At 47.3% G+C, this 64,256-nt stretch overlaps 1 pseudogene; it reads left to right on the top strand.

The window, feature by feature from the left end:
• The first annotated feature begins 31,562 nt into the window (after positions 1-31,562).
• On the top strand, positions 31,563-34,608 carry LOC109942559 (choline-phosphate cytidylyltransferase 1-like; annotated as a pseudogene).
• The last annotated feature ends 29,648 nt before the right edge of the window (positions 34,609-64,256 follow it).

Raw genomic sequence — 64,256 nt, 5'->3', positions numbered from 1 at the left:
GTGATGATCACAGCAAAAAGCCAAAGCTCAAAAATCAATTGCGCTCATAGAAGAAGAAAGCGACAATCACAACACAAAAGCTAGATAGCATGGAAATATTCTCAGCGCAAGCCCCTGTATATATACACAAACCACCACTGAGCGGTGGGGCTCGTGATTTAGAATGATTCACAATTCTAGCGAAGGGAAGATGTTTTTTTGGACCTTTGACTAAAGGCCTTCGTTCATGTCGCAGTCTAAATTTGTTATAAAGAAACAAACTAATACTGCGAAGGGCTACTGTTGGGGTCTTCCTCTTCCGAATGTCCTAAAAAACACGACTAACCATTTGTTTCTAGCATAATATTGAATATTATAGGAGCTTCATCATAAGTAAAGGTTCATGATGGGAGTCTTCTTCTCCGTCGAAGGTCCTTAAGACGAAGATACAGCCTGAAAATGACAACAATGAATATTGAAGCCCTAGCCGAAGAGCAAAAACTTTGGCTTAAAGTGGCGACGGAGATCAAGTATGATGCTGAGCCGAAGAGGAAAAGACTAGCTAGTCCCTAATGATTTATGTTATAATTATGAGCACATGTTAAGCTCATAAATGTATTTTTACCCGGACTGCGTCCCATGCCTATAAATATGTAATACCCAATTTGTAAACAATCTGAAGAGAGTAGATCTCATTATGTGTTTTTGCCCCATACTCATTGTAACCTGGTAATAACCATATATAAAGGGAACAAATAATTAATAACACCTAAATAAACCATTACATCATATTGGATCTTTGTTTGTGCATTTAAAACAATGATATTATGAATAAAAATAAAATATAGTGAGAAGAAGATTTGAGGAAAAAGGAGAGAAATATTGTACAAAACCAAATAAATTTACAAATAAATAAATGTACTCCATGCTATGTTCAAAATAAACAATTAATGTGAAGGAATATTTGCCACAAAGAAATTTGAATTTAAACTTGGAAGTTGATTTGAATTTGGAAAAGGAAAGGAGGCAAAAAGGAAAATAAGAAAAAGGAAAATAACTAAATGTGTCCGGGCCAAAATACTCCTCGGTCCGCCTTTCCTGTGCCCCAACGCCGGCCCACCTTCCCTGTTCCCGGCCCATCATCGAATCGCGCAGCCTACCCAGTCCTCGCTTCCGCTCGCTGGCAAGTGGACCCCACGGGTCAGCCCCCTGCGCGCGTGTTGGTTAGGCTTCTGGTGGGTGGACCCGGGGCGGTCAGCCGCATGCGCCGCGCGAAGTGCCGTTGCGGGTGGGCCCGGGAAGCTGTAGATCTTTCCCGTTGGGCAGTTGCGGGCGCGCGGAACCTGGGGTAGTTACAACGACGCCCCGATTTTCTCTGCGCCCAACTCGGTTGCCTCGGCTACGTGGTTAAAAGCCGGGCGCCGTGCTCTTCCCTCTGTTCGCGATCACCTCCAAGCGTTGGCAGCAGGCATTGCCACCGGGATGTCGGGGATTAGAGAGGAGAGAGAACAAGCACCACGATTGCTGTATTCATCACATCCGCGCTCGGTTCGTGTGGCCGCTAAGGAATCTGGGGCGGCGGAACTTCCTGGTGCGGCGGCGGGGCGGCTTGGCGACGCGGCGTTTGGAAACCCCGGTGGCCCATCTGCGGTGAGTCAGTTCTTCCTTTTATGCGGTACCTTGGGGATCTGTTAGACGTCGCAGGAGCGTGGGAAGCAAGCGGACTCGGGGCCGGTGCGCCGACGATGGCCGACGGTGGCGACCACTGGATGGTCTTGGCCGGCCAGAGCGCTGGTTAGCCGGCAGGAGAGAGGGAGTCGGGTATGGCGCGGTGTCTGGGCCTGGGCGGCGAAAGGTTGAAGACAAGGGCACGTCCGTTGATTTGATTTGAACGGCTGGGATTAAACCGTAGATACCCTTTTAGTACTTTAGATCTTGACTGTGGGTCGCCCATCCGAGGGGTGGGAATGGGCACTGGCGTGGTTGGATCTCGGGCGTTGGCTTCGGATCCAACGGTTACGGTCGATTACCGGTTCACTTAAAGCGCCATCTAATCGAGACCCTCAGAGTGAGATCCAACGACTCAGATCCTGACGTACCCATTCAACCGACAACTTTGCAAAAGGAACCCTGAGCTTTACAGAAATGAACCCGCCGTCCACCCTGACTGTGCTTAGAGTCTTAGGGATATTTCCCCAAGACCCCTGTCTTTTCTAGTTATTGAGGCCCCATCCAGAGAATTATAAAATCAGGAAAATGAATTAGAAAATGAGTTTTAATATAAAAACAATTCATAGAATTTGTATTATTCATAGAAAATGCATATGAACTCCAAATTGGTCCATTCCAGTTCCTATTTTTTGTAAAATTATTTTCAATCCATTAGTGCCACTGTTTTGACATGAAAGACACATTAAAATTTATCTAGCACTTAATCTTGTATTAAATACATAAAACCTTGGAAAATTCATAACTTAAAATCTATAACCCCGAATTTAATGATTCCAGTTCCTATGATCTTATTGTAATGTCCAGATTATTATTGTGTATTTTATTTACATGTTTAGTGTGATATTAATTTTTGCTATACTATGTATGTATTGTGTTGATACGAGTAAACGAGCAAGCTACTGAGGATCGTGAGGTTCAGCTGATAGAGACTGCTGAGCAGGAGCTCGTTGAAGGCAAGTTGTGCCCTTGATCACTTCTTTTTACCTAGTCATGTTCTTATTAATCATAATAATCTGCATAGGTGAATTTTGATGGGACCTAATAGGTTACCCTAGATTTTGACTATCTTTATACCTTGTTTCACCACTGGTTTTACTACTAAATTTTTGGGTAGTGCATGCTATTGCTTTATGTGGCTCTGGGTATAGAGATATTCAACACTCATTGTTATACTTTTTATTATCTATTTATTATTTACTGTTCATGATAAGATCATTATGTTAATGGGAACATGGAGAACCACCCGGGAAAACAGTGCTACCACAAGGGTTTAATGGGACGCCCTTGGCTGATTAACTAGGAAAGCTAGTGGATGACTACCTTACCCGAAAGGGGGAAGGGCAGTAGGGGAGTGGTCAGTGTAGGGAGGTCCTTGGGTTGATTTTGCTGTGATGGATTCCTGCACTGGAGCTTCCTATAAACTGTAGCGGGTTTTCTGAAGCTAGTGGAACTTTGTAAAGGCCTCATAGTGGTACCCTGCCTCGCTTCCTTGGTAGAGGTGTATGGGGTCTGATCAACTCCGTGGCAAATGGGTAACACGACTTGTGGGTAAAGATGCGCAACCTCTATAGAGTGTAAAACTGGTATACTAGCCGTGCTCACGGTCATGAGCGGCTCGAACACTCACATGATTAATCTATGGAATTAAACCTCAATTTGTCATTTGCATCGCATTGGGATTATTTATTTATTACTTTTCTTTGTTATTATTAAGGTTTGGTATTTACTTACACTTAGTAACTACTAATAAAATTTTGACCAACTTATAAAAGCAATGCTCAGCTTCAACCTTTACTTTGTTGATTAGCCTGACACTCCACATGAACTCCCACCTTTGGTGAGTTCATGCACATTATTCCCCACAACTTGTTGAGCGATGAACATGTGTGAGCTCACTCTTGCTGTCTCACACCCCCCACAGGAGAAGAACATGTGGTCGAAGAGGAGCCGCCTAACACTGAGGCTTTTGACTTGATCTAGGTGGCGTCTCCTAGTCAGCTTTGTGGCGCCAGGGAATATTATTTAGTTTGCTTTATTTTATCATTTATTTTTGTAAGACTTCCGCTATGTAATAAGTTCATTTATGATATTTATGACATTTATCTCTATGCACTCTGTTATTATATGTGTTGTCTTCTCTAGCGCATATATGAGATGCACCCGACTTTGTTCCTTAAATCCGGGTGTGACAGAAGTGGTATCAAAGAAAATGTTGACTGTAGGATGAAACCTAGATAGAAATGGACAAAACCCTTACCTATTTACCTTACTCTAATTCATTCTATACTTATCTCACTCTTAATCTTTCTATACTTATCTTGATCTTGTCTCACCTTCTACTGTTCTACTCTAATTATTCTTACCTTCTCTACTCTAAGACAAGATGGATTTCACACCTTGAATCCTACATTTATGACCTTCTTAAGAGATAGGAGGCCTAAGACAAAAACCAAAATTATTTTCTTTATTTAAAAATGTTGGTTGATTGTTCTGATGATAAATGTCTGATTTGCTTCTTCGATTGATTGAAATATTATAGATGGACATCTTAGCATGTACCACCATAAGGTAATGAAATAGCTTTAGTAGGTAAAACACCAATCTGCTTAGCTAATAAACCCCCCGTGGTAACCTTGTTCGTAATTACTCGCCTTGTCTACAATTCTTCCTTTCTTACCCTGTGTTTCTAACCAGATGGGCTACCCCTATAGTGTTAGAAGAGAGCACTATAGACATGATCCTTGGTATGTCGTGGTTAAGAAAGGCAAAGGCAGTTTATACACTATGCTAAAGGAACCATAGAACTCACCAGTTCCAAAGGAGAAAGACTTGAAGTTGGAATTGCAGTAACTACCGCCACCAGACTAGCGGCATTCTTAGTAGATGGGAAGTTTGTTGGTGACAACATCCGCGTGGTTAGGGATTTTCCAGATGTCTTTCCAGAGGAGTTACCAGGGATGCCACCAGATAGGGAAGTTGAGTTTGTCATTGATCTTTTACCTGGTGCTGCCCCTATTTCTAAACGGCCATACAGGATGTCCATAGAAGAGTTAAAGGAACTTAAGAAACAGTTAACGAAATTACAAGAGGCCGGGTACATTCGTCCGAGTTCTTCACCTTGGGGAGCACCGGTTCTGTTTGTATAGAAGAAGGATGGTTCACAACGGATGTGTGTGGATTATAGATCCCTTAATGATGTTACTGTGAAGAACAAGTATCCGTTACCCTGCATTGAGGATTTATTTGATCAGATGAGAGGTGCCAGGGTATTCTCGAAGATTGATCTCCGATCGGGTTACCATCAAATATCCCCAAGACGGCTTTCTCAACCCGATATGGATTATATGAGTTCACTGTTATGTCGTTTGGATTAACTAATGCACTAGCCTATTTTATGAATCTAATGAATAAGGTGTTTATGGAGTATTTGGACAAATTCATCGTAGTATTCATCGATGACATTCTTATTTATTCCAAGAGTGAGAGTGATCATGAGGAACATCTGAGATTGGTGCTACAAAAGCTACGAGATAATCAACTCTATGCCAAGTTTAGCAAATGCCAGTTTTGGATTGACGAGGTGCCAATCCTTGGACATATCATATCTAATGGAGGAATATCAGTGGATCCTTCTAAAGTCAAGGAGATAATGGAGTGGAGCGTACCACTACAATTACTGAGATTCGGAGTTTCTTGGGGCTTGCAGGATACTATCGGAAATTTATTGAAGGATTTTCTAAGATTGCCAAGCCCATGACCTCGCTTCTGGAGAAAGGAAGAGAGTTTAAGTGGGACGAGAAGTGCCAAGACAGCTTTGATCAATTAAAGGAAAGATTGATGTCACCACCAGTGTTGGTTATGCCAGATCTATTGAAGGGATTTGACATTTATTGTGATGCATGCGGCCAAGGATTGGGATGTGTACTCATGCAAGAAGAACATGTGATCGCCTATGCGTCTCGTCAGTTGTGGAAACACGAATTGAACTACCCTACTCATGACTTAGAACTGGCAGCCGTTGTGCATGCGCTTAAGATTTGGAGACATTACATTATGGGAACTAAGTGCCAAGTATACACGGATCATAAGAGTTTGAAGTACATATTTACTCAGAAGGATCTTGAAAGAGAATTAGGCTTACACCTAGTTCCTAAATAATTTTGGTGGTTGAATTGCCCAACACAAATAATTGGACTAACTAGTTTGCTCTAGTGTATAAGTTATACAGGTGAAAAAGGTTCACACTTAGCCAATAAAAAGATCAAATGTTGGATTCAACAAAGGAGAAAAGGGACAACTGAAGGCACCTCTGGTCTGGGGCACCGAACTGACCGGTGTACACCGGACAGTGTCCGGTGCACCAGAGGACTCCAACTCGAACTCGCCACCTTCGGAAATTTCTAGAGGCACTCGCGCTATAATTCACCGGACTGTCCGGTGTACACCGGACAGTGTCCGGTGCTCCTTTGAAGAGCTGCCTCAGGAACTCGCCAGCCTCGCAAAATCAGAACGGCTGCTCCGCTATAATTCACCGGACATGTCCGGTGTACACCGGACTGTCCGGTGCAACTCCGGAGCAACGGCTATTTCAGCGCCAACGGCTACCTGCGTCGCATTAAATGCGCGTGCTACGCGCGCAGAAGTCAGGCGTGCCCATACTGGCGCACCGGACACTCAACAGTACATGTCCGGTGCGCCACCGGACATCCCGGCGGGCCCAGAAGTCAGAACTCCAACGGTCAGAATCCAACGGCATTGGTGACGTGGCTGGGGCACCGGACTGTCCGGTGCGCCATCGACAGACAGCCTCCACCAACGGTCAAGTTTGGTGGTTGGGGCTATAAATACCCCAACCACCCCACCATTCATTGCATCCAAGTTTTCCAGCTTCCAACCACTATACAAGAGCTAGCATTCATTGCAAAGCACACCAAAAGAGATCAAATCCTCTCCAAACTCCACACAAAGCCTTAGTGACTAGTGAGAGTGATTTGTAGTGTTCATTTGAGCTCTTGCGCTTGGATCGCTTCTTTTCTTTCGCATTCTTTCTTGTGATCAAACACTCACTTGTAATTGAGGCAAGAGACACCAATTGTGTGGTGGTCCTTGCGGGAAGTTTGATTTCCAAGTGATTTGAGAAGAGAAGTTCACTCGGTCCGAGGGACCGTTTGAGAGAGGGAAGGGTTGAAAGAGACCCGGCCTTTGTGGCCTCCTCAACGGGGAGTAGGTTTGCAAGAACCGAACCTCGGTAAAACAAATCCGTGTGTCACACTCTTTATTTGCTTGCAATTTGTTTTGCACCCTCTCTCGCGGACTCGTTTTTCTATTTCTAACGCTAACCCGGCTTGTAGTTGTGTTTATATTTGTAAATTTCAGTTTCGCCCTATTCACCCCCCCTCTAGGCGACTATCACTTGGTATCAGAGCCCGGTGCTTCATTAGAGCCTAACCGCTCGAAGTGATGTCGGGAGATCACGCCAAGAAGGAGATGGAGACCGGCGAAAAGCCCACTACAAGCCACGGGAGCACTTCATCGGAAGAGTCCCACACCAAGAGGAAGGAGAAGAAGAAGGACTCCTCCAAACGGAAGGAGAAAAGATCTTCTTCCTCACACCACAAAGAGAAGAAGGAAAAATCTTCTTCACATAAGTCGCATCGGAAAGGCGTCAAGCACAAGAGGATGAGGAAGGTGGTCTACTACGAGACCGACACTTCATCAACATCGACCTCCGACTCCGATGCGCCGTCCGTAACTTCTAAGCACCAAGAGCGCAAGAAGTTTAGTAAGATCCCCTTACACTATCCTCGTACATCTAGACATACTCCATTACTTTCCGTTCCATTAGGCAAACCGCCAACTTTTGATGGTGAAGATTATGCTAGGTGGAGTGATTTAATGAAATTTCATCTAACCTCACTCCACAAAAGTATATGGAATGTTGTTGAGTTTGGAGCACAGGTACCATCTATAGGGGATGAAGACTATGATACGGATGAAGTGGCCCAAATCGAGCACTTCAACTCCCAAGCTACAACCATACTCCTCGCCTCTCTAAGCAAGGAGGAATACAACAAGGTGCAAGGGTTGAAGAATGCAAAGGAAATTTGGGACCTTCTCAAGACCGCGCACGAGGGTGATGAACTCACCAAGATCACCAAGCGGGAAACGATCGAGGGGGAGCTCGGTCGCTTTCGTCTTCGCCAAGGAGAAGAGCCACAAGATATGTACAACCGGCTCAAAACCTTGGTGAACCAAGTGCGCAACCTCGGGAGTAAGAAGTGGGACGACCACGAGGTGGTTAAGGTTATTCTAAGATCTCTTATTTTCCTTAACCCCACTCAAGTTCAATTAATTCGTGGTAATCCTAGATACACACTAATGACTCCCGAGGAAGTAATCGGGAATTTTGTGAGCTTTGAATGTATGATTAAAGGATCAAAGAAGATCAACGAGCTTGACAAACCCTCCACGTCCGAAGCACAACCGGTGGCATTTAAGGCGACGGAGGAGAAGGAGGAGTCTACACCAAGTAGACAACCAATCGACGCCTCCAAGCTCGACAATGAGGAAATGGCGCTCGTCATCAAGAGCTTCCGCCAAATCCTCAAACAAAGGAGAGGGAAAGACTACAAGTCCCGCTCCAAGAAGGTTTGCTACAAATGTGGTAAGCCCGGTCATTTTATTGCAAAATGTCCTATATCTATTGACAGTGACCGGGGTGACGACAAGAAGGGGAGAAAGAAGGAGAAGAAGAAATACTACAAGAAGAGGGGCAGCGATGCCCATGTTTGTCGGGAGTGGGACTCCGATGAAAGCTCTAGCGACTCCTCCTCCGACGAGGACGCCGCCAACATCGCCGTCACCAAGGGACTCCTCTTCCCCAACGTCGGCCACAAGTGCCTCATGGCAAAGACGGCAAAAAGAAGAAGGTTAAATCTAAATCCTCCACTAAATATGAATCCTCTAGTGATGATAATGCTAGTGATGAGGAAGATAATTTGCGTACCCTTTTTGCCAACCTTAACATGGAACAAAAAGAAAAATTAAATGAATTGATTAGTGCTATTCATGAAAAGGATGACCTTTTGGATTCTCAAGAGGACTTCCTAATTAAGGAAAACAAGAAACATGTTAAGGTTAAAAATGCTTATGCTCTAGAAATTGAGAAATGTGAAAAATTATCTAGTGAGCTAAGCACTTGCCATGAGACAATAGACAACCTTAGAAATGAAAATGCTAATTTGTTAGCTAAGGTTGATTCTCATGTTTGTAATGTTTCAATTACCAATTCTAGAAATAATGATGATGATTTACTTGCTAGAATTGAAGAATTGAACATTTCTCTTGCTAGCCTTAGGATCGAAAATGAAAAATTGCTTGCTAAGGCTAAAGATTTTGATGTTTGCAATGCTACTATTTCCGACCTTAGAACTAAGAATGACATGTTACATGCTAAGGTTGTAGAGTTAAAATCTTGCAAACCCTCTACATCTATCGTTGAGCATGTATCTATTTGTACTAGATGTAGAGAAGTAGATATTAATGCTATTCATGATCACATGTCTTTAATTAAACAACAAAATGATCATATAGCAAAATTAGATGCTAAAATTGCCGAGCATAACTTAGAGAATGAAAAATTTAAATTTGCTAGAAGTATGCTCTATAATGGGAGACGCCCTGGCATCAAGGATGGTATTGGCTTCCAAAGGGGAGACAATGTCAAACTTAATGCCCCTCCTAAAAGATTGTCTAACTTTGTAAAGGGCAAGGCTCCCATGCCTCAGGATAACGAGGGTTACATTTTGTACCCTGCCGGTTATCCTGAGAGCAAAATTAGGAGGATTCACTCTAGGAAGTCTCACTCTGGCCCTAACCATGCTTTCATGTATAAGGGTGAGACATCTAGCTCTAGGCAACCAACCCATGTTAAGTTGTCTAAGAAGAAAACTCCTAGTGCATCAAATGAACATAGCATTTCATTTAAGACTTTTGATGCATCTTATGTTTTGACTAACAAATCCGGCAAGGTAGTTGCCAAATATGTTGGGGGCAAGCACAAGGGGTCAAAGACTTGTGTTTGGGTACCCAAAGTTCTTGTGTCTAATGCCAAAGGACCCAAAACCATTTGGGTACCTAAAGTCAAGAACTAAACTTGTTTTGTAGGTTTATGCATCCGGGGGCTCAAGTTGGATAATCGACAGCGGGTGCACAAACCACATGACAGGGGAGAAGAAGATGTTCTCCTCCTACGAGAAAAACCAAGATCCCCAACGAGCTATCACATTCGGGGATGGAAATCAAGGTTTGGTCAAAGGTCTTGGTAAAATTGCTATATCTCCTGACCATTCTATTTCCAATGTTTTTCTTGTAGACTCTTTAGATTACAATTTGCTTTCCGTATCTCAATTATGCAAAATGGGCTACAACTGTCTCTTTACTGATGTAGGTGTCACTGTCTTTAGAAGAAGTGATGATTCAATAGCATTTAAGGGTGTGCTAGAGGGTCAGCTATACTTGGTAGATTTTGATAGAGCTGAACTTGACACATGCTTAATTGCTAAGACTAACATGTGCTGGCTCTGGCATCGCCGACTAGCACATGTTGGGATGAAGAATCTTCACAAGCTTCTAAAGGGAGAACACATTTTAGGACTAACAAATGTTCATTTTGAGAAAGACAAGGTTTGTAGCGCATGCCAAGCAGGAAAGCAAGTTGGTGCCCACCATCCACACAAGAACATCATGACGACCGACAGGCCGCTTGAGCTACTCCACATGGATCTATTCGGCCCGATAGCTTACATAAGCATCGGCGGGAGTAAGTGTTGTCTTGTAATTGTGGATGATTATTCTCGCTTCACTTGGGTGTTCTTTTTGCAGGAAAAATCTCAAACCCAAGAGACCTTAAAGGGATTCTTGAGACGGGCTCAAAACGAGTTCGGCTTAAGGATCAAGAAAATTAGAAGCGACAATGGGACGGAGTTCAAGAACTCTCAAATCGAAGGCTTCCTTGAGGAGGAGGGCATCAAGCATGAGTTCTCTTCTCCCTACACGCCACAACAAAATGGTGTAGTGGAGAGGAAGAATCGAACTCTATTGGACATGGCAAGAACCATGCTTGATGAGTACAAGACTTCGGATCGGTTTTGGGCTGAGGCAGTCAACACCGCCTACTACGCCATCAACCGGTTATATCTACACCGAATCCTCAAGAAGACATCTTATGAACTCCTAACCGGTAAAAAGCCCAATATTTCATATTTTAGAGTCTTTGGTAGCAAATGTTTTATTCTTGTTAAAAGAGGTAGAAAATCTAAATTTGCTCCTAAGACTGTAGAAGGCTTTTTACTAGGATATGATTCAAACACAAGGGCATATAGAGTCTTTAACAAGTCCACTGGACAAGTTGAAGTTTCTTGTGACGTTGTGTTTGATGAGACTAACGGCTCTCAAGTAGAGCAAGTTGATCTTGATGAGATAGGTGATGAAGAGGCTCCGTGCATCGCGCTAAGGAACATGTCCATTGGGGATGTGTGTCCTAAGGAATTCAAAGAGCCTCCAAATGCACAAGATCAACCATCCTCCTCCACGCAAGCATCTCCACCAACTCAAAATGAGGATGAAGCTCAAGTTGATGAAGTAGAAGATCAAGCAAATGAGCCACCTCAAGATGACGGCAGTGATCAAGGGGGAGATGCAAATAATCAAGACAAGGAGGATGAAGAACAAAGGCCGCCACACCCAAGAGTTCACCAAGCAATCCAACGAGATCACCCCGTCGACACCATCCTCGGCGACATTCATAAGGGGGTAACTACTAGATCTCGTGTTGCACATTTTTGTGAACATTACTCTTTTGTTTCCTCTATTGAGCCACACAGGGTAGAGGAAGCACTTCAAGATTCGGATTGGGTAGTGGCGATGCAAGAGGAGCTCAACAACTTCACTAGGAATGAGGTATGGCATTTAGTTCCACGTCCTAACCAAAATGTTGTAGGAACCAAATGGGTCTTCCGCAACAAGCAAGATGAGCATGGTGTGGTGACAAGGAACAAAGCCCGACTTGTGGCCAAGGGATACTCCCAAGTCGAAGGTTTGGATTTCGGTGAAACCTATGCACCCGTAGCTAGACTTGAGTCAATTCGCATATTATTGGCCTATGCTACTTACCATGGCTTTAAGCTTTATCAAATGGACGTGTAAAGTGCCTTCCTCAATGGACCAATCAAGGAAGAGGTCTATGTTGAGCAACCTCCCGGCTTTGAAGGCAGTGAGTACCCTAACCATGTCTATAAGCTCTCTAAGGCGCTTTATGGGCTCAAGCAAGCCCCAAGAGCATGGTATGAATGCCTTAGAGATTTCCTTATTGCTAATGGCTTCAAAGTCGGAAAGGCCGATCCTACGCTCTTCACTAAAACTCTTGAAAATGACTTGTTTGTATGCCAAATTTATGTTGATGATATTATATTTGGGTCTACTAACGAGTTTACATGTGAAGAATTTAGTAGGATCATGACACAAAAATTCGAGATGTCCATGATGGGGGAGTTGAAGTATTTCTTAGGATTTCAAGTGAAGCAACTCCAAGAAGGCACCTTCCTAAGCCAAACAAAGTACACTCAAGATATTCTAAGCAAGTTTGGAATGAAGGATGCCAAGCCCATCAAGACACCCATGGGAACTAATGGGCATCTCGACCTCGACATGGGAGGTAAGTCCGTGGATCAAAAGGTATACCGGTCGATGATAGGTTCTTTGCTATATTTATGTGCATCTCGACCGGACATTATGCTTTCCGTATGTATGTGTGCATGATTCCAAGCCAACCCTAAGGAAGCTCACCTTACGGCCGTAAAGCGAATCTTGAGATATTTGGCTTATACTCCTAAGTTTGGGCTTTGGTATCCTAGGGGATCCACATTTGATTTGATTGGTTATTCGGATGTCGATTGGGCGGGGTGTAAAATCAATAGGAAGAGCACATCGGGGACTTGCCAGTTCTTGGGAAGATCCTTGGTGTCTTGGGCTTCAAAGAAGCAAAATTCGGTCGCTCTTTCCACCGCCGAAGCCGAGTACATTGCCGCAGGCCATTATTGCGCGCAATTGCTTTGGATGAGGCAAACCCTGCGGGACTACGGTTACAAATTAACCAAAGTCCCTTTGCTATGTGATAATGAGAGTGCAATCAAGATGGCGGATAATCCCGTCGAGCATAGCCGCACTAAACACATAGCTATTCGGTATCACTTTCTTAGGGATCACCAACAAAAGGGAGATATCGAGATTTCTTACATTAATACTAAAGATCAATTAGCCGATATCTTTACCAAGCCTCTTGATGAACAAACTTTTAACAAACTTAGGCATGAGCTCAATATTCTTGATTCGCGCAATTTCTTTTGCTAACTTGCTCACATAGCTCTTTTATGTACCTTTGATCATATCTCTTTCATGTGCTATGACTAATGTGTTTTCAAGTGAATTTCAAACCAAGTCATAGGAATATTGAAAGGAAATTGGAGTCTTCGGCGAAGACAAAGGCTTCCACTACGTAACTCATCCTTCGTCGTCACTCCAAACCACTCTCCATTTTTGGGGAGAGAGCAAACGGACTTCGTCTTTGGTATAATCTTAACTCATTTACTTATGACCAAAGGGGAAGAAAGTACTTCGAGGGCTCTAATGATTCCGTTTTTGGCGATTCATGCCAAAGGGGGAGAAAGTAAGAGCCCAAAGCAAAAGGACCGCACCACCACCAATTTCAAAAACTTCGTGTTTTCAAGAATATTATCAATTGGTATCCTATTGTGTTCAAAAGGGGGAGAAAGTAGTATTTCAAAAATGGTATATCAAAACCCTCTTGAACACTAAGAGGAGGATCTCTTTTAGGGGGAGTTTTGTTTAGTCAAAGGAAAAGCATTTGAAACAGGTGGAGAGAATTTCAAATCTTGAAAATGCTTTGCAAAATCTTATTCATTTACCTTTGACTATTTGCAAAAGAACTTTGAAAAGGATTTACAAAAAGAATTTGCAAAAACAAAACACGTGGTGCAAGCGTGGTCCAAAATGTTAAAAACGAAGAAACGATCCATGCATATCTTGTAAGTATTTATATTGGCTCAATTCCAAGCAACCTTTGCACTTATATTATGCAAACTAGTTCAATTATGCATTTCTATACTTGCTTTGGTTTGTGTTGGCATCAATCACCAAAAAGGGGGAGATTGAAAGGGAATTAGGCTTACACCTAGTTCCTAAATAATTTTGGTGGTTGAATTGCCCAACACAAATAATTGGACTAACTAGTTTGCTCTAGTGTATAAGTTATACAGGTGAAAAAGGTTCACACTTAGCCAATAAAAAGATCAAATGTTGGATTCAACAAAGGAGAAAAGGGACAACCGAAGGCACCTCTGGTCTGGGGCACCGGACTGACCGGTGTACACCGGACAGTGTCCGGTGCACCACCGGACAGTGTCCGGTGCACCAGAGGACTCCAACTCGAACTCGCCACCTTCGGGAATTTCCAGAGGCACTCGCGCTATAATTCACCGGACTGTCCGGTGTACACCGGACAGTGTCCGGTGCTCCTCTGAAGAGCTGCCTCAGGAACTCGCCAGCCTCGGGAAATCAGAACGGCTGCTCCGCTATAATTCACCGGACATGTCTGGTGTACACCGGACTGTCCGGTGCAACTCCGGAGCAACGGCTATTTCGGCGCCAACGGCTACCTGCGTCGCATTAAATGCGCGCGCTGCGCGCGCAGAAGTCAGGCGTGCCCATACTGGCGCACCGGACACTCAACAGTACATGTCCGGTGCGCCACCGGACATCCCGGCGGGCCCAGAAGTCAGAACTCCAACGGTCGGAATCCAACGGCATTGGTGACGTGGCTGGGGCACCGGACATGTCCGGTGTGCACCGGACTGTCCGGTGCGCCATCGACAGACAGCCTCCACCAACGGTCAAGTTTGGTGGTTGGGGCTATAAATACCCCAACCACCCCACCATTCATTGCATCCAAGTTTTCCAGCTTCCAACCACTATACAAGAGCTAGCATTCATTGCAAAGCACACCAAAAGAGATCAAATCCTCTCCAAACTCCACACAAAGCCTTAGTGACTAGTGAGAGTGATTTGTAGTGTTCATTTGAGCTCTTGCGCTTGGATCGCTTCTTTTCTTTCGCATTCTTTCTTGTGATCAAACACTCACTTGTAATTGAGGCAAGAGACACCAATTGTGTGGTGGTCCTTGTGGGAAGTTTGATTTCCAAGTGATTTGAGAAGAGAAGCTCACTCGGTCCGAGGGACCGTTTGAGAGAGGGAAGGGTTGAAAGAGACCCGGCCTTTGTGGCCTCCTCAACGGGGAGTAGGTTTGCAAGAACCGAACCTCGGTAAAACAAATCCGTGTGTCACACTCTTTATTTGCTTGCGATTTGTTTTGCACCCTCTCTCGCGGACTCGTTTTTCTATTTCTAACGCTAACCCGGCTTGTAGTTGTGTTTATATTTGTAAATTTCAGTTTCGCCCTATTCACCCCCCCTCTAGGCGACTATCAGATCTCAACCTTAGGCAATACCGTTGGTTGGAGCTTATTAAAGATTATGATTTGGAGATTCACTATCTGTGACAGAACCTTCCAAGTCATTAGGCCCACCTACAGTTGTCCTTGTCCAACAAACCTCAGACAGCCCTGCAGGTGCACCTGATCACTTAACAAGTTCGGTATCTGAATTTCTTACCTTGCCCAAGAGCGTTTTACCCGTCACGCAGACATTACAATACATCGGAGGTACGAAAATGCGGAAGCAGTTACAATAACTTACTTTATTTAAAAGTAATAAAGAGTAGTATTTATTACAGACTAGAGCGAAGTATAAGAGTGCTAAGTATTATTATTACATAACCTGGGAGGCAAAACCCCCTCCCAATAAACAGTAAAAAGTTTTTTTTAACAGAGGACCCTTCCTCCCGCAGCTTTAGTCTTGATTTTCTTCTTTTGGTACCACCTTGGAACAGAAGCAACAAAAGTTTGCTGCTTCTTCACCTAAAACAACATGGGACAAAGCCCTGAGTACGAAGTGTACTTTCACAAGTCTTACCCGTCAAAATAAAAGACTCTCAAGGATATGCTGGCCTTTGGGGATCAAGGTATAGCTTATCAATAATCAAAGACTCTGTTTGCAGAAATGCTTACTAATAGTGGATCCTTAAAAATCCAATTTTATTTGTCAGGTTAAGTAAAGTTACCTATATCTAGGGTTCTTTCTACCCTAGTTCAATCACTTGACCTATACTAGCCAATTTCTTTTCAACCCTTCTTATTCACTGGAATGCTATGCGTAAGTCAGTGACCAAGTCTTCATGTCCGCGAAGTTACGGCGATCTGAATCAATTATACTCAGCTGAGGATCTCCAATCACACGACATATGTAGCACTTAACCCTTGCATATGTCAACTCGCCACCGGGGTTCTTAAGACCAGATTAGGTTCACGCCAACCGAGAGCACAAATACACCACCATCCAGCCTCTTGCCACGGAGGGTACACGCTACTCTCACCATCTCTCCACTCCCATTGCGTGTTATCTTATTCTGGTATTAGTCTGCCCGAGGCAAAGCTTACCCATGACGGGGCATGTGACCGGTTAAAGGGTCCTCGGTCAGCAGGCCTACATCGAGAAGGTCCTTAATCGACTCAGACGGAGACACTACACCGAGACTCTCTTCTCGTGCAAGTCACCCGCCCGGTCTCAGCTTTATCATTTCAAGCCCAAAGTTTGGTACCTAGCAGAGGTACATCTTTTCTAATGTTGAACCCATCATGGCCATGATGGATCCACCATCAAGTTTTATTTTTGAAAACATCCCGCCCACTTTGCAACATCATCTTTTGTGAAAACAAAACATTTTTGTTTTCTAGAGCAAAGCTAAGCATATGAAAAACCTTTTTGTAAATTAGGGGATTAAGGAGAAGTAATTAAATCCAAGGAAGGAAATGCAGCAACTGGTTTAGCACACAACTCCTATTACCTAATGCATCAAGTAAGTGAGAAAGATTTCAAAATAACAAGGGGGTGGCAAATGCACCGGGGCTTGCCTTGTGTGATAGGTGAATCAGGCTCTGCTCCACAGATATCAAAGTAAAAGTAGTTTCCTGCGTGAGGTTCTTCAGGTGGTGGTGGTGGTGTAGTCCTCGCTTCTTCAACCTCTATTTCCTCCTCGTTCTCTAGATATAGCCATATATAATCATGAATGCTCATGTAATGCTCATGAAAATGCAAAGATAATAAAAGTTTATTATCTAATGTCTTGAATATAACTTTCCTTCACGGATCTCTGGGAAATTAGGGTTTTCGGAGTCTATAGTGAAGTTCATAGGGCAGGTGGGGCTAGGGTTTTGGGTTCTAAGTACCAAACATGGGCCAAAGCATACCAAATTTTACCCAAGGCTTCTAAATAATATTTAAAGTTTACCTAAAAAGTATGATGAATTTTGGAATTATTAATTATTCTCTAAAATTCCAGAAGTATGGATTTTCGCTATTTTAAATGGCCCAAAATTCCCTATTGGAACTAAAAATCATGAAATTATTTTTATTAAATACTTGAAAATTAGTAGCCTAGTAAAATTGGTTTGGTATTTTTAACATTTTTCTATAATTTTCTGTAAATTCTCTAGCTCTGGCAGAAAAGGAAAAAGAAAAAGACTCTACAGTGCTGGTCTGAATCTGGCCCGAGCCGGCCCATATGCGGGCGAAAGCGCGCCCGCACGCGCTCACGCTGTCGGTTTTGCGCAGAGAGCCCTGATGATTTGAAATTCTTTAAAGAGCCCCTCCCACTATTACTGTGTCTCGCTGACACTTGCAGAAACACCCTTGCGCTTTCCTCTCTTCACAACCCCCAGTCCACGACGGCGAACGGAGGGGAACCGAGCTCCAGCAAGCTTATACCGACCGGATCACTCGATGACCGGTGCTCTACTTCGGCTGAGACCAAATTCAAACCCTAACAAGAGTTTCCCCTCAACTAATTTCACTAACGGCGCTCTAACACGCTCTGTCCACGGTGGCAGCGGGCACGACGAACAATCAAACGCGTTCCTGACGATCTAAGGGGTCTTAGTCTAATTGGCGGGGTTGGGGAGCATGAGGGGCACACAAGAACACTGAAACGAAAGGGCAGAGGGTATGAGCGGACCTGAGACGAGCTAGCCACGACGAGGCCTCTTTCACGGTGGCGGAAAGCAGGTTTGGGGGAAGTGGGAAATTGGTGAGCTCTAGTGATCAATTGAGGGCACGACTTGGTGGCTTGGTGCTTGACTACCCTACGGAGCTCATGGCGTGCTCAACTTATAGAGTTCGTGAGCGGTGTTGCTTAATTTCGACGAATTGCGCTGGCGGTCGAGAGGGGAATGAGTCACGGCGGTGATCTACCGTGGCAACCGCAGAGCGACTGAACTACGGCGGTCATTGGATGGTCACTTCGGCTCATACTGACGCGATAAACCTCCTAAGGCGTGGCGTCCACCCGGTGAATGGTGAACACGCCAGTGATTGCCGCTCGGCCATGTCGTCGGTGTGCACTGATGAACCATCAAGCACATAGTACATTCCAGCCCATCCGCGATGAGATCTTTCACCCCGTGATCGTTATCCATGTTTAATTCAGTGTGAATCACGGCGATAGCACAAATCTGCACGCGTGGTCGCCGACGGCGAGGTCTCTGAGCTGGCGATCCAATCCGGTTACTGTACCATCGCGAAGCTTCATCAGTCAGTCTGACAGACCATGTTTGGGGCGAATTTCTTCCCAATTTTGTACGGTAAATAGGTCAATGCTCTGCAACAAAGTTATAGCCTAATAAACCTGCTCCAACTTTGCTACATTGTGCACCCACAAAAAGTCACAGGATCTTTTTTAAAATTGAACCCAAGTTCATCCAATCCCACTATCAGTCTGAATTCAGACTTAGGGCAGTCTGACAGCTTGACTTTGGGCTCATTTAACTCCAAATTTTTCATGTGACCAAGGCTTAATCCCTATAGCAAAGTTGTTCTCCTTACATAGCCCTACAAATTTGATGTGCTGACCTAGGGCAAAATCCTTATAGTTTTGAAATTACAGGGCTTTAAATTTGACCCCATTCACTGAAATTCAGACTTAGCCATTGGAGCACAAATGTGACCTTTTTGCAAATAAGCCCAAAACTTATGGTTTCATTTGCAAATCTCCAAATATGTGAACCATATGACTTAAGGTACCCTAATTTCATGATTTTTGCACTTAAGTCCAAAATGTGCACACTTTTACAGATAACCCCCTAGGGTTTCACTCTAGGGTTTTTCAGGGGTCTATTTAAGATTTTTGGTACTCCTAGGGTTTGGATGCTACTTAAGTCCATCCATGGTGATATTTTATGATCATTTCAACTAAGTTTTGAAGTTTTCTCTTAGTTAAGCTTTGTTTATTCTTCTAAGCCTAGTTTAGGGTTAAGTACCCTACTCTAGGGTTTTACTCATGAAATCAAGACAACTTATTTGAAATTTTTGCCTAGTGAATGCACTCTAGATGTGACAAACACATGATATGCCAATGCTTATGATGTTATGCTCAAGTTTTAGTGGCAGTAACTCCAGGGGTGTTACATCCTTCCCCCCATAAAAGAATCTCGTCCCGAGATTAAAAGTCTAGGGCAAGTAATGGAAAAGGAAACACGACATAGTTTTATTTCCTTATTTTTGGTACAAAACAGGGGTGGTATGGGGTTCATTCCTCTTATTATAGCAAATGTACATATCTTACAATTTACACGAAGCTAAAAAGCCTGGGAAATTCTTATCTAAAAAGTCTTGAGTTTCCCAAGTAGCTTCATCTTCCGTGTGTTGGTTCCACTGTATCTTGTAAAACTTGAGAGTTTTCCTTTGGGTAATTCTGTCCTTTTGATCCAAGACTCGAATAGGATGTTCAGAATATGTCAAGTCTAGTTCTAAGGCAACATCCGTTACTTCAATGGTTCGATCGAGAACCCGAAGACACTTCTTCAATTGAGACACGTGGAATACATTATGCACTGCAGACAAGGTTTCGGGTAACTAGAGTCGGTATGCCACTGGTCCATATCTTTCAAGGATAGGAAAAGGACCAATGTATCGAGGTGCAAGCTTCCCTTTTATCCCGAAATGAGATACACCCTTCATTGGTGAAACTTTCAGGTAGACATAATCTTCAACTTGAAAGTGCAAGGGTTGACGTCGCTTGTCTACATAACTCTTCTGTCGAGCTTGGGCTTCTTTCAAATTATGAATTATTCGTCAAACTTTTTCTTCTGTTTCCTTTACCATATCAGGCTTGAAGAAACATCTTTCACCTGGTTCAGACCAGTTTAACGGAGTACGACACCGTCACCCATACAATGCTTCAAAGGGTGCCATTTTAATACTTTCTTGATAGCTATTATTGTATGAAAACTCCGCTAATGGTAAACAGTCATCCCATTTCTGTGGAAATTCCAGAACACATGCTCGCAACATATCTTCAAGTATATGATTTACTCTCTCAGTCTGCCCACTGGTTTGGGGATGGTAGGCCGAACTGTGAAGCAACTTGGTACCCAGGGATTTATGAAGTGCTTCCAAAACTTGGCTACAAATTGCGGTCCACGATCTGACACGATGGTCTTTGGAACCCCATGCAGACTAAGAATACGAGCAATGTATAATTGGGTATAGACAACAACTGGATGATCTGTCTGACTGGCAGGAAATGGGCTATCTTGGTAATTCGATCAACTATAAACCAAATAGAATCATAGCCTTTTGTTGTCCTAGGCAATCCCACAATGAAGTCCATGCTTATATCCTCCCATTTCCATGTAGGGATAGGCAAAGATTGCAATGGACCAGCAGTCTTCATATGTATGGCTTTGACACCTCTGCAAGTGTCAAATCTTGCCACATAGCATGCAATTTCAATCTTCATCTTTTTCCACCAATAATGTTGTTTTAGATCATGATACATCTTAGTGCTTCCTGGATGAATAGAATAGCGACTAAGATGTGCTTCATCTAAAATTTGCTGGCGGATCTCATCATTCTTAGGCACAACTATACGGTTGTTAAACCATACAACACCTTGATCATCTCTTCTGAAGCAGTTGGCTTTACGAACCTCCATTTTCTCATGAATGTGTTTCATTCCCTTATCATTCCTTTGTGCGTCAACTATTCTTTGCAGGAGGACTGACTCAAGCTTCAAGTGATCTGAAGTTCCATGTTGAATCATCCCCAGGTTCAACTTCTCCATTTCTTGGCATAATGTAATGTCAGAAGTCTTCATTGTAAGACAATGACAGAAAGCCTTGTGACTTAACGCATCTGCCACTACATTAGCCTTGCCTGGGTGATAGTGAATCTCCAGTTCATAATCTTTAATCAGCTCAAGCCATCTCCTCTGCCTCATATTCAGCTCTAACTGGGTAAAGATGTATTTCAAACTTTTATGATCTGTATAAATATGACAGATATTCCCCAGCAGATAATGACGCCATATTTTCAGAGCATGAACCACAGCAGCTAATTCCAGGTCATGAGTTGGATAATGTTCCTCAAGCCGGCGTAACTGCCTTGAAGCGTAAGCTATCACTCGGCCCTCTTGCATTAGAACACAGCCTAGACCACTGCCTGATGCGTCATAATACACATCAAAGGGCTTTTCAATGTCCGGTTGAGCTAATACCGGAGCAGTGGTCAATAATACTTTTAGCTGCTCAAAGGCTTCATTACGTCTTGAAAACCAATTAAATTTAGTATCATTCTTCAATAAACTTGTGATTAGTTTCACAAGCTTGGAAAAATCTGGAATAAATCGATGGTAATAACCAGCCAGACCAAGGAAACTTCGGACTTGATGTACAGTGGTTGGGGGTTTCCACTCCAAAATATCCTTGACTTTCCTGGGATCCACCGCAATCCCCTTGGCAGATAATACATGTCCCATAAATTGGATCTCTTCCAGCCAGATTGCGCACTTACTGAACTTAGCATATAATTGGTGCTCCCTTAAGCGCGTTAATACGATCCGCAAATGCCGAGCATGTCCTCTTCATTCTTAGAATATATCAAGATATCATCAATGAATACCACCACGAATTTATCCAACTCGAGCATGAATACCGAGTTCATAAGATATGTGAAGTGGCAGGAGCATTTGTTAGTCCGAAAGACATAACCAGATATTCAAATAATCCATACCGCGCAGTGAATGCGGTCTTGGGTATATCTTCGGGTCGGATACGGATCTGATGGTAACCCGACCTGAGGTCAATTTTGGAAAATACTCGAGCTCCGGTAAGTTGATCAAATAGGATGTCAATCCGGGAAAGAGGGTACTTATTCTTGATTGTGACCTCATTAAGGGGTCTATAATCCATGCACATCCGAAGTGTTTGGTCCTTCTTCTTGACGAAGATGGCTGGACAACCCCAAGGTGATGAGCTTGGTCGGATGAATCCCTTTTCTAGTAGATCTTGTAATTGGGTTTTGAGTTCTGCCAATTCATTCAGAGGCATTCAGTACGACCTTCTGGAAACAGGAGTCGTACCGGGCTTCAACTCAATCACAAATTCTACATCTGTTTCTGGAGGCAATCCAGGCAGATCTTCTAGAAAAACGTCCAGGAATTCACATACTACCAGAATATCTTGGATCTCCGGTATGATGGCTTCATATACTCTGCTAATTGGTTTAGCTGGAATAGCTACAAGGATGGACAAGAGAACCTCTTCTTGGCCATAACTCAACCTGATGGTTCTCAGATCAGTGTTGAGGATTGCTTTATGCCGAGCTAACCAATTCATACCCAAAATTACATCTATATCTTGGCCTTTTAGAACAATCATGTTTGTGGGAAAGTCCCGTTCAGCCAATGTTACGGTGTCACACCCGTTTATAAAGGCCAGAGCCGGGTGCATAGCATATGTGTGCCAGGATCTATTTCCACACATATCTTGACGTCACAAGTGTAATATATCAAAAGAGCAATGCATAAAAGAGTAAATAACGATTATATTAACATATTACACTTCGAACAGACATAATGTGTTAACCTTTATTCATCAAAGTACAGCGAACATGGACATCCATCCACAGGAAGATGACCGGGGGTATCACTAGACTAGCATCCATGGAGCTCAGCATCATAACTTCATCTGCAACTTCTGATCAAAATTAAGCAAGGGTGAGCTCACTTATGGTCGGGGCTCAGCAAGTGGGGGAAAATAAATGCAAGTTTAACAAGGTGAGGCTAAGGTTGAGCAGTAAGCATTTTAGTTGGTCAACATTTTATTAACAACACCTATCTTACTAATAAATGTGAATCCCAAATATTCCTATTAAACAAAGGTATAAGAGTATATCAAAAACACTTAAGTGAACCCACTTAAGCAAACCAATGGCAGATCATTGGATCTCGATTTATTTCCGTCTTCAAGTTCAATTATCATGTGAGGAGTCCAAGCTGCTCTTAACCGTGAGCACGACTGATATATCAGTTTTACACTCTGCAGAGGTGGTACAACTTTACCCACAAGCCATGTATCCCCTCTAGCCTGGGTCGGCCAAAACCCATAAACACTTCCGAGGTGAGTGGCTAGGGATCCACTATGAGGCTTTCACAGAATACTCTTAATACGAAGCAACCCGCTAAGGTTTCTAAAGTCGATGGTGGAGGCCCCCTGGGTAAGGTACCTTAGCCAAGAATATGTCCCCATGTTAACGTGGGCTGCCAACACCACCGCTCCCCCTCTTGCCCATATTTCAGGTAAGGTTGCTAGGCACTAAGCGTATAAAGCTAATTACCAAAGCCAGAGCCATGATAGCACTCGTGGTTGCACTGTTTTCCCGGGTGGTCACTCCATGTTCCAATTATCATAATATGGTCTTGTTTAATCATCGGATTAACAACAATAATATAAACTTACCATTTGGAACATTGATATCATCAGTAGGAGTAACATCATAGAGTTAAAGTTGTAGCAATAGCATAACTACTTGATTAGATCAAAACCCAGGTTAACAAGGAATAAGGTTGGAAAGGTTAGGTGTGTCCGAATAGGTAACCCATCAAATTATGCATATATATCAAAGAATAAACTTTATTAAATGAATTGTTTGGGATCAAACAGAGTATGCAGAGGGAGAAGTCCACTTGCCTTGCTTATTGAAAACTTGAGGTTCTTCCACGGATAGGAATAGATCTTGATTCTTAACTACTAGATCAACCACTGAATATCACACAAACAAACAAGAAGAACAAACACCATTCAATAACATACCACATTCACCATACGTAAAGCTAAAAAGAAAGCCTAACGAAAAGAGCGTTTGTTTTTCAAAACATCGCAAGTAATGGTTATAATAAGAGGGTATTCGTTTTAAAAATGTGTGATCTATACTTTATAAAACAAGACATGAGCTTAAAAATATCTTAATACAAATATTAGGTTCACCAAATTAATGTTTTATAAAACGTCATATGTGATATGTCTAAGATTAAGGGTTTATAGGATGATAAAACACGTAATAACAATATTAAACTTTTTTTAACTTTTTAGAGAAGATATGTATTATATATCTAAGGTTAATGAGTTATAAAAGACATTATTGAACATTACTTTTATAACAAGCTCATAAACAACTTTTTATGTGAAAAGATCATAATTATATTATGAATCACCTATTTAAGACGAGTTAGGTTATGGGCCTTAAATGGATTTTCATGCAAAAGATAATGAACAAATAACTAACTTTTATTTTTATTAGAAAACACATAGCCTATATTATTATATTCGAAGTCAAAATATAAATTAACATTTTAAGTTATAAAAGAACTTAAACTATTATTACTTTATTTTATCCTTTAGGAAAAACTAAGTGATTCGCAAATAATGTGCACTAAATTCTATGAAATCATTAATCATGCCATAAACCTAGTTAAGAATAAATTAACTATATATTTGGTTAATAAACTATGATAAATGATAATTAATCGATTAATTATCTTTATTTCTATTGTAGGAATAAATTATCTAATTCATTAGAAGGAATTTATGTATAAAATATCATTTTAGTTTATAAAAGCAATGACCCTTGTTATCTTTTAATTCAAAAATTGTAAATAATCTATTAATTGGACATATGTTTATTTTCTATTTTTATTCAGAAACATATGTCTACATATTCTTTTAAGTTTCTATTTAATACGGCTATACTTAAACATCTATAACGAACCTTGTTAAATATGATATCTATTAAAAAGATCATTTAAAAAATTATAAACAAATTATCTACTTCTTTAGTAAGAAATCTATGTTTACTAATATAACTATTATTTTCTTTATTAGAAAAATATGAGCGTCTAATTAGGTCATTTTAATATTATTATAAATTCTACTATTTCGTTTTTCTCCCTTCTTTTCTAAATAGAATTTATACGTGTAACTAAAAATTGTTTATTTATTTCTTCTAACATTAATATACTAAGAATTAATTGTATATTACTAAATGGGACTTTTAATAACCTATTCATGGTTATTATGATATAAATAAATATCTTACTAATTGTAAGTAATTAAGTGATATGAATACATTTATTATGAATAGTAAAATCTATATATTTTCATTCGACCGAAAATACGTGGCTTAAATTCCTATTTCAATTTCTTATATCACTAAAATTATACTTATATCAATACTAACCGATTATCGCTCCACCACTAAAGCGAAATTAAAAACATTTCTAGTATGAAAATCACTGACGTAGTGAATAGTGACGGTGTTCATTTTTATAATTATATAATCGTACGTATATTTAAAATATTGTCGCGGGGTTTGATTTTGGTTACATGTATATATCGAATCTCTAAAATCATACACGAATCGCCAAATCGCATCAATATTACAACAACAATTCACAAGATCCATAAATTATTTCAAAACTTGATTTAGAAAATAAATATTTCGGGGTTGTCTTCAACCTTGGGTGAACGAATGACAGCGAACAGGCTCGAGCGCGTGTCTAGGCGAAGGGTTGGACGGGGTTCGGGCACGCCTCCGGCGAGGCACGATGGTGAGCGGTGGTGCTGCTGCGCGTGCGGGCAGGGGTTCTTGATGTCGGACGGGGCTCTGACGAGGTGCTGCGCGGACAGAGCTCCGACGGGGAACGCGGACAGTGAGCACGAGCTCCGGCGAGGCTCCACGGACGTCAGCGAAAGTGAACACCGGCGGCGAGGGAGAGAACGAGGAGGGAGTGATAGAGGGAGCTCGGGCAGGGAGAGAGCTCTGCTGTGGGAGGGAGAAGTGAGGAACTCGGCCAAATTTATAGAGAGAGGGAGGGGAAAGTCGGTCGGTTTCTAAGGCGGTCATCAATGGCATTCACGGAGCTTGAATGGAGGGAGAGAAACGGACGAGTTGAATCTCCAATAACTCAAAGACGAACGGTCGGCGAGGTCGCTTGGACATTGGGCGTGGGCAGGACTCGACGTGTTCCTGGCGCGTCGGGGCAGAGGCTGCTCGGTCGTGCTCAGCGTGTGTGGCGCCGGTCCCTGGCGCGGGTCGGGTCACTGCCTGGTGCAGGGGCATGGTCGCAGGCGTCTCTTCCTAGCGCGCGGGGTCGGAACCTTGGGCGGCGCGGTCGGGTGGGGCTCGACGGCTGGAGCGTCGCGCGCTGGGCGTCGAGGAAGCAGGGGGCACGGTCGGGTGGTGCAGGGCTGGGTGCTCGGTGCAATGCGTCGGAGAGAGGAGCGAGGAGAGAGAAGAGGGAGGGAGAGAGATAGCGGCAGCTGGGGAGGGGAGCAGGTTGGCGGCTAGGTCAGGGGCGGCGACTCCTTCTAGTTGGGCCCCTAGTGGGCCAAATGGATTAGGGTTTCATTTTTTTGTTTTTTCTTTTTTTTCTAATTCTTTCTAATTTCAAAATATAATTTTAAATAATCATAAAATTCATAACAATTAACCTAAAATTATTTATAAATATAATATTTATTTTTGACTAATAATTATATTATTTTGTGAATTTGATTCAAGAAGAAATGTTATTAAATATTCAAAAAAACCAATCGTGCACAATCAAAATTATTCCAAATGCAAATAAATGACACACAATTAAATGAAAAAACTTATTACCCTGATTACCATTATAAACTAAAATTATCAATATACATATTTTCCGAAAACCTTATTTTAGCAATTCATTATTGTTTTGTAAAACGAGATTTTCTTTACAAGATCAAACCCATAAATTGGATTTGCAAATCAATTCAAACAAAACATATGCTTCGGCACGAGTGCAACAAACACTTGGTAAAATTTTATCTATTCAAGAATTGTTCAAATTATTTATATTACCATTTTATTATTAGAAATCATAAGTATTTTTCCTTTCTATTGAAAAAATAATAATATAAACTAAGTTATCTTCAATTGATGGATTTAGGGTGTTACATACGGGCACATGGAAAGCCACTTCCTTAGTAAATATTTACTTCGGGTATGGACAGTCCTTGATAAAATGTCCAAACTTTCCACAATTAAAGCAGCCTGTTGAGGAGCTTGGGAGGGCGGGGAAACGAGTACCAGGGGCACTTGGCTGATTTGTGGAGGTGGGGGCAGTGGCAAGACGGATAAAGACCGGTTGTTTGAAGGGATAGGAGGGTGGATGTGGTGAAGAATGATTCTGATTAAAAGGTTGGATTACCAACCTTTGTCTCTTCTCAGGCCCCTGGTTGGGCCTGTCACCTTCATAGCCCTGGGATTTTCCTGGGCCTGCATATTTGGCTTCGACTACCAGTGCCGTGCTGACAGCCCTGCTGTAAGTGAGGTCAAGGCAGGTGGCCATTTTTCGCTGCAGCTGGTCATTGAGGCCTCTCATGAAGCAATTTCTCTTCTTTAGATCAGTGTTGACTTGATCAATAGCATACTAGGACAAGTGGTTGAACTTATTGAGATACACCTTGTTTGAGCTTCATAAATTCCCTGTTTCATATGGTGCACCCCTTCAGGAATATAGTGCTCCCAAAAAGCCAGTTTGAATTCGTCCCAGGTAATTTGATGACCAGCAGGCTGGATAGCCACAAAATTTCCCCACTAGGTGCTGGCAGGGCCTCGCAACTGCTAGACCGCAAATAAGGGCTTTTGAGTCTCCGTGCATCGGAGAAGCCCAAACTTTTGTTCGATAACCCGGATCCACTCATCTGCTTCAAGAGGATCTTCAACCTTGACAAATAACGGGGGACACGTTTATGAGAAATCCAGATATGAAGTTTCGCGGGGTCCTTGCGGATATGCTCGCCCGCTTTGCTGTTGCATTTGCTGTCCCGCCATTTCCCGCAGAAAGCGGGTATTGTCGGCTGTTGCATTGACAAAGGCAGCGATAGCCTCAGCTAAGGTTGGGGGTACTGGTGGCGGGTTAGGAGTAGCTTCCCTCCCACGGGAGGTTCCCGCACCATCCTGTCCATGGGTCCTGGACGGCATCTGAGGCAAAGAACATTTGGAAAATATAATATGCCAAAGCAAACCATCCATTTTACATTACTTCAAAAGGTAATGATACAGACTCGAATTTACAACAGGACTACATTACCTCTTATACATTAACACTATTTCTATACTACACTGCTCTAGCTTCTTATCACTTTTGGTAGCTTCCATGTCGGGTGTAGGAGACCATTCGTCGACCAGATTCATTGAAGGAGGGGGCCTAAAAAGGTCCAATTCCCCACCAAGGGCTTCACCCGCTGCTCCAGAAGGTCCGGCTCCCATTCCGATAGGATCCGCAGGTACGTTAGGGTGCAGTTGCGAATACAATACATGAACCTCCTCATGTAGTGTATTACAGTATACCTGCAAGTTGTCCACGACTGTGCTAAGCTCCTCCACGCGAGCTCGAGCTTTGGCTTCCTTGGCCCAAGCAAGTGAACGTGAGTTAACAACCCAATCGAGCGCTAAATCTCGTTCAGCGAGTTGGCCTTGCAGGTGGCGAATGTCAGTTCTTAACTCGTTTATTCGCTGACCATCCTCGACCCATACATCGTTCCTGTGACGGAGCTCCGTTCGAAGCTGTTCTACTTGAGCTTCCAGATCCCCGATAGGATCATTGCTACCACTACTACTGTCTTCATGCCTTGGAGCTAGTTGATGGCGAGGTACGCCAATTGGCCCGGTAGACTTGCGCGCGGTTTTTCTTGTTTGCGGCGGCATGTCTCCATGAGGGGGAAAATCTTATTAGTATAGTTTTTAACATGATGTATGCCTAATTACAGAATCAACCTTAGTTGATTCACAACCTTCTATACATTGCACTCTACTATCTGGTCTTTAAAATAAGTACTTCAGAAGGTGGTTAGATACACTACAGTAAAACGACGCACATCCGACGGCCAACTTACCTCCGACGGCTACCTACGAGACCGTCGGACATAAGCTTATGTCCGACGGTCTCTGCTGGCCCTCGGAATCTCTACTACTCCTTAAGAAAGGAGTGTAGGCGTCCACACCCACGGTTCTGCCTCCCACCCTGACATCCTCCGCTCCGCTTGCGCCTCCGCCTCCCAAGATTTCCGCGCCGCACCTCCACCATTTTCGCCGCCGCGCATGCCGCACTCTTCCATCCTTGCCTCTTTCATCCTCGCCGACCACGCCCGCGGCCACGAATCTCGCCTACGACAAAGCAAGGATCGAGCCCCCGCCTTCCAACCTCGGCGGCTCCTTCCATCCTCACGTATACATCAACGTCGCCTTCCATCCACGGCAAAAGAGACGACCTTCAATCCCGTGACCACTGCCCCTGCTCCCGCCCTCCATCTCGTACTGCTCCTTCGGACTTCGGATCCCATCGCCCCGCTCGCCTCCTCCCTCCCTCCTCCCGTCGCTACAGCACAAATCTCTGCCGGCCGCCGTGACATCCTATCGTCGGCTCCCAGCGCACCTTCTCAATTTTGTGCCACCTCCGTGGTGCCGCCACAACGGTTGTCTCCTCTGCACCAGATCGACGCAATCGCGCGCGGGACCCCGACATCGCCCCAGATCGACGAGGATATGGGAGCCTAAAAGCCCACAAACCTACCACCGACGAGAATCATGCTGCCCAAAACCTCACCCCAAATCGATGCAGACCTACCATCGACGCCGATTTGGGTCGTCCTTAAAAACCATGCCACCCCAGTCCACAAACACGACAGCCCCAATCTCTCGAAGGAATAGTTCTGCTTTGGCGTCAACTTTGCAAGGTAATGTCTCCTCTGTTTAGTTCGAATTACTTTGATTCTAGCACTGCCAAATGTCTCTACTGTTTGAAGCCAATGTCTTTATTGTTTAGTTCAAACAGAATGAATGGGTAGGTCTGCGAGTACTTGTGTAGCGTCCATAGAATGAATGGGTAGGTCTGCCCAAAATTTTGTTCAGCCAGTGTCTTTACTGTTTAGGGATGCAAGAACCAGATGTCTCTATTGTTTAGTTCAAACAGAATGAATTGGTAAGCTAGATAGGGATGCAAGTACCAGATGTCTCTACTGTTTAGTTTGAACAGAATGAATGGGTAAGGTAGATAGGGATGCAAGTACCAGATGTCTCTACTGTTTAGTTCAAATAGAATGAATGGGTAAGCTAGATAGGGATGCAAGTACCAGATGGCTCTGTATGCTTGATTATGCAAATAGGTTTTAGGTTTAGACAGATAAAATTTGTGGACGCTACACAAGTAGAGACCTTTTTTAGCTGTGTTTAATCTTATTTTTTATTTGTGGTTGGATCTATTCATTGCTTGATTCAAGTCTGCAACTGTCAGATGTCTCTGTATGCTTGATAGCAGATTATGCTATATTCTTGCATAAGAAAAATTTGTGGATGCACAAGTAGGTGTGTAGTGTTTATTTCAAACAGAATGAATGGGTAAGCTATATAGGGATGCAAGTACCAGATGTCTTCGTATGCTTGATTATGCAAATAGGTTTTAGGTTTAGACAGATAAAATTTGTGGACGCTACACAAGTAGAGACCTTTTTTAGCTGTGTTTAATCTTGGTTATTATTTGTGGTTGGATCTATTCATTGATTGATTCAAGTCTGCAACTATAGGATGTCTGTGTATGCTTGATAGCAGATTATGTTATATTCTTGCACAAGAAAATTTTGTGGACGCACAAGTAGGTGTGTAGTGTTTATTTCATCCTATTATGTTTTAATCCATAAAATACATAGATAGATTGGGATTACACTGTTGTAGATTGGTTAGATATTTTATATGATCAAAGAGGAGCTGTTTTCAACCCAATCCATTTTTAGACAATAACATAACTGGAGCAAAATAATATAGAGTTTCAAATACATAGCTTAGAAGTATTGTTGTAGTTATAGAGTTTCAATTACCTTTGAAGTTGGATCTAAAATTTAATCTCTTTCTCGATGATACCGTCAAGGTCTCTAAAGGGATGGATCATCAGTTCCTCCATCATCGTCTATCTTGTGATTTCTTTTCAGTTTCACTTTCATGGTATTGTTGTTCTGCAAGGATCGATGGGACGAAGAGGTCGAGGAAGGGTGTAAGAAAGAACCCCATAATAGATTGTGGGACATATACCAAGAACATCGTCTACAAGGAGGTTCTAACAAACTAGACCCACAGTATTTCTATTAAAACTGAATTGTTTGTTAACGACATAGAATCTCATGGAATAAATTTCTGTAAGCATGATCGTTCATTGTTTAGTCTTTATTATTAACAATTATATTCTATGCTTTATATTCTTTGGCAGCTAACTCTCAAGTGATGATGAGAAGGTCGAAAGTTCATATGTATATTATGGTAGTATCAGTTTTTGAACTTACATTCTGCTACATTTATGTTGGGAGATTTCCCAACAAATACTTGCTGGAGGTCGCTACAGTGATGAGATCACCCACATGTACAAGGGAAGATCGCCATGACCGTAGACGAGCACTATGAATCGCTTCAGCATTGCAAGTAAGCTTACACCTCCCCATTTTTCAGGGTTTCAGTCGCGCCACCGCCATAGGAGCTGATGGAGATCCTCTCTGACTATTTTAGCTCCATGGGTGATTCAACAAGTTTGGGCAAATGATCAAAGCAGAGGTATCTAACACAATCTGACTGTTTCAGAAATGCTGACACGATTGGACCTGCCAATGATGTCTACGAGTTAGTTAGGACCTCTGAACCAAAGCGCACAAAGGGCATCTCGACATCGGACATCATCACTACGATCTTGAAGGACTACAACCAATACATTATGTGCAATCTGACTTGGGGGTACAATCATAAAGACCTTGGCATCAGCTATGTTAAGGTGATATTTCGTCCACAATAATTTCTCCCAAAGACAGGACAATGAGAATAGCCTCTCAATCGTGTCATTTTGTTGTATTTTCATCAGGAGAATCAATTGATGGTCAACATGGGGATTAGCAAGCTAAGGGAGAAGGTGAAGGAGCAACAAGAGAAGGTGATCAAGTTTCTTTGCAATTATTTTGATATAGATATTATACTACACTATACCATTGGTAATCTTTGTATACAAGCAGTTTTGTACTATGGATGAAGGAATCGTTTGCAACAAGGTGTCAATTGAAGTTCTTCTGCACTCTCCTTTTGTTTTAACTTTGCTGTGCAAAATGAGATACATTGACCTTGATAATTACCCAAATAACTAATAAATGTACTGCTGGTGACTTAAAGTAAAAAACTAAAATCGATATAGGATATGGCAACATTTTGTTTGTACATCGATACACAAGTTTGTGCCATATTTTGATGATTGGATTTGTTGCTCTTGCTGTAGAACTCTTCCAAAAAATGTTTAAATGCCTCTAAGCTTCATTTAACTTATGGTGTGTACATTATAGTTGTTGACTCTGCTATACCTTTTCAACACCTCTTTATTTATTCTGCTCTTGTGTCACCTAACTCTCAAGTGAGATTGACCTTACTACCTTTGTTTGATTTTTCGATGACTTGAACAACTATTTTCTCGATGTCTTGAACAGCTAGCTTTGTGGTGGGGACATTCATCCACATCGAATGAACAATAAACAGACACAAATTCCAGTAACCACACAGCGTGGAATTGTTGACCCGTTCAACCCCTGAGCTAGACAAGATAGACCACACAACTTTCACCATTTTCTGTGATATTCATTTTGTTATATGAAAAATATCACATTTTTCATTTGGAAATATTGCGGCGTACTAATGTTCTCAGTGATGCATTCTATATTTCCCATGATGGAGTAATTGGAAGAATAAAAAAACTTCCGCCTCAGACGCCTTCCTAATGTAGCGGTAATTATACAGATTGCAAAATGCATAGATACAACTATTAGTCACTATAGTGTTTCGGTACAAGCTGCACTGCTGCTACATACCATGGCTTATTATTTCACCCCCAAATTCCAGTATCCTTTTGTTTTCTCTCTGCAGCTATAGTGTTCATTCTAATTCACTCTGCTGCATATCATGGACATTTCAATGCTATCTCTGTTGAAATCGGATGGATTCAATTCAGCCAAATCCACCGTCGCTCACCTTTTTTATGTCTCTGTTGCCTCCTGTAGCAGTGTGCAGATGGTCCTAAAATGGCGTCCGAAGAAATTAAGGTTGTGCCGATGCACACTGCCAATCTCCACAACGCAATGCAGCCGACCACCACCCGGGCTTTGATTCGGAAGCGACATAAGGTGTGGTGGCCATTGGTTTTTGGGGCAAGTGATGAATTTAGGATGAGGCTCACCATCTTGGGGATGAGACATGAGTGACGATGTAACTGTGGATTTTTTTAGCCTAATGTCGGTTTTCTCTCTAACCCTATGGTGAATAGAATCTATGTTGCGTGTTAAACAACAATATAATGGTGAATGTTGATGCGATAGTTAACATCAAATTTAGTTCCTGTTGGTCAGAGATGATGCATAGGGAGATGAATTCATTAGCATGCAGCAATGATTGTGACTGTCAGGCAGGAAAACTGGATGGCCATGGGTAGACCGTCTTCTATTCAAATGAACTCTGTTAGCTCTAGGAACCCAAAATTAACAGCACACTAAAATTAATGATTGGTTTGCCATATGAATTTTGCATATTATAATAATGTTTGTTGTTTTGTATCTATGTTTTATACTATTTTTTACTCCCGCGACCGTTAAAATGTTTCATTCTCTTTTCACACTGTATGCTACTTGTACCGTGCGCTTGCATGTCTCACTCGCTTTTTTCATGCTTCTCGCCTTCTTCAAGTGTACTATTGAACACAAAGACAGACAAACACAAGGACACTCCCATTTTATCGAATATTTTGTATATCGTTGCAACGCACGTGCACCTACCTAGTAATACTTATGTCCGACGGCTTCTCTTGCAGCCGTCGAACGTAAGCTTATGTCCGACGCTGAGCTGGTAGCCGTCGAACATAAGGTTTTTTAACGCCCGCAGGACCCGCGCGCCGTTTCATTTTCGTGTTTCTTCTCTCTGCCGCGCTGCTCTCTGCCATCGCCGCTGCAGCCGCCCGTGCTCGCCGCTGCCCGTGCCCGCCGCCGCCGACGCCGCTGACGCCGACGCCGCCCGTGCCTACCGCCGCCGACGCCAACGCCGCCCGCGCGTGTCCACCGCCACCGACGCCGCCCGTGCCCGCCGCCGCCGCCGCCCCGGCAAGCGTCCCGACGCCGGCTGCCCCGACTCATCCCCCGGCCCACCCACGTCGACCACCGTCCCGCCGCCAAGCCTAAGTGAGTATTTTTAATTTTGTTAATGTATATATTATTTTGTAGTTGTCTTTTTTCAGTATTAAAATTTTTGTATGTTTAATATTGTTTAGCTTGTTATGTCCGACGGCTGAAATTTGATTATGTAATAAATTTAATTTGTTTTAATTTACTTAGTGGTGTTTTAGATAATTTAAACTTTTAATTTCCGAGGGTTTTTATTATGCCCTCAGAAATAAGGTTAATTTATATAATTTGACACTCGTGGCAATGTTATTTCGTATATATTATATGTTATTTCGTATATATTATATGTTAGTGGTAGTTTACTTAGTGGTAGTTTATTAGTTTACTTAGTGGTAGTTTATAGGTTATTTTAGTTTACTTAGTGATAGTTTATTAGTTGAACTACGTAATTTACTTATTCTTTTATGTAGATATAGGGGTGATTTACTTAAATAATCAAGTAAACGTAATCCAGTTACCTCATGGAGGAGGATCGTCGATGGATGTATGAAGGTTGGAAGAAAAGAGGTGCTCTATCAATTGAGTGGGTTGCCAAGACTAACGCGTTTCTCGACCGTGCTTTTGCTTGGTGAGAGACTGGAACCGATGTTAGGTGCCCTTGTAGCAAGTGTCGGGACATTTATTTCCTTGACAGGAGGACTATGTCGATAGATCTTTGCAAGAATGGTTATATGCCAGGCTATGAGGTGTGGGTGCACCACGGTGAGGACCCACCTCCTCGTATTGTATCAGAAGTTCAGTCACATGAAGAGGCAGACTACAATAGGATGGAAGAGATGCTTGACGATGTACGCCATGAGCTTCTAACCGTCGATTCGGAGAACCCCGGTCAACCCACTGAGAATGAGGATCCAGCTACACCTGAGGTTCAGAAGTTCTTCGAGCTCCTTAAAGCTGCCGTAGAGCCGTTGCATGAGCACACGAAAGTGACCGTCCTTGTATTTGTGACTCGACTTATGGCTATTAAGTCTAAGTTTGCATTCTCAAACAACTGCTACAACGAGCTTTTGAACTTGATCAGTGATGTACTTCCGGAGAATCACAAGATGCCAAAGGACATGTATCAGTCCAAAAAGTTGTTATCTGGGCTCGGTATGGACTACGAAAAAATCGATGTCTGTGACAATAATTGTATGCTTTTCTGGAAGGAGACCGCGGGTGAGAAGAAGTGTACTGTATGTGGTGAGCATAGATTCGTTGAGGTTGAAAACGATGATGGTTTGACCGTGACGACGAAGATTGCACGTAAGCAGCTTCGTTACATGCCTCTTATACCTCGGTTGAAACGTTTGTTCATCTCCAAGAATACAGCAAGACACATGAGGTGGCACAAAGAAGGGGTACGTGAGAATCCAAATGTCATGGCTCACCCAGCTGATACAGATGCATGGAAGGCACTAGATGCTTTTGATTCCAGCTTTGCTGATGAAGTGCGGAATGTCCGCTTCGGTTTGGCAACAGATTGTTTCTCACCTTTCAATCTAACTGCAATGTCCTACTCATGTTGGCCTGTCTTTGCTATTCCATACAACCTTCCACCAGCTCTTTGCATGAAATATAAATTTATTTTCTTGTGTCTTGTAATACCTGGTCCGGATCATCCTGGAACAAAGATCGATGTGATGATGAGACCCCTTATTGAAGAATTGAAAATTTTGTGGGAAGGAGTCGAGGCGTACAATTGTTACAAGAAACAGAAGTTCAACCTGAGAGCCGTGTTTTTGTGGTCTATTCACGATTTTATGGCTTATGGTATATTTGCTGGATGGAGTTGTCATGGGATTTTGACATGTTCGATATGCGTTGAAGACACTTTATGCTTTCGACTAAAGTTTGGTGGAAAGATATGTTACTTCGGTTGCCATAGATGTTTTTTGCCAGAGGATCACCCGTTCAGGTTCAATAGGAACGCTTTTAAAAAGGACATGATTGTGACGAGGGGACCACCCAAGCGTCTTAGTGGTGCAGAGATTGTCGCGAGACTTAATGATTTGAAACTAAACGAACATGGAAATCGTTTTGAAGGTTATGGAACCGAGCATAATTGGACTCACAAATGTGGTCTATGGGAACTCCCTTATATGAAAGCCTTGATTCTAATGCATAACATTGATGTGATGCACCAGGAACGAAATATGGGTGAAAGCATTATCAGCACTTGCATGAATATCACTGTCAAAACAAAAGACAACCCTAAGGCTAGAAAAGACTTGGCCTTAATCTGTAGAAGACCAACTATGGAGATAGTAGAGAACCAGAAGAAGCCACGTGCTCCTTTCAGTATTAAACCTAAAAGGAAGAAATAATTGATGAAATGGTTGAAAAACTTAAAGTTCCCAGATGGTTACGCCGCGGGCTTTAGAAGGTCTGTGAATTTGAAGACGGGCAAGTTTTCTGGGTTGAAGAGTCATGACTACCACATAATAATGGAAATACTCCTTCCTGTTCGTGGTTTTGTAAAAAATGATGTCTGGAAAGCATTAGCGGAGCTAAGCTACTTTTATAGACATCTTTGTGCTAAAGAAATAAAGAAAGAGATGATGGAGAAGCTTGAGCAACAAATACCGATTTTGGTATGCAAACTTGAAAAAATATTTCCACCAGGTTTCTTCAATCCGATGCAACATCTACTTGTTCACCTACCATATGAAGCTAAGGTAGGAGGTCCTGTGCAGTATAGATGGATGTATCACATCAAAAGGACACTAAAGAAGCTACATGCAATGGTTGGTAATAAGAGACGAGTTGAAGGGTGCATCGCTAAAGAATTTAAATACAAAGAGATAGCATCGTTCACGGGCCTGTACTTTGCAGAGGTAAACAGGTTGTTGCATCTTATATCGCACAAATCAATGTATTTGCTTTATTGAAAAAATTTCATGTAGGTGTCGGTGCCGTGGATGGCCACCCGATCAGACGGTTATCGGGCCTTGTGCAGATGGTGGGCTTCCCCTGAGTTTCGTGCCATTTCCGAAAGGAACAAGGGAAACCGTGGGACTGAGTCGTTCCACAACTACGACGGTGATGGTCATGTGCGCTTGGCTAAGCAAATGGTAAATCACAGTATGTTGTAACTTTGAATTACATAGAAATGTGTCATTGCAACTTTTATGTACAGGAAGTCAAATCCGGTCGTACGCCCATGGATGTGGAGGTGTATATGCAAGGGCATAGGGGTTCTGATCCTCAGAATCCTGATGTGTTATGCACTCAGACAGCCACCGACCGTCTAGTGAGTTTTTGGTACTCTATTATGTGTTTGATATTGTTTGCAAGGGCATAGGGGTTATGCACTTATATTTGATATTGTTTGCCTCCAAGCTTCGTATGGGCAGGAGATGGTTCAACGCCATGGGCAGGAGTACGATTGGAGGAGCCAGCCAATCGACCCTCAGACAGCATATGCTAGCGCAGGAGGACAAGCCCATGGACGGTGGGATTATTTGATTTGGATTTCAAAATTATCCTCATATGCTTGCGATTCAACTAAGCCATGAGTTACTATACTAAGTGCATGGTTCACTCTTGTAGGTTGGGTATTTTTGATTCTACGATTGATTCCAGAGTGCTGAGACGCCGTGGACGACAGTCCACATTGTCGTCTTCACAGTCGTCCCGTTCATGATCATCCACCCAGGATATAGAGCTTGCAGTGTTGCGTCAACAGGCAGAGTACCATCAATCAGTTTTGAGGAAACAATTGGAGTACCAGAGGCAACAATCTGAGTACCATAGACAACAAGCTGAGTACCAGAAGAAGAGGGACGAGTATTATGCAAACCTCCAGACCCAAAATCAAGCTCTTCTCTCTGTAAGTTGAAGTAACATTTTGTACCTTATTTTGCAAAACACATGATATGTATCTTATTTGCTCAACAATGACTTGTATATAATTTGTAGGAACTAGCCCAACAAGCGGGCGTCCCGATGCCCACATATGGGATGCCGCCTCCGGACTTTGCACTGCCAATGCCAATGCTGGCGCCTCCACCTCCGCCTCCGTCACAATTCCCTACGGTATGTACACGTATGCGTGTGTGACATGTTCATAGATGTCTTATGTGTTTAAATGAAAAACTGAGTGGTTACTATTTCATGTGCGTGTGTTATAGGGATTTCAGACACCACCCGCTTCAGTTGCAGCACCAGGAGATGGGTCTGGTCAAGACGACGCATCACATTCTTGGGTGAATAACCTTTTCAGCACACATAGTCCAGCAGGAGGAGGTGGCTACTCGAACCATCCAGGCGATGGATATGAGTGATGTGTCATTATGTTAATTTGTGAAACACTTGTTTGCAACACTTGTTTGCAACCGTGATTGCAACACTTGTTTGTGAGACACAATGTCAGTTTTTATTTTGGACCTATATGTTGATGTAAAACACTTGTTTGCATCCATTTGGAACTATATGTCGTTATGTTAAATTTGTGAATGTGAATATTTATGTGAGTATATTTGTGATTGTGAATGTGAATACTTATGTGAATGTGTATATTTGTGATTGTGAATGTGTATATCTGCATGAAATCTGTTTTTGTTTTGTAAATGTCAGATTTTTTTAAAAACAGAATTTTGTGTAATTTTTGAAATTTATTATGTCCGACGGCCTGGCGTTAGCCGTCGAACATAAAGGCTGGTTATGTCCGACGGCTTTATATAAACCGTCGGAGAAAAAAACCCCTTATGTCCGACGGCTGGTGCCAGGCCGTCGGACATAAGTCTGTGGGCCCCACCGTCTGACCGGTAAAACGGTTGGCATTTACTATTTCCGGCAGGTGGTGGCGGCCGTCGGAGATAGCTTATGTCCGACGGTAGCCGTCGGACATAATCTTATTTCTGACGCCTTATCTCCGACGGCTTTAAGCCATCGGAGATAGGTTAATACCGTGGGACATAAGCTATCTCCGATGGTTTAAAGCTTATGTCCGACGGCTTTGGCCGTCGGAAGTTGTTTCGTTTACTGTAGTGATAAAAAGAAAAGCAATTTTTAGATAAGTCTTTGAAAATTCTTTTTGAAAATGTCTCATAACATATGTAGAGATGGGCTTGGCTCTGATACAAGCTCTGACAGAACCTCCCAAGTCATTAGGCCCACCTACAGTTGTCCTTGTCCAACGGACCTCAGACAGCCCTGCAGGTGCACCTGATCACTTGACAAGTTCGGTATCTGAATTTCTTACCTTGACCAAGAGCGTTTTACCCGTCACGCAGGCATTACAATACATCGGAGGTACGAAAATGCGGAAGCAGTTACAATAACTTACTTTATTTAAAAGTAATAAAGAGTAGTATTTATTACAGACCAGAGCGAAATATAAGAGTGCTAAGTATTATTATTACATAACCTGGGAGGCAAAACCCCTCTCGATAAACAGTAAAAAGTTTTTCTTAATGGAGGACCCTTCCTCCCGCAGCTTTAGTCTTGATTTTCTTCTTTTGGTACCACCTTGGAACAGAAGCAACAAAAGTTTGCTGCTTCTTCACCTAAAACAATATGGGACAAAGACCTGAGTATGAAGTGTACTTTCGCAAGTCTTACCCGTCAAAATAAAAGACTCTCAAGGATATGCAGGCCTTTGGGGATCAAGGTATAGCTTATCAATAATCAAAAACTCTATTTGCAGAAATGCTTACTAATAGTGGATCCTTAAAAATCCAATTTTATTTGTCAGGTTAAGTAAAGTTACTTGTATCTAGGGTTCTTTCTACCATAGTTCAATCACTTGACCTATACTAGCCAATTTCTTTTCAACCCTTCTTATTCACTGGAATGCTACGTGTAAGTCAGTGACAAAGTCTTCATGTCCGCGAAGTTACGGCAATCTGAATCGATTATACTCAGCTGAGGATCTCCAATCACACGACATATGTAGTACTTAACCCTTGCATATGTCAACTCGCCACCGGGGTTCTTAAGACCAGATCAGGTTCACGCCAACCGAGAGCACAGATACACCACCGTCCAGCCTCTTGCTACTAAAGGTACACGCTACTCTCACCATCTCTCCACTTCCAGTGCGTGTTATCTTATTCCGGTATTAGTTTGCCCGAGGCAAAGCTTACCCATGACGAGGCATGTGACCGGTTAAAGGGTCCTCGGTCAGCAGGCCTACATCGAGAAGGTCCTTAATCGACTCAGACGGAGACACTATACCGAGACTCTCTTCTTGTGGAAGTCACCCGCCCGGTCTCAGCTTTATCATTTCAAGCCCAAAGTTTGGTACTTGGTAGAGGTACATCTTTTCTGATGTTGAACCCATCATGGCCATGATGGATCCACCATCAAGTTTTATTTTTGAAAACATCCCGCCCACTTTGCAACATCATCTTTTGTGAAAACAAAACATTTTTGTTTTCTAGAGAAAAGCTAAGCATAAGAAAAACCTTTTTGTAAATCAGGGGATTAAGGAGAAGTAATCAAATCCAAGGAAGGAAATGCAGCAACTGGTTTAGCACACAACTCCTATTACCTAATGCATCAAGTAAGTGAGAAAGATTTCAAAATAACAAGGGGTGGCAAATGCACCGGGGCTTGCCTTGTGTGATAGGTGAATCAGGCTCTACTCCACAGATATCAAAGTAAAAGCAGTTTCCTGCCTGAGGTTCTTCAGGTGGTGGTGGTGTAGTCCTCGCTTCTTCAACCTCTATTTCCTCCTCGTTCTCTAGATATATCCATATATAATCATGAATGCTCAAGAAAATGCAAAGATAATAAAAGTTTATTATCTAATGTCTTGAATGTAATTTTCCTTCACGGATCTCCCGGAAATTAGGGTTTTCGGAGTCTATAGTGAAGTTCATATGGCAGGTGGGGCTAGGGTTTTAGGTTCTAATACCAAACATGGTCCAAAGCATACCAAATATTACTTAAGGCTTCTAAATAATATTTAAAGTTTACCTAAAAAGTTTGGTGAATTTTGGAATTATTAATTATTCTCTAAAATTCCAGAAGTATGGATTTTGGCTATTTTAAATGCCCCAAAATTCCCTATTGGAACTAAAAATCATGAAACTATTTTTATTAATTACTATAGAAAATTAGGAGCCTAGTAAAATTGGTTTGGTATTTTTAGCATTTTCCTATAATTTTCTTGAAATTCTCTAGCTCTAGTAGAAAAGGAAAAAGACTCTACAGAGCTGGGCTGAATCTGGCCCGAGCCGGCCCATATGCTGGCGAAAGCGCGCCCGTACGCGCCCTCGCTGTCGGTTTTGCGCAGAGAGCCCTGACGATTTGAAATTCTTTAAAGAGCCCCTCCCACTATTCCTATGTCTCGCTGACACTTGTAGAAACACCCTTGCACTTTCCTCTCTTCACAACCCCAAGTCCACGACGGCGAACGGCGAGCTTATACCAGCCGGATCACTCGATGACCGGTGCTCTACTTTGGTTGAGACCAAATTCAAACCCTAACAAGAGTTTCCCCTCAACTAATTTCACTAACGGCGCTCTAACACGCTCTGTCCACGGTGGCAGAGGGCACGACGAACAATCATACGCGTTCCCGGTGATCTAAGGGGTCTTAGTCTAATTAGCGGGGTTGGGGAGCATCAGGGGCACAAAAGAACACTAAAACGAAAGGGCAGAGGGTATGAGCGGACCTGAGACGAGCTGGCCACGGCGAGGCCTCTTTCACGGTGGCGGAAAGCAGGTTTGGGGGAAATGGGAAATTGGCGAGCTCTGGTGATCAATTGAGGGCACGACTTGGTGGCTTTGTGCTTGACTACCCTACGGAGCTCATGGCGTGCTCAATTTATAGAGTCCGTGAGTGGTGTTGCTTAATTTGGACGAATTGCGGTGGCGGCCGATAGGGGAATGAGTCATGGCGGCGATCTACCGTGGCAACCGCAGAGCGACTGAACTACGACGGTCATTGGATGGTCACTTCGGCTCATACTGACGCGATAAACCTCCTAAGGTGTGGCGTCCACTCGATGAACAGCGAACACGCCGGTGATTGCCGCTCGGCCACGTCGTCGGTGTGCACTGATGAACCATCAAGCACACAGTACATTCTAGCCCATCCGCGGCGAGATCTTTCACCCCGTTATCGTTATCCACGTTTAATTCAGCGTGAATCACGTCGGTAGCACGAATCCGCGCGCGTGGTCACCGGCGGCGAGGTCTCTGAGCTGGCGATCCAATCCGGTTACTGTACCATCGCAAAGCTTCATCAATCAATCTGACACACCATGTTTGGGGCGAATTTCTTCCCAATTTTGTATGGTAACTAGGTCAATGCTCTGCAGCAAAGTTATAGCCTAATAAACCAGCTCCAACTTTGCTACATTGTGTACCCACAAAAAGTCACAGGATCTTGTTTAAAATTGAGCCCAAGTTCATCCAATCCCACTGTCAGTCTGAATTCAGACTTAGGGCAGTTTGACAGCTTGACTTTGGGCTCATTTAACTCCAAATTTTTCATGTGACCAAGGCTTAATCCCTATAGCAAAGTTGTTCTCCTTACATAGCCCTACAAATTTGATGTGCTGACCTAGGGCAAAATCCTTATAGTTTTGAAATTACAGGGCTTTAAAGTTGACCGCATTCACTGAAATTCAGACTTAGCCATTGGAGCACAAATGTGACCTTTTTGCAAATAAGCCCAAAACTTATGGTTTCATTTGCAAATCTCCAAATATGTGAACCATATGACTTAAGGTACCCTAATTTCATGATTTTTGCACTTAAGTCCAAAATGTGCACACTTTTACAGATAACCCTCTAGGGTTTCACTCCAGGGTTTTTCAGGGGTCTATTTAAGATTTTTGGTACTTCTAGGGTTTGGATGCTACTTAAGTCCATCCATGGTGATATTTTATGATCATTTCAACTAAGTTTTGAAGTTTTCTATTAGTTAAGCTTTGTTTATTCTTCTGAGCCCAGTTTAGGGTTAAGTACCCTACTCTAGGGTTTTACTCATGAAATCAAGACAACTTATTTGAAATTTTTGCCTAGTGAATGCACTCTAGATGTGACAAACACATGATATGCCAATGCTTATGATGTTATGCTCAAGTTTTAGTGGTAGTAACACCAGGGGTGTTACACTATCACCCGGGCAAGGCAAATTTGGTTGTAGATGCCTTGAGTCGAAAGGAACATGTTCATTCAGCTGTTGTTGCCCAGCTACCTGATGAGATCGTTGAGGATTTTAGGAGACTCAACCTAGGAATTGTTACACACAATGAAGGAGTCACCATTGAATTGGAACCTACCTTGGAGCAAGAAATTCATAAAGGTCAAGTGGGTGATGCTAAAATTCAAGAGATTTAGGATCTGATTGCTGAAGGTAAAGGTCTAGAATTCACGGAGGATGAGCAAGGTACTATATGGTTCAAGGATCAGATATGTGTACCGGAGATAGATAGCCTTCGTGAGACTATATTAAAGGAAGCCCATGATTCTGATTACTCTATCCACCCTGGTAGTACTAAGATGTATTTGGATTTGAAGCAGAAGTACTGGTGGTATGGGTTGAAGAGAGATGTTGCTGCACATGTGGCTAAGTGTGATGTGTGTCAAAGAGTCAAGGCCGAACATCAAAGACCAGCTGGACTATTACACCCATTGAAGATACCCGAGTGGAAATGGGAAGAAATTGGTATGGATTTTATTGTTGGACTACCCCGCACCCCTGCTGGGTATGACTCTATTTGGGTGATTGTGGACAGATTGATAAAAGTGGCTCATTTCATACCAGTGAGGACCAATTACACGGGAGCCAGCTAGCAGAATTGTATATGACTCGGATAGTTTGTCTACACTAAGAAGATCGTGTCTGATCGAGGATCATAGTTTACCTCTCGGTTTTGGAAGAAGTTGCATGAGAGCTTGGATACATAGTTGAATTTTAGTTCGGCCTACCATCCCCAAACTGATTGGCAGACAGAGAGGACTAACCAAGTACTATAAGATATGTTAAGAGCTTGTGCTCTTAAGCATGGAGGAAGTTGGGACAAGAGTCTACCTTATGATGAGTGCTCTTATAATAATAGCTACCAGGACAGTTTGAAGATGTCACCATTTGAGGCTTTATATGGCAAGAAGTGTAGGACTCCTCTATGTTGGGATCAGACTGGAGAAAGACAGTTCTTTGGGCCTGAACTTATTCAAGAGGCAGAAGACCAAGTGCGAATGATAAGAGAGAATTTGAGAATTGCACAATCAAGGCAAAAGAGCTATGCTGATACCTGGAGAAGACTACTGGAGTTTAAGGAGGGTGATCACATGTATCTAAAGGTGTCACCAATCTGGGGCATGAGGAGATTTAAAGTTAAAGGAAAGTTATCCCCTCGCTTTATTGGACCTTTCTTGATCTTAAAGCGAGTGGGAGAAGTGGCATATCAACTAGAATTACCCGATCATCTTGCAGATGTACATGATGTCTTCCATGTATCACAACTGAAGAAGTGCCTCAGGGTACCTGAAGAGCAGCTACCGATGGAGGATCTTAGTGTTCAAGATGATCTGACGTATGCAGAATATCCTATCAAGATTCTTGACACTTTGACTCAAGTTACAAGAAATAAGGTGATAAAGATGTGCAAAGTACAATGGAGTCACCATGGAGAAGATGAAGCTACTTGGGAGAGAGAAGAAGAGCTTCGCATAGATTTTCCCCATGTTTTTCCTAGTCCTTCCTAAATCTCGAGGACGAGATTCTTGTTAAGGGGGGTAAGATTTGTAATACCCAATTTGTAAACAATCTGAAGAGAGTAGATCTCATTATGTGTTTTTGCCCCGTACTCATTGTAACCTGGTAATAACCATATATAAAGGGAACAAATAATTAATAACACCTAAAATAAACCATTGCATCATATTGGATCTTTGTTTGTGCATTTAAAACAATGATAATATGAATAAAAATAAAATATAGTGAGAAGAAGATTTGAGGAAAAAGGAGAGAAATACTGTACAAAATGAAATAAATTTACAAATAAATAAATGTACTCCATGCTATGTTCAAAATAAACAATTAATGTGAAGGAATATTTGCCACAAAGAAATTTGAATTTAAACTTGGAAGTTGATTTGAATTTGGAATAGGAAAGGAGGCAAAAAGGAAAATAAGAAAAAGGAAAATAACTAACTGTGTCCGGGCCAAAATACTCCTCGGTCCACCTTTCCTGTGCCCCAACGCCGGCCCACCTTCCCTGTTCCCGGCCCATCATCGAATTGCGCAGCCTACCCAGTCCTCGCTTCCGCTCGCTGGCAAGTGGACCCCGCGGGTCAGCCCCCTGCGTGCGCGCGTTGGTTAGGCCTTTGGTGCGTGGACCCAGGGTGGTCAGCCGCATGCGCCACGCGAAGTGCCGTTGCGGGTGGGCCCGGGAAGCTGTAGATCTTCCCCGTTGGGCAATTGCGGGTGCGCAGAACCTGGGGTAGTTACAACGAAGCCCTGATTTTCTCTACGCCCAGCTCGGTTGCCTCGGCTACGTGGTTAAAAGCCGAGCGCCGTGCTCTTCCCTCTGTTCACGATCACCTCCAAGCGTTGGCAGCAGGCATTGCCACCGGGAAGTCGGGGATTAGAGAGGAGAGAGAACAAGCACCACGATTGCTGTATTCATCACATCCGCGCTCAGTTCGTGTGGCTGCTAAGGAATCTGGGGCGGTGGAACTTCCTGGTGTGGCGGCGGGGCGGCTTGGCGACGCGGCGTCTGGAAACCCCGGTGGCCCATCTGCGGTGAGGCGGTTCTTCCTTTTATGCAGTACCTTGGGGATCTGTTAGACGTCGTGGAAGCGTGGGAAGCAAGCAGACTCGGGGCCGGTGCGCCGACGATGGCCGACGGTGGTGATCACTGGATGGTCTTGGCCGTCCAGAGCGCTGGTTAGCCGGCAGGAGAGAGGGAGTCGAGTATGGCGCGGTGTCTGGGCCTGGGCGGCGAAAGGTTGAAGACAAGGGCACGTCCGTTGATTTGATTTGAACAGCTGTGTCGGGGACCATAATTAGGGGTACCCCCAAGACTCCTAATCTCAGCTGGTAACCCCCATCAGCACAAAGCTGTGAAGGCCTGATGGGTACGATTAAGTAAAGACTCGGTCCACTCAAGGGACACGACCTCGCCTCGCCCGAGCCCAGCCTCGGGCAAGGGCAGCCGACCCCGAAGGATTCACGCCTCGCCCGAGGACCCCCTCAAGCAACAGACACACCTTCGGCTCGCTCGAGGCCCAGTCTTCGCCAAGAAGCAACCTTGGCCAGGTCGCCACACCAACCGACCGTATCGCAGAAGCATTTAATGCAAGGATGGCCTGACACCTTATCCTGACGCGCGCCCCTCAGTCGACAGAGCCAAAGTGACCGCAGTCACTTCGCCGCTCCACTGACCGGCCTGACAAGAAGACAGCACCGCCTGCGTCAGTCCGACTGCTGTGCCGCTCGACAGAGTGAGGCTGACAGCAGCCAAGTTCGGCTTCGGGCGCCATAGGAAGCTCCGCCTCGCCCGACCCCAGGGCTCGGCCCCCGTCTCGGCCTCGAACGACGAACTCCGCCTCGCCCGACCCCAGGGCTCGGACTCGACCTCGGTCCCGGAAGATGACGAACTCCGCCTCGCCCGACCCCAGGGCTCGGACTCGACCTCGGCCCCGGAAGTCGACAAACTCCGCCTCGCCCGACCCGGGGCTCGGACTCGACTTCGACCTCGGAAGACAGACTCGACCTCGACCTCGGAGGAGCCTCCGCCTCGCCCGACCCAGGGCTCGGACCGACCACGTCACAGGGGGGCCATCATTACCCTACCCCTAGCTAGCTCAGGCTACGGGGAACAAGACCGGCGTCCCATTTGGCTCGCCCCGGTAAACAAGTAATGATGGCGCCCCGCGTGCTCCATGACGACGACGGCTCTCAACCCCTTACGGAAGCAAGGAGACGTCAGCAAGGACTCGACAGCCCCGACAGCTGTCCTTCCGCAAGGCTCCAGCGCTCCTTCGACGGCCACGACATCACATGAACAGGGTGCCAAAACCTCTCCGGCTGCCACGACGGCATGTACTTAGGGCGCTAGCTCCTCTCTGCTAGACACGTTAGCACACTGCTACATCTCCTATTGTACACCTGGGCCCTCTCCTTACACCTATAAAAGGAAGGCCTAGGGCACTCGTACGAGAGGGTTGGCCGCGCGGGGAGGACGGGACGGCGCGTGCAGGCCTCTCGCTCCCTCCCACGCGAACGCTTGTAACCCCCTACTACAAGCGCACCTGACCTGGGCGCAGGACAAACACGAAGGCCACGAGTTTCCCCTTTACGCCTGTCTCCCTCTAGTTTTCCCCCCTTCGTGCTCCGTCTCGCGCCGACCCATCTGGGCTGGGGCACGCGCCGACAATTTACTCGTCGGTTCAGGGACCCCCCGGGGTCGAAACGTCGATAGTTGGCGTGCCAGGTAGGGGCCTGCTGCGTGTTGACGAACAGCTTCCCATCAAGCTCCAGATGGGTAGTCTCCAGCAACCTTTCCAGCCCGGGACGGTGCTCCGTTTCAGGAGTCTTGAGTTCATGTCCCTCGACGGCAGCTACGACATGGTACTCCTTCCCCCGCCGCGCGACAGCGACAATGGCGGCCGACAACCCGCCCGCCGGCGGCGGAATCGACGACGTCTTCCCCACGTGGCGGAAGAACAACATTCGGGTTTGTACCGTCACCTCCCTCGCCGACGGAGGAGGAGGCGAGGCAACCAAGGCCAAGCAGGAGGCGACATCTCGTCGGCTGTCGAGCGAGTCGACGGCGCCGGCGCCCCAACGGGGGACACGTCGAACATCGACCTCGCGTCTGAGACGAAGACGAGCGTTGTTTCCCCGCAACACGCCAACTCCAAGCGGACGGACGATGCCAGCACGCTCACAAAGGACTTGCTGGGCGTCACCCTCGTACCTGAGACGACGGTGCAGTCTGCCCCTGACGCGACTTCGTCACCGCCCGTCGACCAAGAGGTACCGACCGATTCCAATCTCGTGCCTTTTGGATTCAGCCTCGACCCACCAAGCGACTTCGCTTCGGTGGAAGCCTTCATAGAGGCATGTCCAAACCCTCCGGGGTACGGTGTGCGGTCACCCTGGGACCGGCTGACAGCCGTCTCGACCTAAGGGCCCTCGGGTTCCGAGGAAGATGATGAGCCCGACTTTTGTTGGGATTTCTCCGGACTTGGCAACCCCAGTGCCATGCGAGACTTCATGACCGCATGCGACTACTGCCTTTCCGATTGTTCCGACGGTAGCCGCAGCTTCGGCGACGAGGACTGCGGCCCAAGTCGTGAATGTTTCCACGTCGATCTAGGGGGTCCCGGCGAAGGCAACCATCTTGGTATACCGGGAAACGGTGATCCCCCTAGGCCTGCGCCTCGCGTTGACATCCTTCGGGAGCTAGCTGTGGTCCCAGTCCCTGCGGGGGGTCAGGACTCACAGCTCGAGCAAATCCGCGAGATGCAGGCCAGGCTCGACGAGGGAGCAGGAACACTTGAGCCGTTCCGCCGAGACATCGGGCAGGAATGGGCAGGCCAACCTCCGCCCGGAGAAGCGCGTCATCTACCCCAGGGCATCCAGCACCGCATCGCCGACGATGTCAGGGCAAGGCCGCCACCGGCTTCCAGTGGGGTCGGCCAGAACCTGGCTGCAGCAGCGATACTTCTCCGCGCGATGCCGGAGCCCTCCACCACCGAAGGGCGGCGTATCCAGGGAGAGCTCAAGAATCTCCTGGAGGATGCCGCGGTCCGACGGGCCAAAAGCTCTGCCTCCCGAAGGCAGGGATACCCCTCGGAGCATCGCGTCGCGACTTCCTGATTCATGCGGGAAGCCTCGGTCCACATCGGGCGCACGCGCAACACAGCGCCTGCGGCCCCGGGTCGCCTCGGCAACGAGCACCACCACCGCAACCGTCGAACCCACCTCGACGAGAGGGTGTGCCGAGGCTACCACCCCAGGCGTGGTGGACGCTACGACAGTGGGGAGGATCGGAGTCCCTCCCCCGAACCACCCGGTTCGCAGGCTTTCAGCCGGGCCATACGACGGGCGCCGTTCCCGACCCGGTTCCGAACCCCGACTACTATCACAAAGTACTCGAGGGAGACGAGGCCGGAACTGTGGCTCGCGGACTACCGGCTGGGCTGCCAACTGGGTGGAACGACGATGACAACCTCATCATCCGCAACCTCCCCCTGTTCCTCTCTAACACCGCTCGAGCCTGGTTGGAGCACCTGCCTCCGGGGCAGATCTCCAACTGGGACGACCTAGTCCAAGCCTTCACCGGCAACTTCCAGGGCACATACGTGCGCCCTGGGAACTCCTGGGATCTCCGAAGCTGCCGCCAGCAGCCGGGAGAGTCTCTCCGGGACTACATCCGGCGATTCTCGAAGCAGCGCACCGAGCTACCCAACGTCACCGACTCGGATGTCATCGGCGCGTTCCTCGCCGGCACCACCTGCCGCGACCTGGTGAGCAAGCTGGGTCGCAAGACCCCCACCAGGGCGAGCGAGCTGATGGACATCGCCACCAAGTTCGCCTCTGGCCAGGAGGCGGTTGAGGCCATCTTCCGGAAGGACAAGCAGCCCCAGGGCCGCCAGCCGGAAGATGTCCCCGAGGCATCCACTCAGCGCGGCACCAAGAAGAAAGGCAAGAAGAAGTCGCAAGCGAAACGCGACGCCACCGACGCGGACCTTATCACCGCCGCTGAGTACAAGAACCCTCGGAAACCTTCCAGAGGCGCCAATCTCTTCGACAAGATGCTCAAGGAGCCGTGCCCCTATCATCAGGGGCCCATCAAGCACACCCTTGAGGAGTGCGCCATGCTTCGGCGCCACTTTCACAAGGCCGGGCCACCTGCGGAAGGTGGCAGGGCCCACAACGACGATAAGAAGGAGGATCACAAGGAAAGGGAGTTCCCCGAGGTCCACGACTGCTTCATGATCTACGGTGGGCAAGTGGCGAACGCCTCGGCTCGGCACCGCAAGCAAGAGCGTTGGGAGGTCTGCTCGGTAAAGGTGGCGGCGCTAGTCTACCTAGACTGGTCCGACAAGCCCATCACCTTCGACCAGGGCGACCATCCCGACCGCGTGCCGAGCCCGGGGAAATATCCGCTCGTTGTTGACCCCGTCATCGGCAACGTCAGGCTCACCAAGGTCCTCATGGACGGAGGCAGCAGCCTCAACATCATCTACGCCGAGACCCTCGGGCTCCTGCGGATCGGTCTGTCCTCGGTCCGGGCGGGCGCGTCACCTTTCCACAGGATCATCCCCGGGAAACGCGTCTAGCCCCTTGAACAACTCGATCTACCCGTCTGCTTTGGGACTCCCTCCAACTTCCGAAGGGAAACCCTCACGTTCGAGGTGGTCGGGTTCCGAGGAACCTACCACGCAGTGCTGGGGAGGCCATGCTACGCCAAGTTCATGGCCGTCCCCAACTACACCTACCTCAAGCTCAAGATGCCGGGCCCCAACGGGGTCATCACCGTCGGCCCCACGTACCGGCACGCGTACGAATGCGACGTGGAGTGCGTGGAGTACGCTGAGGCCCTCGCCGAATCCGAGGCCCTCATCGCCGACCTGGAGAGCCTCTCCAAGGAGGCGCCTGACGTGAAGCACCATGCCAGCAATTTCGAGCTAGCAGAGACGGTCAAATCCGTCCCTCTCGACCCCATAAACGACGCCTCCAAGCAGATCCGGATCGGCTCCGAGCTCGACCCCAAATAGGAAGCGGTGCTCGTCGACTTTCTCCGCGCAAACGCCGAAGTCTTTGCGTGGAGTCCCTCGGACATGCCTGGCATACCGAGGGAGGTCGCCGAGCACTCACTGGATATCCGAGCTAGAGCCCGACCCGTGAAGCAGCCTCTGCGCCAATTCGACGAAGAAAAGCGCAGAGCCATAGGCGAGGAGATCCACAAGCTGATGGCTGCAGGTTTCATCAAAGAGGTATTCCATCCCAAATGGCTTGCCAACCCTGTGCTTGTGAGAAAGAAAGGAGGGAAATGGCGGATGTGTGTAGACTACCCTGGTCTGAACAAAGCATGTCCGAAAGTTCCCTATCCTCTGCCTCGCATCGATCAAATCGTGGATTCCACTACTGGGTGCGAAACCCTGTCTTTCCTCGATGCCTACTCAGCGTATCACCAAACCAGGATGAAAGAGTCTGACCAGCTCGCGACTTCTTTCATCACACCTTTCGGCATGTACTGCTACGTTACTATGCCGATTGGTTTGAGGAATGCGGGTGCGACATACCAAAGGTGCAAGAACCACGTGTTCGGCCAACACATCGGTCGAACGGTCGAGGCTTACGTCGATGACATCGTAGTCAAGACGAGGAAAGCCTCCGACCTCCTTTCCGACCTTGAAACGACATTCCGATGTCTCAAGGTGAAAGGCGTAAAACTCAATCCCGAGAAGTGCGTCTTCGGAGTACCCCGAGGCATGCTGTTGGGGTTCATCGTCTCCGAGCGGGGCATCGAGGCCAACCCGGAGAAAATCGCGGCCATCGCCAACATGGGGCCCATCAAGGACTTGAAAGGCGTACAGAGGGTCATGGGATGCCTTGCGGCTCTGAGCCACTTCATCTCGCGCCTTGGCGAAAGAGGCCTACCCCTGTACCGCCTCTTAAGAAAGGCCGAGTGCTTCACTTGGACCCCTGAGGCCGAGGAAGCCCTCGGGAACCTGAAGGCACTCCTCACGAACGCGCCCATCTTGGTGCCCCCCGCTGCCGGAGAAGCCCTCTTGATCTACGTCGCCGCTACCACTCAGGTGGTCAGCGCCGCGATCGTGGTTGAGAGACGAGAAGAGGGGATGCATTGCCCGTCCAGAGGCCGGTCTACTTCATCAGTGAGGTACTGTCCGAGACCAAGATCCGCTACCCACAAATTCAGAAGCTGCTGTACGCGGTGATCCTGACGCGGCGGAAGTTGCGACACTACTTCGAGTCTCATCCGGTGACTGTGGTGTCATCCTTCCCCCTGGGGGAGATCATCCAGTGCCGAGAGGCCTCGGGTAGAATTGCAAAATGGGCGGTGGAAATCATGGGCGAGACAATCTCATTCGCTCCTCGGAAGGCCATCAAGTCCCAAGTCTTGGCGTACTTTGTGGCTGAATGGGTCGACACCCAGCTTCTAGCGGCTCCGATCCAACCGGAACTCTGGACCATGTTTTTCGACAGGTCGCTGATGAAAATAGGGGCAGGCGCGGGCCTGCTCTTCATCTCGCCCCTCGGGAAGCACCTCCGCTACATGCTGCGCCTCCATTTCCCGGCGTCCAACAACGTGGCTGAGTACAAGGCTCTGGTTAACGGGTTGCGCATCGCCATCGAGCTAAGGGTCCGACACCTTGACGCTCGCGGTGACTCGCAGCTTGTCATCGACCAAGTCATGAAGAACTCCTACTGCCGCGACCCGAAGATGGAAGCCCACTGCGACGAGGTTCGGCGCCTGGAAGACAAGTTCTACGGGCTCGAGCTCAACCACGTCGCCCGATGATACAACGAGACTGCGGACGAGCTGGCTAAGATAGCCTCGGGGCGAACAACGGTTCCCCCGGACGTCTTCTCCCGAGACCTACATCAACCCTCAGTCAAGACCGACGACACGCCCGAGCCCGAGAAGGCCTCAGCCAAACCCGAGGCACCCTCGGTCCATCCCGAGGCACCCTCGACTCAGCCCGAGGCACCCTCGGCCCCCGAGGGTGAGGCACTGCGCGTCGAGGAACAGCGAAGCGGGGTCACGCCTAATCGAAACTGGCAGACCCCGTACCTGCAATATCTCCACCGAGGAGAGCTACCCCTCGACCGAGCCGAAGCTCGGCGATTGGCGCGGCGCGCCAAGTCGTTCGTCTTGCTGGGGGACGGGAAGGAGCTCTACCATCGCAGCCCCTCAGGCATCCTCCGGCGATGCATATCCATCATCGAAGGCCATGAGCTCTTACAAGAAATACACTCGGGGGCTTGCGGTCATCACGCAGCGCCCCGAGCCCTTGTTGGAAACGCCTTCCGACAAGGTTTCTACTGGCCGACCGCGGTGGCCGACGCCACTAGAATTGTCCGCACCTGCCAAGGGTGTCAATTCTACGCAAGGCAGACCCACCTGCCCGCTCAGGCTCTACAGACAATACCCATCACCTGGCCGTTTGCTGTGTGGGGTCTGGACCTCGTCGGTCCCTTGCAAAAGGCACCCGGGGGCTACACGCACCTGCTGGTCGCCATCGACAAATTCTCCAAGTGGATCGAGGTCCGACCCCTAAACAGCATCAGGTCCGAACAGGCGGTGGCGTTCTTCACCAACATCATCCATCGCTTTGAGGTCCCAAACTCCATCATCACCGACAACGGCACCCAGTTCACCGGCAAAAAGTTCCTGGACTTCTGCGAGGATCACCACATCCGGGTGGACTGGGCCGCCGTGGCCCACCCCATGACGAATGGGCAAGTAGAGCGTGCCAACGGCATGATTCTGCAAGGACTCAAGCCACGGATCTACAACGACCTCAACAAGTTCGGCAAGCGATGGATGAAGGAACTCCCCTCAGTAGTCTGAAGCTGAGAACAATGCCGAGCCGAGCCACGGGCTTCACACTGTTCTTTCTAGTCTATGGGGCCGAGGCCATCTTGCCCACAAACATAGAATACGGTTCCCCGAGGGCGAGGGCCTACGACAACCAAAGCAATCGAGCTAACCGAGAAGACTCACTGGACCAGCTAGAAGAGGCTCGGAACATGGCCTTACTACACTCGGCGCGGTATCAGCAGTCTCTGCGACGCTACCATGCCCGAGGGGTTCGGTCCCGAGACCTCCAGGTGGGCGACTTGGTGCTTCGGCTGCGACAAGACGCTCGAGGGTGGCACAAGCTCACGCCTCCTAGGGAAGGGCCATTCGTCATCGCCAAGGTTCTGAAGCCCGGGACGTACAAGCTGGCCAATAGTCAAGGCGAGGTTTACAACAACGCTTGGAACATCTGACAGCTACGTCGCTTCTACCCTTAAGATGCTTTCAAGTCGTTCATACACCCCGTTCACACACAAAGTCTAACCATCAAGGAAGGGTCATCCTTGCCTCGGCAAAGCCCGACCCTCCCTCGGGGGCTAGAAGGGGGGAACCCCATCCGCGTCAAAATTTTCCTCGGAAAAGATCTTTTCTGCCAGAACGTCTTTCGTGCTTTTCGACTACTTCGAAAGTGGGGTCCTGAAAACGACGGAGTACGCGTAAGCAGCCAAGGCTGACCGAGCCGAGGGACCCCTACACCTCCGGGATACGGATACCTCACTCATCACCTTCTGCGATAAGTAACTCACGCTCGGATAAGCGATTCCGCGGACCGAACAAGTCTTCACGCTCGAAAACTCTTCTGCCGAAACGATTTTTCGGGCCTTCTCGACTATATCGATAGCAGAATCCTACGGACGAGTAAGAGTACACGTAAGCGGCAAGGCCGACCGAGCCGAGGGACTCCTACGCCTCCAGGATACGGATACCTCACTCATAACCTTCCGTGAAAAGTAACTCTCGCTCGGACAAACAATTCTGTTACTGACAAATAAGTCTAGATACTCGAAACAAGAGGAAAAGAAACGCAGCTTTACAACACGACGACAGTATGTTTGGGCCTCGGCGGCCGCATAAAACATATGCACACTACAAGATGAACCGATCCTGCAGGCTCAGACGTCGACGAAAGGGGAGCAGCAGCACCCTCGGCGTCAACTCCACCTTCGGCGAAGTCCGACCGAGCCTCGGACGGCAACGTGGTCGGAGGATCTCCACTCCGAAGGACGACGTCGGCACCGCACCCGGGCCATCGCCGCCAGGGTCTTCTCCAGGAATCCGGCCCGAGCAGACGGCTCGGCCGGCCGCCCCGAAGCCTTAGCCAGCTGTCCCCCAAGGACACCAGCCCGGCTCGTGGCTTCGGCAACTCGACTCCGGCGTCGGTCCCGCCAGTGGACGGCCCGGCCAGGCTTCGGCCGACGAAGTCTTCTTTTCAAGCCAGCTCTGCCTCTGTCCATGCTAACACCGCTGCCTCCGGCTTCGGCTCATCGAAGAGCGGCCGAGGGTTCCCTTAACTAAGCAAGAGAAGCCTCGGGCGGCAAGGCCGACCGAGCCGAGGGACTCCTACGCCTCCGGGATACGGATACCTCACTCGTCACCTTCGCACGAGGCAACTCACACTTGGTTAAGCGATCCAGTTAGCCGACAGGCGAGTCCTAGTGCTCGAAAAGAGGAAAAGACACGGCTCCGTGCCAAAAATGCATACATGTTCAGGCCCCGACAGCCATAATGAACAGACACCGACACTCAAGGTGCCATTACAAACGGGACTCCGGTTCCACCTCCGCAGGTACGAACAACCCCCACGATTGGAGGGCCTGCGGAGCAACAGAAGGCCGACGGACGGTTTGCCGACGCCCGAAGAGCAGCAGCGACAACGACTTCTGCTCCGAGCGGCCGAACAGCAGCAGCGATGACCTCAGGGCGGATGCTGCTGCCACAAGGCCCTCGCCCACGTCCCCACTCGAGGGGCGAGGACAAGCAGAAGGCCGTTGAGTTGGAGGTCAGTTTGCGGGCGGCACCGACTATCTCGTCGGCGGAGAAACCTCTTCCGGCTGCCTCGGCGGGAGGTGGCACCGGAAGCGGCGCCGAAGCCGCCCGGGCCGGAGAGCCAGACACGCGGCAGCTGCCAGCGCCACGAACAGCGAACGCCCTTCCCCCCGATCACTAAGGGAAGGAGCGGGCCGCTGCCCGCGCGGAGACAGGCCCCAACTCGGCGCACTCCCCTCCCCAGCACTGATGATGAACATCCTTGAAGCTGAGGGAGGGGCGAAGGCCGCAGCTCGGCTTGCTTCTCCCCACCCTGGAACTGGTGGTCACCGTATTGGGTGACCACAGGCGAGGGGATGCGGCCGGGCTGCCTGATGAAAATCCGTGAAGCCGAACGATGGCTGAAAGGTACCAACTTCCGCGAAGTTGCGTTCCTCCAACGACAAGGCGGAAGAACTGCGAGTGTTCCCCATCCGGGGGCTCGGAAGGAGGAAAGACGTGATGCATGAGGGGAGCGCAAAGACATGGTTGCCTTTCAAAGGGGTCACCCTCCTTTTAAAGGCAACTCTCCCCACTTGCGTCCTCAGCCGTCGCGGGCTGAGTCTTCTCCAACACACTCCAAGGTCCTCCCCCTACGACACGGGGGCTAGGTCCCACGCGTCGTGCAAGATGGCCCAGGGCAGAAAAAAGCCAAACCGCCGCGCATGGTGCGCACAGCTGCCCAGCGGTTACGAGCATTCCTCCACTTCCGCCCAGGCCAGCGGGCGAAAGGGCGGACCGCCATGCAGGCGGCATGCAACCGCACCAAGGAGGCGCACCCTTTCGACTTCGACGCGTCCAGCATGGAGGCCCAGGCCCACACGTCATGTAACCGGCGCGCCGGTTACTACGTGCAAGGAACTGCACCGCCACTTGCGCCAGTACCGCGCCCTCTCGACTGCGGAACCGGTACCGCGACTCGAGGCGACCTTGCACATGACCCGACAGTGCCAACTGAGCACATTGGTCACGGGTCAGTCAGCCGCGGGAGAAGGCGCGACGGTCGATACGGCTAGAAATGGGCCGGCAGTAATGGCGGTGGTAGGTAGGCGGAAGCAGCGGTCAAGTCGTCAGCCAAGCTCACGTCCCCTCCTGGGACAGCGAGAGAACACTCTCCCATGGCGTGAAGACGACGCGCCCGTGTTCCGTTCCTCGAATGGCTCGCGCACGCGCAACGGCTGCCCCGCAAACCACTCGTTCCGTCGCATTAACTCTGTGGCAGGACAGGCGGCACCTTTGGCAGGCGAAGCAGGCGACGCTTCGCTTCCGCCATAATGACCGCGTCAAAAAAGGTGCGCCACGTCGTTCGATTTCATATCCTTTCCCTTTTCCTCTTTCTCTCTCTTACAACAGGGACTAGGAAAGGGGATATCCCGAAAGGGATCCTTCTCCGCGAAGGAAGCGGGCCCCGAGCCCCCTACTGATCAGAGGTTCGAAGCCTGGCCCCTCGGAAGGGTTCAACAGCCGCCTCAGAGCGCTCGGGCTCCGCGCCCACTACTGGTCAGAGGTTCGAAGACCGGCCCCTCGGAAGGTTTCAACGGCCGCCTCAGGCCACTCGGGCTCCGCGCCCACTACTGATCAGGGGTTCATAGGCTGGCCCCCGAAGGGTTCGACAACCGCCTCAGACGCAAAGCGAGGGATGACCCTGGGTACGTTCGATACATAACCAAGGCTCGGGCTACGCTCCCGAGGTACCCTAGGACATTTCTGAGACCAACGACAACGATTTTGTAACGGAATCCCATCAGAGGGAGGCATCGAGCCCTCGGACCCCGTCAAAAGGGGACCGGGTCTGGTAAATCACCCGCAGGTACTTTTGGAGCGCGCCTCTGGGCCACTAGCCGACCCCTAACGAATGGGGCACGATCGTCCACTTGGATTACCCGTTAGCAACTCACTGGAGACACCATGTTTGGCGCCCTCCGAGGGCAACATGGCGCTTTCCCCCCTCCTCCTTGCGGAAAGGCGACGCAGGGGCGTATGTAAAAAAGTCGAGTCTGTCCTTGATCGTCCTCTTGCTCTGTGCGGAGGCTCGGGGGCTGCTCTCGCAAACCCGGCTCCGGCCAAACCGTTGACAACGTCAACATACCAGCCCGAGAACTTGGGACTCGACTGTGCACCCGGGCTACGGCCAGTCCGCATGAGGGAACAACCAGACCGGCCGAAACATCACGAAACGCATTAAGACCTCAAAGGAGTCAAATCACTCCCCCGAGGCCTCGGGGGCTACACCCGGCGGTGCGCTCGCGCGCACCCATCGGAACAAAACGCAACCGAGAAAGGCCGGTCCCCTTGCAAAAAAGTGCGACAAAAGCCTCCAAGCGAGTATTAACACTCCCTTCGAGGCTCGGGGGCTACTGTCGGGGACCATAATTAGGGGTACCCCAAGACTCCTAATCTCAGCTGGTAACCCCCATCAGCACAAAGCTGCGAAGGCCTGATGGGTACGATTAAGTAAAGGCTCGGTCCACTCAAGGGATACGACCTCGCCTCGCCCGAGCCCAGCCTCGTGCAAGGGCAACCGACCCCGAAGGATTCACGCCTCGCCCGAGGACCCCCTCAAGCAACGGACACACCTTCGGCTCGCCCGAGGCCCAGTCTTCGCCAAGAAGCAACCTTGGCCAGGTCACCACACCAACCGACCGTATCACAGAAGCATTTAATGCAAGGATGGCCTGACACCTTATCCTGACGCACGCCCCTCAGTCGACAGAGCCGAAGTGACTGCAGTCACTTCGCCGCTCCACTAACCGGCCTGACAAGAAGACAGCGCCGCCTGCGTCGCTCCGACTACTGTGCCGCTCGACAGAGTGAGGCTGACAGCAGCCAAGTTCGGCTTCGGGCGCCATAGGAAGCTCTGCCTCGCCCGACCCCAGGGCTCGGCCCCCGTCTCGGCCTCGGACGACGAACTCCGCCTTGCCCGACCCCAGGGCTCGGACTCGGCCTCGGCCCCGGAAGACGACGAACTCCGCCTCGCCCGACCCCAGGGCTCGGACTCGGCCTCGGCCCCGGAAGTCAACGAACTCTGCCTCGCCCGACCCGGGGCTCGGACTCGACTTCGACCTCGGAAGACAGACTCAACCTCGACCTCGGAGGAGCCTCCGCCTCGCCCGACCCAGGGCTCGGACCAACCACGTCATAGGGGGGCCATCATTACCCTACCCCTAGCTAGCTCAGGCTACGGGGAACAAGACCGGCGTCCCATCTGGCTCGCCCCGGTAAACAAGTAATGATGGCGCCCCGCGTGCTCCATGACGACGGCGGCTCTCAACCCCTTACGGAAGTAAGGAGACGTCAGCAAGGACTCGACAGCCCCGACAGCTGTCCTTCCGCAAGGCTCCAGCGCTCCTCCGACGGCCACAACATCACATGAACAGGGTGCCAAAACCTCTCCGGCTGCCACGATGGCATGTACTTAGGGCGCTAGCTCCTCTCTGCTAGACACGTTAGCACACTGCTACATCTCCTATTGTACACCTGGGCCCTCTCCTTACGCCTATAAAAGGAAGGCCCAGGGCACTCGTACGAGAGGGTTGGCCGCGCGGGGAGGACGGGACAGCGCGTGCAGGCCTCTCGCTCCCTCCCACGCGGACGCTTGTAACCCCCTACTGCAAGCGCACCCGACCTGGGCGCAGGACAAACACGAAGGCCGCAGGTTTCCCCTTTACGCCTGTCTCCCTCTAGTTTTCCCCCCTTCGTGCTCCGTCTCGTGCCGACCCATCTGGGCTGGGACACGCGGCGACAATTTACTCGTCAGTCCAGGGACCCCCCGGGGTCAAAACGCCGACAAGCTAGGATTAAACTGTAGATACCCTTTTAGCACTTTAGATCTTGACCGTGGGTCGCCCATCTGAGGGGTGGGAATGGGCACTGGCGTGGTTAGATCTCGGGCGTTGGCTTCGGATCCAACGGTTACGGTCGATTACCGGTTCACTTAAAGCGCCATCTAATCGAGACCCTCAGAGTGAGGTCCAACGGCTCAGATCCTAACGTACCCCTTCGACCGACAACTTTGCAAAAGGAACCCTGAGCTTTACAGAAATGATCTCGCCGTCCACCCTGATAGTGCTTAGAGTCTTAGAAATATTGCCCCGAGACCCCTATCTTTTCTGGTTATTAAGGCCCCATCCAGAGAGTTATAAAATCAGGAAAATGAATTAGAAAATGAGTTTTAATATAAAAACAATTCATAGAATTTGTATTATTCATAGAAAATGCATATGAACTCCAAATTGGTCCATTCCAGTTCCTAATTTTTTGTAAAATTATTTTCTATCCATTAGTGCCACTGTTTTGACATGAAAGACACATTAAAATTTATCTAGCACTTAATCTTGTATTAAATACATAAAACCTTGGAAAATTCATAACTTAAAATCTATAACCCCGAATTTAATGATTCCAGTTCCTATGATCTTATTTTAATGTCTAGATTATTATTGTGTATTTTATTTACATGTTTGGTGTGTTGTTAATTTTTGCTATACTATGTATGTATTGTGTAGATACGAGTAGACGAGCAAGCTACTAAGGATCCTGAGGTTCAGTTGATAGAGACTGCTGAGCAGGAGCTCGTTGAAGGCAAGTTGTGCCCTTGATCACTGCTTTTTACCCAGTCATGTTCTTATTAATCATAATGATCTGCATAGGTGAATTTTGATGGGACCCAATAGGTTACCCTAGAATTTGACTAAAGATGCGCAAATGGGTAACACAGCTTGTGGGTAAAGATGTGCAACCTCTACAGAGTGTAAAACTGGTATACTAGCTGTCACACCCGGTTTTAGAAGGCAAACCGAATGCGAACCATGTACGTGCCAGGATCAGCAATTCACGTACACATCAGTTATATAACTGGACATCATCACACAGTGCAAAAATAATGACATAAAAGAGGGTATAATAGTCGATTACATCATGATGTCCGAGACATCCATATAGTCTTTAACAATAATCAAAGTGCGGAAAAGAAACGTAGATACACACGGCCTACACAGGCAGCCGACTGGGGGTTTGCCGCTAACCCACGCCTAGAACTCATCGTACTCTTGGAACTCCTGGAAGTCCTCCTCCATGACTTCATCTTTACCTGAGCAGTGGTTGCAACGCGGACAACCTGAGGGGGGGGGGTTGGTGTGTAAAGCAAGGGTGAGTACACATCAACATACTCAGCAAAATGTCCCGTTTGGCTGTAGTGGACTAGCCTTTTGTGGAGTTAAGTCAAGCAGTTGGTTTTAGTTGGTCAGGTTAATATTTATAATAGAAAGCCCGGTTTTAGCATTAACCCAAGTTATTAACCCAAAGTACCCTTTCCAAACGAAAAGAATTCCACTTACTATTACCATAGGCATAATCATAACCATCATCCTCGTCACCACCTATAAACCATACATCTCTGATCAAGTATCTCTAATCAATGGATCTCCCTTGGCCGCTCATAACCACAAGCATGACTGATATATCAGTTTCATAACACTCTGAAGAGGTTGCGCACTTTACCCACAAGCCGTGATTCTCTCTTGCCTCGGGCCGATCAAACCCTTAAACACTACCAAGGTGAATAGGCAGGGTCTCACTACGTAGCCTTTACAAAGATTTCCTGGGGTTGTAGCCGCTCGTTAGGTTTCCTAAATGCACCGCACTCCTCCCCAAGGGGCGAACCAACCTTGGTAGAGCGAGCCGCATACATCGAGCCCCATTAACTGCACGACGGCAAAGCGAACTACACACCAGTTCCTCTAATTACTCAGCTAAGGGCGTCCCACTCCAGACTCATGGTTGCACTGTTTTCCCGGGCGGTCATCCAACGAACCAGTCCTTACGGAGAGGCACTCGAGAAACAGCTTGAGCCTCCTTAAATGTCATAGTACCATTGTTGGGGCGAAGGAGAAGACGCCACCCTTCGCTCGATGCCTTCGCCAGCCTCGCCGCACCAACGGAGACAAGACGACTAGCAGACTTACCCTTCATCCCACGCGTCGCCGGACGAAGGCCTGTGATGAGGTCGTCCCATCTCGCGGCGTCGTCCAACATGGAGGCCCACGTGTGATCCGGCCCATTGTAACAGGCCCTGCGTGGCCGCTGCGCATTACGGGCCTAATTTGTAAAGGTCTCCCTGTAATTACAGTCTGTAACCCTGCTTTATGGGAATATTCTGGGGATAACCTAGGCGCCTGAGGGCACATGCGTCCTTAACTCAGGACGCTGGGCACTCAGATACCTATAAATACCCCCGCACGGTGCCCTTGAGAGGCTAGATTAACAGAGCTTTTGCCATCTCGAATTGAAACCTTGTTTACGTTGCTCTCACTCCCCCATTGGATCAACTTGCTCGTGAGAGCAAGTTCCAACATTTGGCGCCCACCGTTCGTGCTATGGAAAAACCACCCGCGATGGCACCCAAGAGAGCTAGCTCGAAGGCTGACGAGGCTGCGAAGGCAGCACTGCTGGCCGAGAAAAAGGGCAAGGCCCTCGTCGACACCACCCATCAAGAGGCCACCGAAGACGATGCTCTCAGCAAGAGGCAGCGCAACGAACAACCCACTCCCAAAGGTAGTCTCCGCACCTACAGCTCTGGAGGACAACCGCAACTTCCCCCAGGCTTCGCTCCACCGGAGGGCGCGGACGTCATCGAGGACGGCGAAGTCATCGGCGTTTCAGCGGAAGAGCAGCTACAGCTACGCGCCTTGTGCATCAAGAACCGCAACCTCCAGAAGAAAAAAGAAATCCTTGAGGCCAAGCGCCAACGTGTGTCTGCACAAGCTAAGGTGCGACAGATGATACGCGATGAAGAGCAGAAAGCCCAGGAGCTCGAACAAGAGATTGCACTCATGCAGCGCGAAGGCCACCTCGGTCAGCAGCACGGCCCTCCCCTACAGCAGCGTGCACAAGTCGAAGACCTGTACTTCCCTCAGCACGGCCACGCCATCCCGCACGCCGCGGCATTCCAAGGTGTCAACTACCTTGACGAGCGAAGTCCCCTGGCGCCACACCTGCAAGTGTCACCATGGCCCGCCAACTTCAGGACAGGGACTTATCCCAAGTACAACGACAGCACTGACCCGGCACAGTACATCATGAGTTATCAGGTCGCCGTTGCATCATCCGGAGGGGACGACGCCACCATGGCCAAGTGATTCATCATCACCCTCGAAGGCCCAGCCCTTACCTGGTACACCAGGTTGCCCCCACTGTCCATCGACTCCTGGAGAAGTCTCCGGGAAAAATTCTTGCTCAACTTCCAAGGGTACCGCCCAGACACCGACGCCTTGGCTGAGCTTTCACTCTGCAAGCAGATGGAAAAGAGACTCTGCGGGAGTACTACCGCAAGTTTCTGACCCTCAAGTCACAACTGCCCTCGGTCGATGACCAGATTGCCATCCACTACGCCATCAGCGGCCTTCGGGCCGGCGTCCTTTACAGCCACTGCATCAGGGATCCGCCCAAGAACCTCCAGGAGTTGTATCAGCTATTTGAAAAATACGCAAGATCTGAGGAGCTCCACCAGCGCAAAGTCGAGTCTCAGAGGAAACCCAAAGACACTCCACAGCCCAGCCGCACGTGGACGAGGACCTCGCAGGCAGACTCCGGTCGGGACAGCCGCAATCAGCAACAGGTGCACAACATCGCCAACCAGAGCCCCGCTGGCGAGGCCCCTCGTCGCCAGGAGTATCGCCCCAGGGCCGCGGAAACAGAACTCGCGGTCGGGGCCGGGGACGCGCGCAGCAGCCGCGCAGATTTTACTGCCTATTCCACGGCGAAGACTTCGCCCACCCTACAAGAGACTGCCCAGAAACGAAGGCAACCAGAGACAGGATGGCACGAGCGCAACCAGCCGACAACCCTAGAGTTGTCGTGCACACATACCAGCAACCCCTTCAGCCATACAACCACGGCCCCGCTCCGCACCCACCGCACCACGCATACCAACATCACCAGGAGGTACAAATCGTACCTCCCCCACCCCCACCCCCACACTAGCAACAGCAAAACGTCCACCACCACAACCACCCCCAAGCCCCAAAGCAAGAAGACTTCGCCGATCAACCGTATCGCGGAGTCATTCACATGATCACTGGGGGGTCCAGCGCAGACTTTGACACAAAGCGGCAGAAGAGGGACCATTACCGCAGCGTCAACCACGTCGCCGTCACCAGCCCTGTCGTGCAGACAAAGTGGTCCCATGTACCATTGACCTTCGACGCCCGCGACGTCGACCTGCG

Source organism: Zea mays, chromosome 9, assembly GCF_902167145.1.
Source record: "Zea mays cultivar B73 chromosome 9, Zm-B73-REFERENCE-NAM-5.0, whole genome shotgun sequence".
In the NCBI taxonomy this organism is placed as follows: domain Eukaryota; kingdom Viridiplantae; phylum Streptophyta; class Magnoliopsida; order Poales; family Poaceae; genus Zea; species Zea mays.
The sequence above is the reverse complement of the archived record's forward strand: the minus strand, read 5'-3'. Positions and strand labels throughout refer to the sequence as shown.